Source organism: Ascaphus truei, chromosome 5 (assembly GCF_040206685.1).
Source record: "Ascaphus truei isolate aAscTru1 chromosome 5, aAscTru1.hap1, whole genome shotgun sequence".
Lineage (NCBI taxonomy): Eukaryota > Metazoa > Chordata > Amphibia > Anura > Ascaphidae > Ascaphus > Ascaphus truei.
In genome coordinates, this window is record NC_134487.1 from 301,683,044 (window position 1) to 301,755,132 (window position 72,089).

A 72,089-nucleotide genomic window follows, 5' to 3' on the forward strand; every position below is an offset into this window, starting at 1 on the left:
GGGGGTACTTTATTTCTTTCCTAAGGCCATCCATCTTTTACAAAAACATTTATATGTTGAAGACTCGCATCTTGGCCTGTTGCTTCGCTGACGGGAAAAGCCTTTCTTTTGTAACTGGTACATTATTTGTTACCATGTACAGTAAATAAAAATACCACGGGTGGTGCATTTGCACGTCTCAGACAGGTCTGCAACTCTGCCTTTCCCCATTATCGCTTAGCAAACAATGCTTCCTCTGCAGCCAGGGATTCTGGGTAAGGACATGCAAATGAGCACAGTGTGTCACTCTTTCCTTCTTCCTTTGTTACCATGCAAACTTGATCTTGAGTCAGATCTGATCCTGAGCTTGGTTTTCGGTCTCCTCAAGTCGTTCACCGGAGAGCGGATCCGCTATACGCTTTCATTTGCCTGTTTAAACTGAAGTTTCACTTGATATTTTACATTTTAAACAATAAAAGCTGTGTCTTCGGGGAACTTTTACCAATGGCTTAATCATGCAAATCTCCAGTGGTTTGTGGTTGGATTCCACTTCAACGTCTTCTCCGTTGATGTAGAGAAGCGATAATTCACAACCACACACCACTGCCAGGGTCTCCGTCCCAATCTGTGCATCGTTATTTTGGGACAGAGTGGTCGAGATGCCTATGCTCACTGGTGGCTATTGGTCTTGGGGGGGGGGGGGGCCCTAGGCAGAAGTGTCACAGGGGCTCTAGCCCCCAATGTTTTTATTTTTTGTAACTTACATTTGATTGAATTTCACATCAAAGCATAATACACAGTACATCCATTGTTTCAACTCAACAATAAAGTGAAATCATAACACAATAACAACGTAAAAAACATACATTTGAAAAAAAAAAAGTGGGGAGGGGGCTCCTTCCCTTATGTTGAAGATCCCTATTGCTCAATCGTGCTTCGAATTCTCTCCCCCTGTGCGGTCCGACCTATGCTCCCCCATCATGTTCTTCTAACTCTGTCCGTGCCGTATTATTTGATTTTGCCCGCTGTCAGCCGAGAACGCACTTCTAACTAGCAGAATTGTGGTACCGTTCTCTCCTGGGATGCCTGTCTGAGCCAGCCAGGGTAGCCAGACTTTTTGGAATTTGACGCCAGTGTCATTGACTAAACTTGTCAATTTCTCCATCTGGCAAACATATCATATTCTGTTTTGGGAATCGTTGGAACTTCTTTTTGTTTCCACAATGTTGCGATCTCGCACCTCGTTACCAAATGGGCAACCAATTTATTCTCTACCCTGGCTAGTCCCGGTGTTGGTCTATTTAGTAGGAACAGCCAGGGGTCCATTGGAATTGTGAGGTCCAAAATCCTCTGAAGCCAGTCCCTCATTTCCTCCCATAGGGGGGTGATCCGAGGGCAAGACCACAACATACGTACCAGATCAGCTGATTCTCCACATTGTTTTGGACACAACAGGGAGTATCCCGAGCAAATCTGGATAATTTTAGTGGAGTAAGATACCATCTCATTAAAGTCTTGTGTGCGTTCTCCCTTAACATGGTACATAGTGAGCTTTTGGCTGTCACTACAAGAATCTCATCCCAGTCCTTGTATTCAAGTACCTCACCTAAGTCCGACTCTCATTGGGACATAAAGCTAAGCTTTTGGGCAAAGTTGGTAGCCCCCAATGTTTTGCATTTAGCAATATTTTCCTATGCTTACTTTGTGGGAATGAGCGTTCAGCGGCTGGGAGAATGAGCGTTCAGCGGCTGGGAGAATGAGCGTTCAGCGGCTGGGAGAATGAGCGTTCAGCGGCTGGGAGAAGCTTCCCTTTATTTTTACTGCACAGCAGGTTCTTACCGCAGCTGCATTAGTTCTAGTAAAAGGCAGACTCCGGCCGCGGCCATAGTGCAGCAGACGGTACGAGAGACGTTGCTTGCGCCGAAACTCCCCCCCCCCCCAGTAGGATTACAAGGTGCATGTTTATAGTGCGCGCGAGCGAGCGTGTGCATGAGCGTGACGGAGCGACCGGTACTTCGCGCGACAAACTTGTTTGAATTTGCTGCTCGATGGCCGGGTCACGTGAGTGATTCCCCAATGAGGACGAACCAGCTCCGTGATGTCACGGCCACGCCCCCGCCACGACCCCCACATCGCGCAAACATGCAGGCCACAGATCTCGGTATGCAGAGGCACACGTGACGTCACGCTTTCGGTGGCGCGCTCGCGTGCCTGTACTATATCCGATGCCTCCGAGAAGCATTGAATCCTGTGCAGGGGGCTTTCAGCGGTGGGACCCTAGGCCTCTGCATATGCTACAGGTCTTTCCTGCCAACAAACTATCTACCTGCAGTCACTGGCTTTGTTACATCAAAGAGAAGCGGTGTATCAGTCACCAGTTTCCTCAAATTGATTTTGATGAACATCATCCCAATCCCATTGCACTTCTTGTCCATCTCATTTCATGATTTGATGGTCTAGCATTTTTTCTGACAGCCTCTACCATCTCCACTACTACAGGTGCGCCGACGACTATTCTAAAACTTGCCTTAGAAAATCTGGGGCAATCACCAACAAGACCCAGGTACATGCTGGGTACATGCTGGGTACATTTCAGTGACATTTCTGCAGAGACTAATGGCCCATCGGATTAACACAGCAGGGGTCCCTGGCAGCCCCATTCAGTTTGAATGGGACTGCCAGTGACCCCGGTGTTAATCCGATGGGCCATTAGTCTCTGCAGAAATGTCACTGAAATATTGCAGCATGTACCCAGTATGTACCTGGGTCTTGTTGGTGATTGCCCCAGATTTGTTTTAGAATACTCGTCGGCGATACAGTACTGTACATTACTGTTAGGAATATTTCGTTATGAGGCCCCAAACGGATGTAGGGCTCGTCCCTCATCACACATATTGTATATGTAGCATCCCTGAGAATATCTATGTGTATTGATTAAGCCAGCGGTGCGCAAACTGGGGGGCGCTAGATTTCCTGGGGAGGGGGGGGCGCAGCAGTTATAGAGGTCCCGAACTCACACCCCAGGCATTAAAATTAAATGTCGGGGGACCATGCGAGGCCTCTATAATACACTTCCCTTCCCGCGAAGAGTCGTCATGGTAACCCGTCAAATGACGTCACGTTACCATGGCAACGTGATGTCACACAACCCCGCATGTCATTTCACGCCAGGGCCCGTGGGCTACATATTTATCACTTATCATCTGAGATCTGACTCCAAAAGACTGTTCATGGTCCCAAGGCTCAGCAAGGAATCCGGCCGCTCCTCCTTCTCTTACCGTGCACCCCAAAACTGGAACAGTCTGCCGGAGACTCTCACAGCCGCCACCAGTCTAAGTTCTTTCAAAACTAAGGCTGTCTCACATTTTAATCTGGTCTGTAACTGTTACATACGCCTATAATAAATATTATCTTTAAGTATGCATGCAATGTCTTGTATATAATGTATACCCTGTTCACTAACTATGTATTGTACCCATGTATTATTTGTCATCTTAACTCTATGCCCACGACATACTTGAAAACGAGAGGTAACTCAATGTATTACTGCCTGGTAAAACATTTTATAAATAAATACATTTTGGGCGGTCCATGAATCAGCTACTTTTTCCTCTGACACCATTTCATGATTGAACACATGTCTGAGATAGGCATATTGTATTATACTGCCTTGCACATGCTTAGTACCCGGACTTCTTGTTAGGCATTAATGTATAACTATAACTTGTATTTGGCAAAGCCACAAACACAGCACTACAAGGTGTAGAGAAAAGATAGGAGTGGGAAGAAAGGAGAGAAGATTGAGATTTACAGGGCCGGCTGAAGGCTTTTTGGTAGTGTATTTCCAAAATTCCATTTGACGCCCCTTGGTCAAACACTTCCGCTCCTCAGCATAATGCGTGTTGGGCTGTACTATAGGGGAAAATCCCACTCCAAAATGCAAAGCGACTGTGGGCTCCTGGTCACTTGGCATTCTGAGGCGGTGACTGACCGTACAGCCGAGAAGTCCCACCACAGCTGGAACCTGCATTCCACTGCTGCATACCTCCCCACCGCTGCCATTCAAACAGGGGCGCAGCATCAACATTGTAGGTAGGGGCAGGGAGTCGAGCGGCAAAGGAGTCAAGGACTGAAATGGAGAGGGACAGAGGAATGAAGCACTGGCATAGAGAGGACAGGGGAGTAAGGGACAGACTGGTATGTAGGGGAGAAGGTTGTGAGGTACAGGATTAAGGGGGCAGGGGAGTGATGGACGGGATTGAGGGAGCCAGGGGATTGGATTGAGAGTACAAGGGAATTTTATGGTTTGATGAAGTTAATGACTACTTAATTCTTTTTTATTATGAAAACTATATAATGTTTCATGTAACGGCCTTCGCTTATAGGGTTTAATTCCCAGAGACTGATGGTTGTTCTAATACGTTATCACATGCTTAACTTTCTAAATTCCTACTTGCCCCTTGATCCTTTGCAATCAGCCTCATTCTACTGAAACAACATTAACCAAAGGGCATTATTTCCACGCTGTCCTGGACCCATCTATAGATTCTGCACACCTTATCCTATTGTAACCGTTTCTCTCCCTTTGCACTCTTCTGGTTGGAAGATCTCTCATGCACGAGTTACCTTCTCATACTCTATATACAGTATTTAAGTCTGCTGCACTTATCTACGTGTTCATTTATGAAACAATAGCAGATCAAACTATTTTTACATTTGTTTAGAGATCAGTTTATCAGTGCAACTCTCAGATGGAAAAGGGCCAACAAAAAAATGACTCCCGCAGTTATCCAGAGCTGTATCATACAGCAATGCGCAAATGTGACCTTTATTTCACAGCTGTCTTTATCAAAGGATTGAAAATAAACATTTAAACTCACTCTTGTTTAGAGCATTTGAAAGTTGCATTGTACTTGACCTTTACAAGGAATTTAGAACGATTCCACGCAACTAGCCAACACAACTAGCCAACACAACTAGCCAACACAACTAGCCAACGCAACTAGCCAACGCAACTAGCCAACGCAACTAGCCATCGTGTAATGTGTAATGAAGAAAATGAAAATACTTTCATTTTAATTAAAAATGAATCTATTTATTTACAAAAAAATAAAATGTACAATATGCAAATAAACTAAATCAATTTCTGCTACTTACTAAAATGCAGACTGTCCAAACAGTACATTTCTTTAAAAAAAATGTACAACAAATGAATCCTCAATAGCAGAACATCTAAGTGATTGATACACTTAAGGCTAAATGGTATTCTGACCTTCTCCATTTCCCATATGTCCAGTATTGTCAGTTCCAATTCCCAAGCCTGTCCTGAAGGACAGAGAATTTCCTTAAGGGAGTTATCCCTATTATTGATCAGGTCCTCTGTCACAAGAGGGTTTGTGTATTTAGTAACAGGCTTTACTTATACGAGAGAAGACAGGGAATTCATGCTTCTCAACCTGCACAGGACGACCTCTTTTCTTAATATCACAGAGGAAAATGTATTCATTTTAGCTCAATGTTTGTTACAGGAAAAGGCCAACTCAAACCCATTGTAATAGACATGGATGTGAGACGTCTTCAACGGGTCGGTCATTTTAAAAGGCGAGAGTCCAACTGTTGTTTACCTTTATTCAAGCTCGACCATATGTGTGAGAAATACTGTACCCACAAATGCTATTTTATGGAGAAACCTTTATATAAAAATCTTCTAAAGGGAACCCCCAAAATTACCACCCTTGTGAATTTCTAAAATGATGCTTCAGTAGCCTCCAAACCAGCAAATATTTATTGTATATCCTGTGATATTTTATACGAATATAGAAGCTGTGAAACACATTAAAAAAATATATAGATGGGTGTTACAGGGGCCAGCGCTTCCACTCAATACCAGTGTACATTGCCGAGCGGGACGGCACCATTCATTTTCCACTCGTCCCACTGCTGCAGCTTTACTAAAAGTAAAGTAGAGACTGACGTTTCAAAGCAGCGTTTGGTCTACATTAAAATGCATACATTTGTGGAAATAACCCTTACAAAATGGGAACAAAGGAGGTGCAATACTCATTTTGATGGCAAAGTTCAAAAAAAAAAAGCAGGAATATTGTAACTTGGAAAAAACTATTAACTTAGACAACTCTTCAACTTTTGCGTTTCGAAAATATGGCTGCAGGGTCAATTCAATGGCTGAAATTTACAATCGTGCATATTTGGTTGTTACGAAGACTGGCGTTGCCTTGTATTACATAGTGTAGTAGAACTAAAGGTTTTAACTATCAAATACACAGAAAATCACCAAGGGGGTTATGTATCAAATTCGCCCAGCAGAAAATCTGCAGTGAGAAACCCGCAGCATGTGCAGCAAAACAAAAAATTCACGTGTCCTATAAAATTATTTTTTTTAATCTGGTGCAAACTTTTGCTCCCGTTTTGCAGCCAATAGCCCTCAATATAAATATGGTGTTTGCTACTTGAAGAGTCAGTCCTGAAAAAACAGCCATGTACCAAATTTTTTTTTTAAATCAATCTTGTTCTAAAACTACAATAAAAAGATACTGGATTTCATTTTGTCCAAACATAGCAAAAACTATATTAGTAACTCACTATTCTTATATATTTACCAGAAATACAGTATATATATTAATTTGGTCAGCAATTAGTGTTGGGTATTAAACACTTACAAAAGTCACATGAACAAAAAATAAAAAGAATCTCACAGAGAACGACTTTTCCTTTGAACCATTTTGGATAAATGAGCTATAGATAAATGTTATTTTTTTAAATTACATTTGCTTGAGAATATCCTATCATTTTTGTTTCATTTTGGGGGTAAATTAGGTCAGTTAACTTTTTATTTAAGAAACAGAAGGTAATGTTTTATAGCTACAGTATTTACTGTATAACAGGGCCGCTCAACTCCCATCCTCAAGAAACTCTTAATGTTACCAAATGCCAACCCAGACGTTACAGAAAATTGGCACTAGGCAGTATTAGAACAATTGCAAATGTTTGATAAGTACGTTTTTGGATTACCTAAAATTCGCTAAAACATGGCCAGGTAAAAATAACAAAATAATTAAATAGTCCATTAAAAATTTAACAAACATCATTTTTTCCCCATGATCTAGATTTTCCTTCTTTTCCAAAATTAAAATAGGGGTTGTAGGAAACAAAAAACACATACCACAGGTTATCGATTTTTGTTGAACTACTGTTTTAGAACAAAAACACAAGATCCTCTTTTGATGTATACATTAGGTCACAAACCTGGTGGAACTCCAACGGACAAATATATATACGCGCGCACACACAGTAGTGGGTTTGGAGCTTGCTAAACCGTGTATACCGTTTCAGAACGCCAACCAATGTCACCGGTTCACAGCAGGGAAAAGATTAAGATCATGATTAACACGGCACCAAAAAAAAAAGGCAATTCTGACTGGAAATTGAGAATGAAATAACGAAGAAATTTTTTAGCTTAATATTTACAAAAAAAACCCATGGTTTATTCACACAGAAATAGCCTGGTTTTCTTAATTTTTTTTTTTTAACCCATTTTTGTTTCTCTATACTTAAAAAAAAAATACCACCCAGCATTGCTTTCATGCATCACATCGAGGTGCGTCTTGTTAACACGAGTGTCTGATTTGGTATCCTTCATTTCTTTACAGTAAAAGCCTGTTTTCTGTACAAGTGCAAAGGACGGTACCACAGTTGTGCCGGATTCTGTAGGCTCAGCAAGTTCTCAAAGATACAAAACAAAAACAAGTCTTGAAAGTAATGTTTGTCCATTCGCTTCTTCGGGGGCTGGTCAACTGTATTTTATAAAACAAAGGACAGGTAACGCTCCATATTCAAAGTAACAGACTGAGTGTTTAATGATCCTCCAGATGTGACTTCCTCTTGTATTCCTCTATAAATAATGTGGTAACAGTATACCAAATCCATAGTTTATTACAATTATACCATGTTGTTGCTTTCACCAGCTTTGTCTACCAGCTGCAAAGAAAAATAGAGAAGTTATAGAAATCAAACTAAAATCAAAATATTTTCTACAATTTACACACATTTCCAAAACCGTGTCAACCAAATGTCCAAAGGAATAAACTCCCCCAACCCCCAAATTTTGACATTTTCACTAATTGCAATGTCTATTCCCATACGTAGATTTCAGAAATACTTATGAGATGGAATTGAAAAATATGTATAAGAAAGCACAACTGCTTACTGAATCACAAGCAAGCGCGGGAAAGAAAGAAATACACTAGTAATTCATGCATAGACTCAAGAAGATAAATATTGGAACTGACCATCACTGGGGGATTTCTTCTGAGCCTATGTTGGCTTTGGACAAAACATTGAAAAAGTTTCTATTTAAACAAGGACTATACTCGTCAGGACATTAAACGTGCGAGAAAATGAATGTGTGCGCTGCGTTTTGGGTTATTGTGAGACACATTGCACGTTTACCGCCCTCCTCCCCACCGGCATAGAACGTCACAGTAAGAATTTTAAAACGTTAATGTAAAGGCAGAAAAAACATGAACTAAAATGTACAAATCACTAGAATTAGAGATCCCTTTACTAGACAGAGACATATTACTGACATACAAGTTTAAATCAGATAAATAAGTCTGCTATGGAGTTTTGTCTTCAGAACATCCCAGCCTTTATAATCCGATGATTGGCGCTTATTTTGTGACAGTAACATAGGTCTTTCGCGCCAGGCATAAATATAACAGTATATATAATTAACATAGATGCTTTATATATACAAATACTTTCTTAGAGGAAACAGCTACACACCATGCAGAATTACATCACAAAACACAATCAGGGCTTTAAAGGAGCAGCCCAAGCACCTTTTTGTACCCAGGATTGAAGCCGGGGGTCTCCGGAGATGAAATCCATTCATGTCAGCTCTGGGTGAGCTTTAAAGTTTAAAGCTCCCGCGTCACGTTGGCCAATAGGAAGCCGAACCCGATGACGTCACAGCTTCCTATTGGCCAGCAGGGCGCGGGAGCTTTGAAACTCCGCCATACTGCAAACCCTGGCAGATGAGCAGAGCGGCTATCGGCACCTACTATGGAGGCAAGTATCTCTGAAAGAAAGGGGGTGCCCCGAGCTGAAATTAATGGGGGGCAGCTCCGGAGACCCCCAGCTTCAATCCTGTGTAAAAAAATAAAAAATTTTTTAAAAAGGAGCTTGGTTTACGGCTTGAAACTCTTTCATTTGTAAAACTTGTGCACCGATTCTGCCCAGGATTTATTACAGAAAATAATCCTAATGAAAGCAATGGGATTATCTCCTGTGATGAATCTGCCCATTTGTTCCCGTTTAGCAGCTAATAGAAGTTGATCCATAGCCCGCAATACTTAAATGGTAAAAAATAATAAAAAATCATTCCTTACCGAGCTAATTCCAGGTAAATTCAAGAGTGATCCTAAGACTGGTACTCTCCGGATAAAACCAATAACCACAGGAAAAAATCCCCTGGAAACGTATAAAATAAATTAAATTAATTATTCTCCAATGGAAGAAATGAACGGCAAGACGTGACCCAACTAAAATGCGTGTTAATCCGCGTCCATTTTTGCAGGCAATCGGGCACTGATGGTGTTAAAGAAATGATGTGGGAATGAAGTAGGACACCTGCTCAACATCTGGTATCCGGGCTAGAAGAGGCTTTAATCAGTGTGCTGCCAAGTCGCATTTCCATTGCAGGGAAACGCTTTGATCCATTCACTTCAATTCAGTTACAGGATTCCTGGTGTATTGAACTAGGGCAGGGCGGCCACCTCCAGTCCAAGGGCCACCAACACGTCAGGTTTTAAGGCTATCCCTGCTTCAGCACAGGTTCTCAATCAGTGGCTCCGTCTTCGACTGATTGAGCCACCTGTGTTAAAGCAGGGATATCCCGAAACCCTGACCTGTTTGTAGCTCGAGGACTGGAGTTGGCCACTCCTGATTTAGGTGCTTAATGTCAACGTTTTTAAATGACAGTCCTATTTAGTTTTTTATTAACCAATTATATTCTAATGCTGCCTTTCGCTGTTAATAAAATATGATTCACGTAAAAATAAATACAAGGCGAGTAAAATGGCATAATTTTAAAGTAATACAATGGCAATATACACAAGTCATTGGGACTCCGATAAACAAAATGCGCTCTTTACCTGCCGTATTCACTAAGCTAACATTATGCGGTCTGCAGAGCAGAGACACTCATCACGGTGAGATGTATGTAATGTGCCGTCATTCTCTCATTTATCAAAAACACTCCAACATCCCGCAGGTAATACATGTGGTCGGATGAAATATTTGCATAACATTCCAACTGCACAGTAACAAATTGCAGTCATTTCCCCTATAATCAATCATTTAAACACAATGAAATAAGTGACACCAGAAATAGATTTACTGTAAACACGGATCAATTTGTGCGATTGGTGGTCAGTATAACACCCAATGCAGGAGCTATTACAGTACATACTATACTGAATAAGCCCTATGGCATTGCAGAATCATTGATTAGTAACAGTTAGTTGACACTAGAATTATTTCAAACATCAGGATCATGTGTTTTTAATTTTTATTTAAGGGGAAATAAACTGATAATATTTTAGGCAAGTCAAAAACACAAGCCTACGGTGGTAACATTACAGAGCTCTAAACCTAATGTAATAATGTTACTTAAAGATCGTTTTGTCAGTGCAAATACTACTTTACCTTAAAAATGGAATGTGGAAAAGCCATTGAAACGACACATTTATAGCTTCATGCCCTACTTGCCATCATGAAAAGAATACTTAAGTTTTGAAATATGACGTTGCTGAAGAAGCAAGTGGATACCAGATGCAGCGCAGCCACCATTCTGTACACTGTTATTTCTGTGTACATCATTTACAAGAATAGAAAAGATTAATTACGGGCAACAAACACAGTAAGCAGTTGTAAAAGTCCATTACAAACGCTGCATTCAGCAAATGCTAAAAAAGGAACATTTAAAAGGGGCAATCAGCTCCTAGGACCGCCGTACTAATGGCAGAGGCACGTTTAAGGGGTAACCATCTGGGTTACTGATGCCTTTTTTCAAGCCAAAGTCCAACACCTAAATGTATACAGTATATAAATATTTTTTTGAAGTTCGTTTGTAAATATGTTGGGGCTAAGACTTGGGATGGGTTGGACGTCCCCTTGCAGCTCCCTTTTGTCTGTCATGATGTGTTCGACAAGAGTTTGCACAGCAAGAGTGCCCCTATCATTATTGGTGTTCCAATATGGGGGGGGGAGAGATAAGGGGAAAAATGGATTGCCAGACTCTCCCTAATTCCAAGGCCACAATAAATGTAATTTATTTCTAGAGAAATTAAAGAAATCATACCTTAACTTTTAGCATGGTTGGATTAGTTTAAGGAAGCCAATTATATAATGTATTTATTTTTTTACAAGAGGTTGTGTTTTTTTGCTTGCTACATGGGACTGCACCGTTTAAAGTGTGCTATTTCCCATCATCCGACCTTCCCCATCGCAACCACTCCCAGACCTTTCTCTAGCCCCTAAATTATTGAAAAAGTAAAACATTTATTCCACAACTTTCTGGAAGAGTAACAAGAGGACTAAAAAGCATTTTTTACCAGGCGAACAACGGGCAAAGTGGTATTCAGGTGTAGACAAACTCTGGGATCTAGATTCCAGATTCATTACTTGAGTGCTGTTCCCTGGAGACTGGTTTTATGCTGCAGTACCCTGAGCATTAAACCTAAATCTACAATGAAGTGTTAGGATTCCAAACAAGTGGTCATAAAGATACATCCATACACGTTGGGGAGTTGTGTGCAAGCGTTACCTGAACAGGAGAAAGAAACCATAAATTTCAAGGACCATTCCTATTAGAGGCCAACCAATAAGTACTACCAAAACGCCACCCAGAAAGAATCCGGTGGCTTTTACTTTGTGTTTCTGGAAGAAAAAGCGGAATGTTCTCTCCAACCCAATGACAAAGGACAAGCCAGCCACAAATAAAACCTAAAATAACAAGACAAGAAAGGACTGTTAATCTCTTAATCAGAAGCTTTATAATAAAATGTAAGACACTCATGTGTTCTAAGGCGTACAGGTGTCCTTGGAAGTAAACCCAACACAAATGTCAAGAGCCACACAAAGGGGACAAAGCTCTATGAATGTGGGTAAAGGCGTGCTGAAGTTTAGCACCCTTCTGTGGCTGTCGGCTACAGTGATTCCAACAGTTAATGATCAAACATTTGCATCTTCTATGCAGTGTCTAAAAGGAAATGACAATGGTTCTACGGCAGGGGTAGGCAACTCCAGACCTCAAGGGCCTCCAACAGGTCTGGTTTTGAGGCTATCCCTGCCTCAGTCGACAGCCACCGGTGCTGAAGCAGGGATAGCCTCAAAACCAGACCTGTTGGAGGCCCCCGAGGACTGGCGTTGTCCACATCTGTTCTGCGGAGACAATAATGTTATGGATGCTCAGTACAGTTGTTTCAACACTATGTTTCCATCACTTAAAAAGGTCTGAGTATTTGCTGCCAACTACAACACTGTGCAAACGTTCTCCTAATTCTTTAACCCATTTTTTCTAAACCGTTTATTAATCTCCATTTCAAATGATACACATTCTGTATTCAAGCATACACACGTTGCGAGTTCGAGCTACACACAAACAGCAGTGCCACATATAAAAACAACACTTCATTCGATTCATAAACTCACGTTTCCAATAGCCAGCAGGGCCTTGTCAAAGAAGAGGAGCATTCCGAAGAAGAGGAAAAACACCCCAAAGCCTGTTAATCCCATACCAATCTCTGCAAAACAGAAAGGAGCGGAAGACACTTCACCTTAATAACATTTATAATACATGATATTTTTCATGCCTGAAACGTGGTCGCTAAATCCTTCACATGAAAGAGGAGATCTACGTGCGAGTTGTGTTCGAAGACATTATAAAGAAAACACTTATGAAGTAACAGCTGACAAGGGAAAGGATGACTCGACCCCTTTTGTATCTAAAACCTCTCCCTCTCTGCCCCACACCTCTGCAATGCCCCACACCTCTGCAATGCCCCACACCTCTGCAATGCCCCACACCTCTGCAATGCCCCACACCTCTGCAATGCCCCACACCTCTGCAATGCCCCACACCTCTGCAATGCCCCACACCTCTGCAATGCCCCACACCTCTGCAATGCCCCACACCTCTGCAATGCCCCACACCTCTGCAATGCCCCACACCTCTGCAATGCCCCACACCTCTGCAATGCCCCACACCTCTGCAATGCCCCACATCTCTGCAATGCCCCACACCTCTGCAATGCCCCACACCTCTGCAATGCCCCACACCTCAATAGCAGACTGGCGCCTTTCTTAAAAAACACCTCCTTAACGAAGCTTATGAGAAGCCCAGTGGCTAATACTATACGCCTCATACATCGACCTTGGCACCTGCAGAAGCACTTACCAGAACGCCCTCCTACTGTCTGTACGTTCTACCTACCTACTTCGATTGTAAGCTCTTTGGGGCAGGAACTCCTTTTCGTATTTTATGTTTGAGGGCGTTTATTCCCATTGTGTTAGAATATTATGTCACGTGTACTGTAAAGCGCTAGGTGCCTGGATGGCGCTATATAAATAAAGATTTACATACATTCTCAAACATCTGCATGCAACTGCCCAGAAACACATTAAACCAACAGTACATTTCTCTTTTCAGAATTGTTCCTTTCTAACGTTTGTGGTGATGGTAACACTCGGCATTTTCACATTCTAGATGTGTCAATTGTGCCTTAAAGGCTAATAGATGAGAGAAATATTTTGCCAGCATTCACGAACCAGGCACACTTTGCCTTTTTTTGTGGTGTAAAAATGTCACCAGGCATTAAAATTCAGCGCGCGAGGCCGCGCGGCCCTCGTCAGCGCGCGAGGCCGCGCGGCCCTCGTCAGCGCGCGAGGCCGCGCGGCCCTCGTCAGCGCGCGAGGCCGCGCGGCCCTCGTCAGCGCGCGCGGCCCTCGTCGGCCCTCGTCAGCGCGGCCCTCGTCGGCCCTCGTCAGCGCGCGAGGCCGCGCGGCCCTCGTCGGCCCTCGTCAGCGCGCGAGGCCGCGCGGCCCTCGTCGGCCTTCGTCAGCGCGCGAGGCCGCGCGGCCCTCGTCAGCGCGCGAGGCCGCGCGGCCCTCGTCAGCGCGCGAGGCCGCGCGGCCCTCGTCAGCGCGCGAGGCCGCGCGGCCCTCGTCAGCGCGCGAGGCCGCGCGGCCCTCGTCAGCGCGCGAGGCCGCGCGGCCCTCGTCAGCGCGCGAGGCCGCGCGGCCCTCGTCAGCGCGCGAGGCCGCGCGGCCCTTGGTACGCTGCCATTTCCACAAAACTGTCAAAACTTTTCATTTGCAATGTGAACTTTTTTCAAAAAATGCAAAAATGTATGACAATTCTCAAATGCTGCAAAGCATTTCTGAAGACAATTGCACAGCTCTAGTAAAACACTTTAGGAGTGTGGTTATTATAAATCAAACCCTTGCTGCAAGATTGTGGTGTAGCCGTGTGTTCGTGAGGTCCCAATAAAGTTATTTTCTACCACCCGGAAGTGCCCTGAAGTTTGTCACAGGTTGTGGCGCTGGATTCTTTTCCTTACCATGCTGTACACTCAGAAGGCTGCACGCCTGAAACCGGAGCGCAGAGGAGAGCAGGACCGAGGTCTGGGAGCTTACATAGGTAAGGTTTCCCCGCCCAGCTCTGACCTATCTCCTGGTCCGTTTATACTTTCCTGTTCCATTCCATATGACTCACATTGATACCACAGAGTGCTGGTTCTAACTGCCAGAGCGCAGGACACACTTTCTATTTGCTTGTAATAAAAAAAGGCTGATTAACAAAAGTCGACGTTTCGGCTCATTGGGTGGAGCCTTTAGGCAGCGAGAGCTGAAACATTGGTTTTTGCTAATAAACAGTTTGTATTGCCGGCTTCTTTATTTGTGCTACTTTTTGTTGCGGATTATGCCACAGTGTATTGTTAGTGGAGTGACACTATACCTCTAGAGAGATAGATATACAAGTCTAGTAGATCTGCCAGCCTTTGCACGCATGATTTAACCTCAAGCTTTACCGATCACCCATTAGGGAGAGATTTTTTTTAGGGCCCCCCTACTTGAATTTGTGAAATAAAATTGCTTGTGGGAAGGTCACAGCTTTATAAGGAATACTAAAGTGCAGGGAACCGGTCCTCCCTCCCCACCTAATCCTAACACAAAACAACTTCTAGAGATGATGAAACAGCATGTACAGATGCAGCCAACGTTCTTGTTCCCGCTGGTGTGTTATGTTGCGATTATGCATTATTACGGCCATTTAATCCTATAGAAACTCTAATATTCTGCGTTATCAGTAAGTAAAATAAAGCTAACTACATTTGTAACTCAACCCGACCATTCTCAGTTTGTGTTTTGTGATTAAAAATAAATACAAAATCTTGCAAGATTTTGTCTCGTCACAAAATCTTGTCTTCTAACAAGTCAAAAGGTAGCTGGTCCGTCTGATTTTGTATTATTGAATTGAAACGCCAGCAAAAACAAAAATAAATTAACTGCCCCCTGGTCAGGGGCAACAGTGCAAGGAGAGCCCAGGGGATCTATCAAACAATGAAGTACTCGTCTGGCGGGGCTTTCATAAACTGGACTTGACATTTATGAAAAGGTTTAAAAGAATATATTTTCCCAACAGACGATTGCTGGCGACAACCAACAAAGACACGCTGCTCACAGACCCACACGCAAACTTATCTCAGCACTGTCCTGTCCACTGATGTCATTCCAGTTGCGCCCCCAATACAAACAACACACGTTGTTTACAGAACCTTTTCATTCACCACCATCTGCCCACTGACACCTTTACACACAAGCTGCCACACCTCTTCCCATATACATACAAGCTGCCACACCTCTCCCCATACACACACAAGCTTTTCAGACATGCCTGTGAACACTGTTGCGCACGCACACGTCACTCAGTGTGAAGCCCCCACATACTGACCGCCATGTGAAATCGCCTGCCGAGATTTCAGATTAAAAAGAAGTCCTAGAATAAGAAGTCAGCTGGTGGGTAGGAGGCTCAGGAGAAAGAACATAAAAGTGTGACAGATTCAGGGATTAGTCTCCCAAAAGAAGTGGTGCAGGCTGAAACTGTCACCATAACTGCCCAGGACATACGTGAGAAAGAGGGGTCACTCAATGTATTACTTCCTGCTAAAACATTATATAAAGAATAAAAGATGGGGAACCCACAGATGCTTGGGACAGACACTATGCTATACTAAATATGAATGAAACCATAGGGATGAGGTTTCACAATAGAAAAATGCATGAATGGGCGAACCAAGCGGTTCTTCTAGGCTATCAATGTCTATCTTTCTATTTCGTAGACAAATGAGGGATCTATATTTCTAAGTTGCATCGGGTTCAATTGCATTTATTTTTCAGGGAGAGAATAAAACGATTATACTTTTGTCCATGTCCAGTTATAAATAGACTTCATTGTCTAACTTTAACATAGGTTGAACTTGATGGATACAGGTCTTCTCAACCCCAACAATGTAACGATTGTATTACACACACAGGCTTTTCTACACAAACACATAGTTCGACTGAAAGCTCTTTGGTACAGCGAGTCCTGCCTCACTATTCACATGTTTATTGCCCTCATATCCATAAATATAGTATATAACCATATACCACACATACCCTCACTCAGTGTTCCCACTCAGTATTCCTGCGCGCATACTCACACCACGTCACACAGTGTTCAGACACACACGCACACACGCACTCTCTCTCTCTCTCTTAGCGTTTGCACAGACCTCAGTGTTCCCCTGCGTGCTCACACGCTCACACCCAGCCACCCTCACCTCAGTGCGGGCGCGCGCACCCAGCTATCCACACCTCAGTGCGGGCGCGCGCACCCAGCCACCCTCACTGTGTACACACCCACCCTCAGTGTGTGTACATCCACACCACGCACACCCACCCACTCACTCACTCAGTGTACAAACCACGCGCGCGCCCAGTCACACACACAGACACAGAGAGAGACACACACACACACACACAGAGAGAGACACACACACACACAGAGAGACACACACAGAGAGAGAGACACACACACACAGAGAGAGAGAGACACACACACAGAGAGAGAGACACACACACACAGAGAGAGAGACACACACACACACAGAGAGAGAGACACACACACACAGAGAGAGAGACACACACACACACAGAGAGAGACACACACACACAGAGAGAGACACACACACACAGAGAGAGACACACACACAGAGAGAGACACACACACAGAGAGAGAGACACACACACACACACACACACACACAGAGAGACACACACACAGAGAGACACACACACACACAGAGACACACACACACACACACACACAGAGACACACACACACACACACACACAGAGACACAGAGACACACACACACACACACACACACACACACACACACAGACACACACACACACACACACACACACACACACACACACAGACACAGAGACACACACACACACACACACAGAGACACACACACACACACAGACACACACACAGACACACACACACACACACACACACACACACACACACACACACACACACACACACACACACACACACACACACACACACACACACACACACACACCTCCCCTCTTACTCTGGGTGTCGGTGAGGGAGATCATGGCGCCGCTGTGTGTGTGCTGTGCGGGATCCGGGGCAGGAAGCGGCTGGAACAGAATCTACCGCCACGTCTTCCGGAAACACGCAGTGCGCTGGGAGGCGGGGCCACAGAGCAGCCAATCAGAGAGCAGCCAATCAGGAGAGGCCTCTGAGGGAGGGGGCGCGCAGTCAGAGCGGGCAGCGCGCTCTCTGATTGGCTGCTGGAAGCGCAGGCGCAGCGGGAGCGCAAGGCGGAAAGGAAGTGAGCGCGGGAGCCCCCCACCTTCCCGGGAGCCCCCCACCTTCCCGGGAGCCCCCCACCTCCCCGGGAGCCCCCACCCCCCGGGAGCCCCCCACCTCCCCGAGAGCCCCCACCCCCCCGGGAGCCCCCACCTCCCCGGGAGCCCCCACCTCCCCGGGAGCCCCCACCCCCCCGGGAGTCCCCCACCTCCCCGAGAGCCCCCCACGCCCCCGGGAGTCCCCCACGCCCCTGGGAGCCCCCCACCTCCCCCCCGGGAGCCCCCCACCACCCCCCCGGGAGCCCCCCACCTCCCCGGGAGCCCCCCACGCCCCTGGGAGTCCCCCACCTCCCCGGGAGTCCCCCACCTCCCCGGGAGCCCCCCACCTCCCCCCCGGGAGCCCCCCACCTCCCCGGGAGCCCCCCGCCCCCCGGGAGTCCCCCACCTCCCCGGGAGTCCCCCACGCCCCCGGGAGTCCCCCACCTCCCCGGGAGCCCCCCACGCCCCCGGGAGCCCCCCACGCCCCCGGGAGTCTGTGTGTGGTGTTTGGGTATTTATATGATCTTCTGTAACATTATTAAAAACTAATATAATATAACGCTTCTTTTCTTATAGGCAAGACTTGAGTTGAAACATGGCTCTTGAAGATGTGCCAGGTATGTGTGACTAATTCCTTGTGCCAGGTATGTGTGACTCATTCCTTGTGCCAGGTATGTGTGACTCATTCCTTGTGCCAGGTATGTGTGACTAATTCCTTGTGCCAGGTATGTGTGACTAATTCCTTGTGCCAGGTATGTGTGACTCATTCCTTGTGCCAGGTATGTGTGACTCATTCCTTGTGCCAGGTATGTGTGACTCATTCCTTGTGCCAGGTATGTGTGACTCATTCCTTGTGCCAGGTATGTGTGACTCATTCCTTGTGCCAGGTATGTGTGACTAATTCCTTGTGCCAGGTATGTGTGACTAATTCCTTGTGCCAGGTCTGTGTGACTAATTCCTTGTGACAGGTCTGTGTGACTCATTCCTTGTGCCAGGTATGTGTGACTAATTCCTTGTGCCAAGTATGTGTGACTCATTCCTTGTGCCAGGTATGTGTGACTCATTCCTTGTGCCAGGTATGTGTGACTAATTCCTTGTGCCAGGTATGTGTGACTAATTCCTTGTGCCAGGTATGTGTGACTAATTCCTTGTGCCAGGTATGTGTGACTAATTCCTTGTGCCAGGTATGTGTGACTAATTCCTTGTGCCAGGTATGTGTGACTAATTCCTTGTGCCAGGTATGTGTGACTCATTCCTTGTGCCAGGTATGTGTGACTCATTCCTTGTGCCAGGTATGTGTGACTCATTCCTTGTGCCAGGTATGTGTGACTCATTCCTTGTGCCAGGTATGTGTGACTCATTCCTTGTGCCAGGTATGTGTGACTCATTCCTTGTGCCAGGTATGTGTGACTAATTCCTTGTGCCAGGTATGTGTGACTAATTCCTTGTGCCAGGTATGTGTGACTAATTCCTTGAGCCAGGTATGTGTGACTAATTCCTTGAGCCAGGTATGTGTGACTAATTCCTTGTGCCAGGTCTGTGTGACTAATTCCTTGTGACAGGTCTGTGTGACTCATTCCTTGTGCCAGGTATGTGTGACTAATTCCTTGTGCCAGGTATGTGTGACTCATTCCTTGTGCCAGGTATGTGTGACTCATTCCTTGTGCCAGGTCTGTGTGACTAATTCCTTGTGACAGGTATGTGTGACTCATTCCTTGTGCCAGGTATGTGTGACTCATTCCTTGTGCCAGGTATGTGTGACTAATTCCTTGTGCCAGGTATGTGTGACTAATTCCTTGTGCCAGGTCTGTGTGACTAATTCCTTGTGCCAGGTCTGTGTGGCTCATTCCTTGTGCCAGGTATGTGTGACTCATTCCTTGTGCCAGGTATGTGTGACTCATTCCTTGTGCCAGGTATGTGTGACTCATTCCTTGTGCCAGGTATGTGTGACTCATTCCTTGTGCCAGGTATGTGTGACTAATTCCTTGAGCCAGGTATGTGTGACTAATTCCTTGTGCCAGGTCTGTGTGACTAATTCCTTGTGACAGGTCTGTGTGACTAATTCCTTGTGACAGGTATGTGTGACTAATTCCTTGTGCCAGGTATGTGTGACTAATTCCTTGTGCCAGGTATGTGTGACTCATTCCTTGTGCCAGGTATGTGTGACTCATTCCTTGTGCCAGGTATGTGTGACTCATTCCTTGTGCCAGGTATGTGTGACTCATTCCTTGTGCCAGGTATGTGTGACTAATTCCTTGTGCCAGGTATGTGTGCCTAATTCCTTGAGCCAGGTATGTGTGACTAATTCCTTGTGCCAGGTCTGTGTGACTAATTCCTTGTGACAGGTCTGTGTGACTCATTCCTTGTGACAGGTCTGTGTGACTAATTCCTTGTGACAGGTCTGTGTGACTAATTCCTTGTGACAGGTCTGTGTGACTCATTCCTTGTGCCAGGTATGTGTGACTAATTCCTTGTGCCAGGTATGTGTGACTAATTCCTTGTGCCAGGTATGTGTGACTAATTCCTTGTGCCAGGTATGTGTGACTCATTCCTTGTGCCAGGTATGTGTGACTAATTCCTTGTGCCAGGTATGTGTGACTCATTCCTTGTGCCAGGTATGTGTGACTCATTCCTTAGTATCTAGGATGCAGTTAAATGTTTGGACACTTAATGTCAAAATAACCAACACAATAAAACACAAACCGTATAAGGTTATAATGGGTAAAAAGGACAACACTATTCTCCCTTGTACGAATCATGAAGATCACCCCTTGGCTAAGGCTGCGGTCAGGCAGGGAACAGGCGCGCTGGCGCTCTTGCACTGCGTCCTGCTCGGCCGGGCGATTCGTGGCCGGCTTGGCGCGCGCTCTCCTGGGGGCGCGGCCACGACGTCACAGAGCTGAGGGCGAACCGCTCACGTGACGCGCTTGCGAACGGCAAATTCAAATTTGCTTGCTGTTAGTGCCGAGCGGGCGCAGGTGCTTGCTCACGCTGGCCACACACATTGCCGCAATGTGTTAAATCGCAGCCAGCGTGAGCCCGCCAGCGTGAGCCCGCCCGCTGAGCGCCACCCTGTCCGAGGCCTTAGTTATTCAAGCTGTGTAATGCTTTAGGCTGATACTTTATAGAAAACACCTGTCAAAAAAGAAGCTTGAAAGCTAAACAGTTAGGGCCATTTTTACCAAGTGGTGCTAAACTGTGCGGTATCTCACATGTTGGGTTTTAAGGTTATGGCTTAACTCTGCTTAGTAAATACTAATGTGTTCATTAAGTGTCCACTCCGTGAATCTATAGCTCTGTAAAATAGTTTGAAGATCAATGGGCTGAGGAGCCAGTGTGTGAAGTGTCTGCTCTTTCTTTGCTTCTCTATATATAACGCTAACGGATTTTTTTTATTTTTTTTTACATGGTATAATGTAAAGTACATTTGGCAGAGTATATCGTTTTGTGCCCAGTCTGCTTGTGCTGTACAGTTGACACATTATGTTGAATTGTGTATTGCTTCATCGTGGCATTCAAAGTAAAACTTTATTTTTTCTGTACTTTGCACTTCGTGGAATGGGGTTACTTAGACTGAAGATTGTCAGCACTTGGTGATTTATATTGATTTTTAATCTGATTTTTCCCTGTTCTGCAAGTAATACTCAGCGCTACGTTGCTTTTTCAGTATTAGTAGATGAGCTGGAATGCATTACCAGCGAGCTACAAGCTGTCGAGATTCAAATTCAGGAGCTCCTGGAAAGACAGCAGGAGCTTATTCAGAAAAAAAGTTTGCTGAAGAAAAAAATCCGTCAGCAGTCCGAGGATTCGGATGCAGGGACCAGTACCGGATCTGCAGCTTCTGCAGACAATTGGAATAAAGAGGGTTTGTTACAAAATATATTCATTTACAATGTTGGTATACTAGCTCGTTTGTCATGAGCTTCTACATGTTTATTACATGCTAACATGGGGCATAATCCTTTTCCAATAACTTTACAAGCACTCAGAACTGTAAAAGTTTGTGTGCTTTTGTTTGCGACACAACTTTTAAAGATATAAAGTTTGCTAAAGCTCTCTACCGTATAATTATTCTCTTATGGTTTTCAATTAGACGTGTTTACATTTGAGGCGTATTGGATGATCCAAAACACACTGACTTTTTTGGCAGAAAGTGACAGAGAACCTTTCTGTGCCTAGTCCAAATTTATACACAGGACTGAACATTGTGCAAAAGGAGTCTACAGTGTAATAATGGAATGTTCCTGAGCCGCAGGGGGTTTGTGACTTGCTCAAGGTGACTTTGTAATTGTAAAGGTGGAGTCCCTCCTAGGACCTAAATGAACCAATGTCAGTGACACGTTTTCAGTGGTTAAAGCTAGGTTATTGACTACTCCCTTTTGTGTGATATCTGTGCGTTCAAGAAGAGCTTGCGCAGGCAAAGCTCTTTCTCTCCGTGTTGCCTTACCTTGTTGGCTCTCTGAAAAAGGCAGTTTGTGCTAAGGTTATAGACAGCATTTGATTGACAAGTACTTATTCATGGGTCCTGATGATAAAAATCACTAAATTTTCAAGGAAACTGAAACAGCCAAATGTTTGTTTTAACATGTCATTTGTTTAACCCTTTTGGGCGCCGGAGGGACCATAGCCCCAGAGTGCGACAGCTCCTCTGCCAAATCGCGATCACGTGATTGCGTTGTCACTTAATCTGGAGGATCCTGATTTTTCATTTGTCATTTAAAGCAGCTATTCTACCGGCTTGGTTTTAGATATTTTTTTTTTTTAAATGTATTTTTTTCCAGAATTTAAACTGTGGGGTCCTCCACAGCCGACTGGCACTATTTTAAGTCCCGCAGAGCACCTGGATACGCCCAAGATACTTAGTTTTAGTTGCCAGTGTTTCAGATCCTTGGGAGTTGAACATGACCACCAAGTCTCTGTGTCCCACAGGCCAATAGGAAGCCTTAATGCCATTTTGTGGGGAAAGCGGGGTGGGGTCCGGGCCGGTCGTCTTTGATTTTGGAAATCTGAGAATAGTGAAGTTCATGACCGGAGAATCCCCGGTTCAAATTCTTTATGGAAAATAAACTTTATTGCTAAATGAATAAGATGCTTCCTGTTTTATATTTTCTGAATACCTCACAAAGTGTACCGTGTTGTGCTACAATCACTGTATTTATTTCCGTCTCTTGGCAGATTTTTCCTGGTCGCAGAAGGTTAAAGACGCCCTGCAAAACGTCTTTAAACTCAACACCTTTCGGTCTTTACAAGTGGAAACTATTAACGCCACCATGGCAGGGAAGGATCTATTCCTCATCATGCCGACCGGAGGTGGGAAGAGTTTGTGCTATCAGTTACCAGCTGTGTGTTCTGAGGGTGAGTGCGTTCTACACAACAATCCCGTATATAACTGCTGGCTGACACGGGAGGGACCTGCACATCGATGATTCGAAGGCTTATTCTGCACGCTGAGTGGGAGGTTGATTTGTGTTTTCTTGCAGACATACTAACAACGTGTTCAAATCCTGACCGCGATCTGAATGTCAGTACAAATAAAGCCCTTTATATAGCGCCAAGCACGCAGGCAGACCGTCACACAGGGCATAGCCACACACAGCTGTTTTTCTAAATACTAACAAAGCCGTAAACACTGTTTATTTAATAGAATTCATTTTTCTTTAGAATAAGCAAGTGTCCCTTAATTTCAGGCTTCACCTTGGTGATCTGCCCTCTGGTTTCCCTGATGGAGGATCAGCTGATGGTTTTACACCGCCTGGGTGTCTCTGCCACCTCATTAAATGCTTCAAGTAGTAAGGTTGGTAATCTGTGTTCTCCCTGTAATGCCTTTGTACGTGTGGGGGCAGAACGCAGCAAAGACAATATGGTTACATATAGTCTAATCTAACCATGTTTCATTTTTTTTAATGCATTTTAATTGTTGATGCATCTTAATCACTTTTACTAACCGAGGGCCGAGCATTGTCAAATCGGTTCAAACAAATGCAGGTTACTACAGCTCATGTGAATATTTAGTAAGTGGTACATGGGAATAAGATTGGGAGCAGCCCTTATTAAATTGCCAATTTAACACACACGTGTATACACACGTGTGTGTGTGTACACATATTAAAGCGTATTGGATTATCCATCTTTTTAAGGTCGCTTTGTTCTCCTTTTTTCCATTTTTACAGGAACATGTCAAATGGGTGCACAATGCAATGATCGATAAGAACTCTCCATTAAAACTCATATACGTCACTCCAGAGAAAATAGCTAAAAGCAAGTTATTTATGTCTCGATTGGAAAAGGCTTACCAAGCGGGCAGTCTGTCTCGTATCGCTGTGGATGAGGTTCACTGCTGTAGTCAGTGGGGACATGACTTCCGACCTGGTAAGCCTAACTGAACCAAAAAAAAAAAAGTGTGTGCCGAGCACGCGCATTTTAAGTGAAACTTATTTTTCTTTTGTCACAGAAATTGTATTTGTGATGGTGATGTTTTTAATTAAAATCAAAACACAATCTCGGTGACAAAACGCAAAGAAGTTTGACTTAAAACGCGCATGCTCGGCACCCCTTCCCCCCCCCCCCTGTTTTAGCTATTTGCACTTCTATATTTATACTAACTGTGAATTCCTTGTGTGTGTGTGTGTGTGTGTGTCTCTCTCTCTCTGTGTGTGTGTGTGTGTCTCTTTCTCTCTCTCTGTGTCTCTCACTCTCACTCTGTGTGTGGGTTGTTCCTGTGCATGAGTGCCGAGCCGGCGGCTATTGCGCATGCGCGGGCCTACAACCTCCGTGCGGCCTGGAACTTTGAGGTATGCACATGCGCGCACCCATCTGTAGAGTGATGTCATTTACGTCACGCTTTTTCATTAGATGACCAGTGATTTTTCCTAGCAAAACTCTGTAGGTGCCAGCAAAGAAGTGTCACGTCAAATGATGCTATTGTGACATTATAAGGGTTGGCAGTCCTCTTCTAACCTCTTGTAGCCCGGGAAAGTTCATGTGGAATAATGTGAATTTGTAATATTCTGCAACAGTCGGATATTTTAAATCGATATAATCAACTTATGTGTGTGTGTAGATTTCTGAATACAGACTTGACACGTGAATAAAATCTGTTTTAAGCTACTATTTAGAATTATATTATACCCACACATATTTGTAAGAGGATATAACGGTAATATAGGAAGCGCCAACGCACATCCAAAATAACATTATTTAAGGCCAAAACCTGTTAAACTGAAACCATATCAAGGTTATACCCGTCCAGCAGGTACCTATACTACCTACTTTATATGGTGTCCTTTGCATTTCCTGCGCTGCATAGAGAAGAGTTAAAACAAAACCGTGATCTGGTCGATGTCCGTGGTGCCGAAGGAGTTAACATTTAGAGGCACTTTTTATTTCTTTTTCCTTGCACGTTTTCTAGCAGCGCCTGGGTGAGCTTTTAGTTTTAGCCTGAACGTTCACCACTGCCCAGTGTCTTTTTATAAGAAAAACGTAATAATGTTTTAAAAACTAAAGCCACTCTTGTGGATTTCCTTTAAGATTACAAGTTACTGGGCATCTTGAAGCGACAGTTTCCCGGCTCGCCGCTGATCGGGCTGACGGCCACAGCAACGAGTAGCGTTCTCAAGGATGCTCAGAAAATTCTGTGTGTCCAGAAGCCTGTTACTTTCACCGCCTCCTTCAACCGACCAAATCTGTTCTATGAGGTACGTACAAACGTTCAACATATATTCGGGACAATAGGAGCTTTCAAAAGAACTATTCATATCAAGGGCAGTCCAAACGACACCGGGTCATCCCTTCAGGTTGGTGGAAAGGAGGTTTCACCGGCAACATAGGAAAGGGTTCTTTACAGTAAGGGCAGTTACAATGTGGAATTCATTACCCATGGAGGCTGTGATGGCAGATACAATCTCACACTCTCGCAGACTTCCTTCACTACAAATTTATGCTATCCTGTTTCAACTCTGCCCTCTCCCAGGCTAAACAAGCCTACTTTTCTTCACTAATCAACACACATAAGTCTAACCTACGCCGACTGTTCTGTCTTTGGCTCTCTACTCAGACCACCCTCGGCTGCCTGTTCTTCTTCCTCCATCTCACCACAGGACTTTGCCGACTATTTCAAGGAAAAGGTGGAATCCATACGTCAGGACATCCCCTCTCTATCCCCCTCCCATCCTACACCTCTTCCTAAACTCCTGTCTTCCTCAACTCCTGTCTTCCTCGACTCTTTCCGTTGTCACAGAGGAGGATCTATTGTTGCTCATCTTCTCTTCTCCCTCTACCACCTGCCCTCTTGACCCCATTCCCCACCCAGCTCCTAAAACCTCTTGCTCCTACTATAACCCCTACACTAACACATATTTTCAACTCCTCTACTGTGGTCATTTTCCCTCCTTCAAACATTCAACAGTTATACTATTACTGAAAAACTGCAAGCTTAACCCAACATGTCTTTCTAACTATCGACCTGTCTTCCTCCTGCCTTTTGCCGCTAAACTCCTTGAACGTCTTGTATTCTCTCGCTTGCTCCATTTTCTCACCACCTATTCCCTCCTAGACCCTCTACAATCTGGCTTCCGCACTACTCACTCCACTGAAACAGACCTCACTAAAATAACTAATGACCTCCATGCTGCCAAAGACAGAGGTCATTACACTCTGCTCATATTACTTGACCTCTCTGCAGCATTTGACACCGTGGACCACCCCCTTCTCCTATTATCACATTCTCCATACTCTTGGTATTCGTAACAGAACTCTATCTTGAATCTTCTCTTACCTCTCTCATCGTACTTTCAGTGTCTCTTTTGCTAACACCTCCTCTATCGATCTCTCTGTGGGGGTACCCCAGGGCTCTGTCCTGGGACCCCTTCTCTTTTCTCTTTACACACACACACTCTCTCTAGGTGACCTAAGCACATCTCTTGGGTTCAAATGTCACCTCTATGCTGATGACACACAAATGTACTTTTCAACCTCTGACCTTACACCTCCTGTACAGAAATACAAATAAGACCCCAAAAGGGTCAGAAAAGGTTCTAATAGCACTCGCTGTGGAAAATCTAGAAAAAGACCATACGAGTCCAAGAGATATCAATATCTCTACCACTAATTAGTGGATATAGCCTGGATTAAATAACTGACTCTATGATACAGGTTAGATCAGTTAGTATAGACAGATGCCATATCATTAGTAGCATGCAGCAATGGTAATATAAGTGAACCATAGATGCTCTTATAGTATCGAAGCCTCAAAATCTCTGTGCATAATAGCAAAACACAGGCTAGGTTATATACACAAACAGTCTTTTGGAGTCTGATCTCAGATAAGTGCTGCATGTGGTAGGGGTGAGGAGCTTGTTCAGATAGCTGCGTAGCTTGCCCAGAAAGTATTTGAAGGCAAGACAGGAAAGATGAACTTTGCGCCTAGACTCGAGTGATGACCAATCTAGTTCTTTGAGCATTTCGCAGTGATGTGTGTTGTAGTTGCATTGGAGAACAAAACGGCATATTGAATTGTAGAGGGTGTCAAGTTTGCAAAGGTGGGTTTGGGGTACCGAGCCGTATACTATGTCTCCATAGTCAATAATTGGCATTAGCATCTGCTGTGCGATACGCTTTCTGACCAGCAGACTTAGGGAGGATTTGTTCCTGTAAAGTACCCCTAGTTTGGCATAGGTCTTGGTTGTCAGGGTATCAATGTGCATCCCGAATGTTAAGTGGGAGTCAAACCATATGCCTAGGTATTTAAAACTAGTAAAAGGAGTTAGGGTGGTGTTAGCGTTGGTTCTAATCAGGAGCTCAGTCACTGGAAGCTTTAAAAATGTAGTCTTGGTCCCAAATACCATTGTTACAGTCTTGTCAGTGTTTAAAAACAGTTTGTTTTGGGAAATCCAGTTTTCGAGTCTCAAAAAGTCAGATTGAAGTATGTGTTGAAGGTCGGAGAGGCTATGGCTGTGTGCATATAAGACTGTGTCATCTGCTGCCTTACAAGCTGTGGGAAGATCATTGATGATACAGGCAACATTATGTAAGTATGTATGTGTTTAGTTGTATGAGACATAGCACGTCATTGCTATCTTAGGTACTTTGGAAGGTATTTTCAGGAACCCCATATAGACACTTCCCTCATCGGATACCTGTAGATATCATGTGATTATAGACATCTATCAGAAAAAATAAATATATATAATCTCTAGATATATCTCTAGATATAGCATATTCTTCTAAACAGTGAGTTGGTTCCATATACTGTAAATACATCCCTATCATTGGACTACTTTATCCTTTATATAGATATACACCTACCTGTCTCATATGTTGTAACTAGCACATCTGATCCAACACACAGCTCTGTGCTGCCCCCCCATGGAGGATTTTTAATATCACTTCCATCGTCTGTCGTTCACTTGCATTGTTATTTTCTCTGATGTGAGTAAAATGTTATTGTTTTCATTTTATAGTCCTCTGTTGATCTTCTTAGGAGGATGTTTTGAGTCGGTTATTTATTCCAGGCTATATCCACTAATTAGTGGTAGAGAGATTGATATCTCGTGGACTCGTATGGTCTTTTTCCTGCCTTTCCACAGCGAGTGCTATTAGTAGGATCTTTTCTAACCCTTTTGGGGTCTTACTTGTATTTTTGGACTTCTTTTCCTACTCGCACCTTGGTTAGAGTACCCATACATGTACAGTTGTGTGAAAAAGAAAGTACACCCTCTTTGAATTCCATGGTTTTACATCTCGGGACATAACAATCATCTGTTCCGTAGCAGGTCTTAAAATTAGGTAAATACAACCTCAGATGAACAACACATGACATATTACACCGTGTCATGACATGACTCACGCTGGCCACACACATTGCAGCAATGTGTCTCATCGCGGCCAGCGTGAGTGCGCCTGCCCGCTCAGCGCCGCCGAGGCCTTAGGCATCGCCCATGGTAAGCGCTTGCTCGCTGAAGCGTGCTGACGCTCACTCATGCTTGGCACTGAGCCCCTACAGCCGCAATTAGAGCGGCTTTAGTAGGGGCTCGCCTACGCTTCCGCAAGCGCGTGGAAGCGTAGGTCTTAGCAGATTTTAAAATTCACGCGCTTGCCGGAGCGCAGGGCCGGTCACGTGAGCGGTTTGTCCAATGAGGGCGAACCAGCTCTGTGACGTCACTGGCCCGCCCCCTGACGGCGCGCAGGGCAAGCAACCGCAAGGCCAGGGAAAGCACCCGCTTTCCCTGAGCCTCAGCGCGCCTCAGCACGCCAGCGGGGAGCCTGGCCGAGGCCTTCTGGTTTCCAAAGCTCAGGCGATTCTCAGTCTGGCTCCGCACGTTATTTACTCGGTTAGGTTTCTCTGAGCAGAGAGAACACATTATTTTCTGTTGCTTTTCAGGTACGACTGAAACCTTCTAATGCAGAGGATTTCCTTGAAGATATTGTGAAATTAATCAATGGCAGATACAAGGGACAGTCTGGTAAAGTAGAGCCCATGCTACGTTGTACAAAGTTATCTTATTCCAGCCGGTTTTACAATGAATGTTGTATAAATACAGATATCCATCCTTCACATTATTATTATTATTATTACCTTATCTGATAACGCCAAGTGCATGCGTCATTACTCCAAGTGCATGGGTCATTTACTGCAGGTGCATGGGTAATTTACTGCAAGTGCATGGGTCATTTACTGCAAGTGCATGGGTCATTTACTGCAGGTGCATGGGTCATTTACTGCAAGTGCATGGGTCATTTCTCCAAGTGCATGGGTCATTTCTCCAAGTGCATGGGTCATTTACTCCAAGTGCATGGGTCATTTCTCCAAGTGCATGGGTCATTTCTCCAAGTGCATGGGTCATTTACTCCAAGTGCATGGGTCATTTACTCCAAGTGCATGGGTCATTTACTCCAAGTGCATGGGTCATTTACTCCAAGTGCATGGGTCATCTGTAGATTTGTCCTGTAAGACCGGGGAGCGAAACTTTTTTTTTTCTTCCCTGTGGCCCCTTCCCCCCCCCCCCTCACCTGGGCTCCGGCATCTGGGCGTCATGACGTCACGTTGCATGGGTCTCCAGAAGCCGCCTGAGCCGAGGTAAGTGCAGTTAGAGGCCTTCGCCGCTTCCCTGGCACTTCATTTCAGTGCCTTTGGGAAGCGCGGGGGGCCTCTATAAACCCCGTGCCCCCTGCAGACAATCTCGTGCCCCCCAGTTTGCGCACCACTGCTGTAAGAGGTGTAAAAGATATGCTTTTATATATCTATATATATACTTTTTCACTCTCTAATATAATATGGTTCACCTTTAATGTTTACGATTATTTCACTGTTATACCTATATATGATACACTGTGTTGAGAATTAATTACATCACTATCCCCATTTGTCTATATATAGATAAACATATATGTAATTTTGATATATTTTATTCATAAAACCTATATAGTGCATTTCTTTTGTATATAAAGAGCTAGATTTGATATTGGCATTAGCAAGTATCCATCCATCCATTCAGTAGGATATACTCGCAATGGAGCGTTTGTCGTGTGTGTGACATAAGTCAGTCAACTGAAGAATTAACCATATATTTAACACGTCCAATATCCCTTTCTGGTTGTGTTCCTAGGAATTATTTACTGCTTTTCCCAGAAAGATTCAGAACACATTACCATCAGTTTGCTGAAACTTGGTATTCACGCCGGGACGTACCATTCAAATATGGATCCCAAAGATAAAACAAAGGTTCATACACGATGGTCTGCTAATGAAATTCAGGTAAACGAAACAATTGTTACTTTCTATGTAATGATCCCTTTTCTTGTGTTGGTCTGCCTCGGCGGGGGACATGTTCTATGTAATGATCCCTTTCCTTGTGTTGGTCTGCCTCGGCGGGGGACATGTTCTATGTAATAATCCCTTTTCTTGTGTTGGTCTGCCTCGGCGGGGGACATGTTCTCTGTAATGATCCCTTTCCTTGTGTTGGTCTGCCTCGGCGGGGGACATGTTCTATGTAATGATCCCTTTCCTTGTGTTGGTCTGCCTCGGCGGGGGACATGTTCTATGTAATGATCCCTTTTCTTGTGTTGGTCTGCCTCGGCGGGGGACATGTTCTATGTAATGATCCCTTTCCTTGTGTTGGTCTGCCTCGGCGGGGGACATGTTCTATGTAATAATCCTTTTCCTTGTGTTGGTCTGCCTCGGCGGGGGACATGTTCTCTGTAATAATCCCTTTCCTTGTGTTGGTCTGCCTCGGCGGGGGACATGTTCTATGTAATAATCCCTTTCCTTGTGTTGGTCTGCCTCGGCGGGGGACATGTTCTCTGTAATAATCCCTTTTCTTGTGTTGGTCTGCCTCGGCGGGGGACATGTTCTATGTAATGATCCCTTTCCTTGTGTTGGTCTGCCTCGGCGGGGGACATGTTCTATGTAATGATCCCTTTCCTTGTGTTGTTCTGCCTCGGCGGGGGACATGTTCTATGTAATGCTGATGCAGCTACTTTTTTATTTGTGTATTTTAAGGTAGTTGTTGCCACTGTTGCTTTTGGCATGGGAATCGATAAACCAGACGTGAGATTTGTAATTCATCATTCAATGAGTAAATCAATGGAGAACTACTACCAAGAAAGCGGGCGTGCAGGTAACCCAGAAAAACGAAGATAAAGCTAAATTGCAGTCAGCTGTGATCGGCCTATTTGCCAACAGCCGATTACTGCTATCCCAATAGTTTATCAAGAAATGCAAACTGTTTAATCGCAAAGCACAAAAAATCCACTTAAGAGCAGCACAATGGTGCGAAGTGCATGCAATACATTGAAGATGTACTCAGGTTTTCATAGGCAATTAATCTAAATCAATGGCCATTAAAACATCCTCTAGTATGTGTTAATTGTGTATCAGAGAGAACTACATCTAGTTAATATAAATGAAATCTGGCCGTTCTTGGTATCTGGACAGTGAACATTGAGGTCCGTGGCGGTAAGCGTACGTGATGCGATTACTGGTATGGGAGGTTAGTGAATCTTAGTGTACGTGTGGAGCTTGAAGTCGCTACGCTGCAATGCTTTACACAGCGTTTACGGCGTACCCAGCATTAAAGAGGCGCGAGCATCTCCCAATCTCACGGACAATTCCAAGGCCTACAGTGGCTTTATCTCTCTACACGTTCATACTTCATAGAATATGTTCCAAAAATATTTATCTTGTTTGGGGCCCTGGTAATAAAAAAGAAGTCCCAGATAGATGGGATGAGTACTGCTAGCACACCTAGTAATTAGCGTACACGGAGAGGTAGATTACTCCCAGTGCACAGTTTTAGGTAACGGCAGCACTAACCCCCTCCCCCCCCCCCCCCCAAAGAAGTAAGGAAGGAAAACCGTCAAACATAATCCAAATGGGTGCAAAAAAGGAGGGTGGTTAGGTGCAAAAATGAATCCTATAAAGAGAGAAACATCCAACAGCGCTGTGAGTCACCGTACATACCAACGGGGCGGGTAAAGCATGGACACGTGGCGGGTTTGGCGTGGCCATTTTAATGTCCATTAAAAAACCCTAAACACTGTCTCGAGTAATGTCGGGAATCTCCCCCGCGCTCCCAGTAAAGTGCAGTATGACCCGCGCTGGCTCTGTTCCTGCCATAAGCCCGCAGGAACATGACATCATGTGGGGCGCGTAGTCTCTAACTATGGAGGCTCATCTGGATGATATTGTTGGCATGTTAGTTCTATTTGATGTTGCTCCAGGGAATAATCTAATTGCCATTATTTGGATGGATGTAGTGGGAAGCGGAGTCAGGAAGGAATTTATATTTCCCCCTTATGAGATATCATTGGATGATATAACACTGGGGTTTTGTGTTTGCCTTCCTCTGGATCAATATACTGTAAGTACGGATATAGGATAAAGTATATGTCGGCTAAATTAGCATAGGTGAAGCATGTCTTCTTTTTTTTTTTTAAAGCACATCTCCTATGTAACTATGTATTAAAGATTTGCATTTGAGAATTTGTGATTAACCCTTGATCCGTGCGCTGTTATTTTTACAGGCCGAGATGACCAGAGAGCAGACTGTATTTTGTATTCTGGCTTCGGGGATATTTTTAGAATAAGCTCCATGGTGGTAATGGAAAATGTAGGACAGAAAAAGCTGTATAATATGGTCGGGTACTGTCAGAATCTCACTAGGTAAGTGACGGACTGATCCTGCTGAGCACAAAAGACACAAATCATGATTTAGTGTGTGCTCTACCCCAGAAACTGTGCTATGCTATTTAAGTGTGTATTGTATTAATCGAAGAGAAATACACACACACACACACTTTAAGCACGATCTTATTGGAGATTCGAACTCGGCTCAATCAATGGCTCAGTCAAAGGCTGATACAGTCTTTGACTGAGCCACTGATTGAGCTGCCTGTGCTGAAGCAGGGATATCCTGAAAACCTGTTTGCTCTTGAGGACTAGATTGGGCAACCTCTAATGAACCGGGGTTCCGCGAGCACCCCTCAGGGGTTCCGCGAGCACCCCTCAGGGGTTCCGATGCCGCCAGGGGGGGAGAGCTGGGACAACTCTCCCAGCTGCCCCAGGTCCCGCGGCGGCACCCCCATGCAGGAGTGACCCGGCATGAGTAGCCGGCCGATCACTGCTCTTCCCTCCCCCTGCTTCTGCAGTCAACCTCTGGCTGACAGGGGAGGGAGAGGGATATATATCCATCCATCATTCACTTTTGTTTTGTGATTATATATTGGCAGGGAATAATAGCCCTAAAGCGGCAATCCCTGAAAGATTAAAGTCCCGGGGTCCCCACGAAGTAATGACCCTTTTCGGTACCTGCGCTCCTCCATGAAGAATCAAATATGGCTGTCGGTGTCGACCAATAAGCAGCCACAACTACTTTCTTAGGGACTTCCAATTGTCCCACAAGATTTTGGCGGCCATATTGTTTCCCCAGGAGGAGTATCCGGTGTTGAAAATAGTGAGGTTCAGGACCTGCTGGGTCCAGTTAGGTAAAAAATATTACATTTGTGCACAATAACTGTTCATATCACTGTTTCCACTTTGGCTTCAGATGTAGACGTGTACTAATAGCTCAGCATTTTGATGAAGTGTGGGACTCGGCCCAGTGCAACAAAATGTGTGATAACTGCTGCAGTGAGAAGAGTAAGTATTATTATACTTCAGCTATATATGAGTGGTTTGTATGTACTGTATGTGTGCCACCCCCCTTCTCCCCACGTTACTCCAACAAATGTTCCGATTTTACCCTTCCATCTTGCATACATGCATACATACATGCGCATGCATGCATACATATACATGCACGCACACATTGCAGCTAGGGATTCTGGGAAATGACAAATGAGCACATAGTGTAACTTTTTACTTCTTATCCATTCCCACGTGGACCCCCCCCCCCCTCCCTATAAGCTTATGCCTCCCGCATTACTCATCTTTGCAGCACAGCCTGGGTTACAGAAATGCAGAGCCAGTAAACCTACTCGCGGTACATCAATGACAAATATGCCTTCTTTTCTTGCAGCCTATGAAACGGCTGACATAGCTAGTTACGGCAGGGATATTGTGAAAATACTTGAACAGGCGAACCGGATAGATGAAAAACTAACGCCACTGAAGTTAATCGATGCCTGGATGGGGAAAGGTGCTTCAAAACTGCGCGTTTCTGATGTTTCGCCTCCTACATTTCCACGTGATGAAATAGAAAGAATTATTGCTCATCTCCTCTTGGAGAAATATATCATGTAAGAACATATTCAGATACAAGCAGCACATTCAGTACGTTGGGGGCTGTGCTTGGTGTATTTTATGCACCCGCCGTTCATGGGTTTTGAGTTTGTTTTGAATTAGCTGTAGAACACAACCCTGAGCCAATGAGAGCGGTGTAAAATGTCAAATATTTTCCAAATCCACTTCAATTTTTGTTCGCTCGGAAGGGGGAGCCGGCATCGGTTGGGGTTATCGAAATGGTGGCTTGAATGTCCTGCGGGTCACAAGGAAGCGGTGGCGTCATCCCTTGTGGCTTCCTATTGGCCCACGTGACGCAGGACATTTAAACTGCAAAGAGATGCCAGAACCGCCTTCCGATGTACCTCGGGGAGCAGTCGGTCCCCGGAGCTGAAATGAACGCGGTTCCGGAGACCCCCTGTTTCACACCTATATAAAAATTCACACGGTGTCACCAGTTGAGCTGCTTTAAATCTTTCATACTTCTAACCACTGACCCCATTGTTCTCTCTCGCTATCTCTCTCATGTTTCTGAATGTCTCTCTCTCTCGTTTCTGAATGTCTGTCTCTCTCGTTTCTAAATGTCTGTCTCTCTCTCACGTTTCTGAATGTCTTTCTCTCTGTCTCTCTCCCTCGTTTCTGAATGTCTCTCTCGTTTCTGAATGTCTCTCTCGTTTCTGAATGTCTCTCTCGTTTCTGAATGTCTCTCTCGTTTCTGAATGTCCCTCTGCTATATCATCCTGGGTGGCCCTCAGCCGACTTAAACTTAACATGGCTAAAACAGAGCTCCTCCTACTTCCTCCCAAACCTGGCCCTACTACCTCCTTCCACATTACTGTTGGAACTACGATCATTCACCCAGTAGCCCAAGCACGCTGCCTAGGGGTCACACTCGACTCCTCCCTCGCATTCAAAAGGTAGCCAAAACCTGTCGTTTTTTCTCTGCAGTATTACAAAGATACGCCCTTTCCTCTGTTTGTCGACTGCTAAAACTCTGACTCAGGCCCTCATTCTCTCCCGTCTTGATTACTGTAACCTCCTGCTGTCCGGCCTTCCTGCCTCTCACCTGTCTCCCCTACAATCTATCCTAAACGCTACTGCCAGAATCACGCTACTCTTTCCTAAATCTGTCTCGGCGTCTCCCATGCTCAAATACCTCTCCTGGCTTCCTATCAAATCCCGTATCTCACACTCAATTCTCCTCCTCACTTTTAAAGCTTTACACTCTTCTGCGCCTCCTTACATCTCAGCCCTAATTTTTAGCTATGCACCATCCCGACTCTTGCATTCTGCTCAAGGATCTTCTCTCTACCCCCTTAGTATTTAAAGCCCTCTCCCGCCTTAAACCTTTCTCACTGACTGCCACGCACCTCTGGAATGCCCTTCCCCTCAGTACCCGACTAGCACCCTCTCTATCCACCTTAAGACCCAACTCAAAACACACCTGCTTAAGGAAGCATATGAGCAGCTGTATGAGTTATAGCTTTACACCGCATACATAAACCTTGGCCCCTTGCAGATGCACTTACCAGAACACCCTCCTACTGTCTCTTTACGTCCTTCCTACCAACCAATTAAATTGTAAGCTCTTCGTAGCAGTGACTCCCTTTCCAAAATGTTATTGTCATGTCTGAAGCACTTCTCCCCTTTATGTGTTATTTATATGATTTGTTATTTATATGATTGTCACGTGTATTACTGCTGTGAAGCGCTATGTACATTAATGGCGCTATATAAATACATACAATACATATATCTCTATATCTCTACCTATATAAAATACTTTAAAAACCTGGGCAGCCTACAAGAAGCTCGATGAGCAGATCACTGAAGTGATTTGTCTTAATTAACAAATTAGCAATTGGTTAACAATCTTGTTGTACCTGCGTACAGCAGGTTTAAATTGCCATTACCATTTGTATGAGGACTTTCACATACTAAAAGTACTACAAAAGGAAAATGTTTCCATAACGGGGAATGTTTGAACTATCAATAGCGATAAACTTAAATTGTATTTTTAGTTTTTTAATGACATTAGAAATAGCAAACCATAAACTGTATAGTTACTTGAACATGAAAGAGAACCAACATTAAAATGAATAATGCAACCTCGGTCAGCGCTTCCAAAATGTTCTTGGGTCTTGAAAATAAGGGATAAATAATTGGTTATTACAATAGTTTAGTTTTAAAGTGTTTTTCTATCACTCATATGAGATTTCTTAGATTTAGCCGCTGTTTCTGTATGTGTTTTACAGAGAAGACTTCAGTTTTACCCCGTACACCACAATATCTTATTTAAAAAGAGGACCTGAAGCGGATCGGCTAAAAAATCCAAAGCGAGAAATTACCCTACAAATGAGAGCGCTTAAAAACGCCACTGCCAAGGTGAGTGGGAACCTGCAGATACACAGGAAGAGTCATACATCTTTACAGTATTGGAGAAGTGTACAGGCATATCCCGCATTAATGTACGCAATGGGACCGGAGCATGTATGTAAAGCGAAAATGTACTTAAAGTGAAGCACTACCCTTTTTCCACTTATTGATGCATGTACTGTATTGTACTGCAATCATCATATACGCGCATAACTGATGTAAATAAGGCATTTGTAACAGGCTCTATAGTCTCCCCGCTTGCGCACAGCTTCGGTACAGGTAGGGAGCCGGTATTGCTGTTCAGGACGTGCTGACAGGCGCATGCGCGAGCTGCCGTTTGCCTATTGGGAGATATGTCCTTACTCGCGAGTGTACTTAAAGTGAGTGTCCTTAAACCGGGGTATGCCTGTACTCATGTAATACCTTCTCCACAATTTAAAGAGTCATAAAGTAAACGGCCTGAAAAGTTTTTGACGTTTTAGTTAAAAGCCCAAGTTTGAAAAGCACAAAAATTGTCATTAGATCAGACCGTGGTTTGTACACAAGACCACGCAGGATGAAGCATGTGATCAAGGACAGGAAAAACAAAGTAAACTTCCATTCCCCTTCCTGGTTGTGATCCCATGTTTGCTACTACTATAGTTCAGCATTTGTAGTACATGTTTTACTGTGCTTTTAATGGGCTTTGTACATTTATTCATTCCTGCCCAGTTATGAAACCTGATTCTCCGTGCCTGAGGAGTTCTGAGTTGAAATGAATGGGCTAAATTAGCGCAGTTCACAGAAAACTATTCATTCAGTACTACACCTACACATTTTTCCCCTTCAGATGTCTCTGTCTCTTGTATTAAACATGAGCTTTTTTTAAGTTGGGAGTGTCTGTCCTGTTTCTTGATTTGTGTATTTTCCAACGCATGGATGGTATACACCCTAGAAGACATCTACATAGTGTGTGTCTCTAATACTTTCTGGGGGAAATACTGCGAGATCCAAGCAGGAAAACAAGGTGCGGCCCAGAACACGGACTCGGGCCTCAGATTAAATTCTGCTTGCGTCGCGAAGTTCTGGGAAAGGGGTCTAAAGCCTTGGACATAGAACAAGCGCGTGACGACACATGCTTGTACTGCCGAGATCTGTGTCCTGCAGGGTTACGCCGATGGCGTGGCGAAGGCGTGCCCATGACATCACGTGAGCGGTTTGCCCTCATTGGCTGAACCGCGCACTTGACCCCGCCATCGTGCGACAAATTCAAACGAGTTTGTCACGCAAAGTACCCGTCACCCTCTTGCACACGCGATCTATGCACAAACGCATTGGCATACATAGTTGCATAGTAGTTGAGGTTGAAAAAAAGACGTACGTCCAAGTTCAACCTTGGACAACAGATACTTTATCCTATATCTATACTTACAGTAATTTGCTCCAGAGGAAGGCAAACAAAAAAATCCAGTGATATCATTGGATGATATATCTCATAAGGGGAAAAATGAATTCCTTCCCGACACCAAATATTGGCAATCGGATTAATCCCCGGATCAACATCCTTCCCATGTTTACTTATTTGGTATATCCCTGTATACCTTTCCTTTCTAAAAAGACGCTTAACCTTTTGTTTAAAAAAAATAAAATAAAAAAATCTGTTGTATCTGCCATCACAGTCTCCATGGGTAATGAATTCCACATTTTAACTGCCCTTACTGTAAAGAACCCTTTCCTTTGTTGCTGGTGAAATCTCCTTTCCTCCATGCTTAAGGGATGACCCGGAGTCCTTTGTGTTGCCCGTGGGATAGTTATTTTGAAAGCTCCTTGTATTGTCCCCGAATATATTTGTATATAGTTATCATATCCCCTCTTAGACGCCTCTTTTCTAATGTAAATAAATCTAATTTAGCTAGCCTCTCATAAGTTAGATTAACCATCCCCTTTATTAATTTGGTGGCTCTTCTCAGCTCTCTCTAGTTCCATAATGTATTTTCTTAGAATTGGTGCCAAAAATTGTACTCCATATTCAAGGTGTGGTCTTACTAATGCTTTGTAAAGGGGCATAATTATGTTTACTTCCCTTCCATCCATTGCTCGTTTAATGCAAGTTAAGATCTTGTTTGCCTTTGCAGCTACTGCATGACTTTGGGCACTATTGCTAAGCCTGCTATCTACAAGCACTCCTAAATCCTTCTCCATCAAGGATTCCCCCAATTTATCCCCATTTAATTTGTAAGTCGCCTGTTTATTCTTGCATCCCAAATGCATAACCTTACATTTATCTGTATTAAACCTCATCTGCCATTTACCTGCCCACGTTTCCAGTCTCTCCAAGTCCTTCTGAAGAGAAATTACATCCTGCTCTGATTCTATTACCTTACACAATTTAGTATCATCAGCAAAGATGGAGATTTTGCTCTCTATGCCAACCTCAAGGTCATTAATAAACAAGTTAAAAATCAGGGGTCCCAGTACCGATCCATGAGGTACTCCACTCACGACTTTAGCCCAACCTGAAAAAGTTCCATTTATGACAACCCTCTGTACGTTTTGTTTGTATTCGGCGCTAGCGACGTCGGATCTGCTATGGACGCAGCCTAAGGTTGCGATTACACACCGCGAGATGGCGCTCATGCGACAACCATAAATTGCTGAATGCCTATGAAGCTTCCCTTGTGCGCCCGCAGGACGGAGCGCGTTGGCGCGAGCATGTTTTGAAGACAAATTTTGTCTCTTGAAGCGACGGCCACATCACGTGGGTGGTTCAGCCAATCACGGAGAACCAGCTTAGTGACGCATCCGCCACGCCTCCCCAATCGCTTCCATCACAATTCACACATCGCTCGGGCGAGGTGTGCGCGGTGCAATCGCTGCCTACGGCTTTGTGATTCGTTATCTAATGCGAAGTTGTACATCATTATTCAGAAATAGATAGTAACATTTAAATGTTTTCACAGGTAAAATCTCCTGAATCTTCCAGTGTTAAAGCAGCCGGTGTAAATGCACAAAAAACAAAAGGAAGCGGTGAGCGCAAACGGCCAAATTCCGAGCGCGTCTCTGGAGCCAAGAAGAGCAGAATCTCGGAGGACGAACTAATTCTAATTGAGTGAATTATGCTGCCTTATAGCACAACCTGGAATATCTGCTTCCTATATACTGTAATGCAAAGCAGTAATCACTCCTAACCGTTCTAAATGCAAATCCTCTTTACCACATACTGTCGCTCAATGATGTTCCCAGTAGTCATTTTGTGTTGTTGAAGAGGACCAATATTACACCAGTTATCTTTTTGTAACTAGGGCGTCGATTCACTGGTGGTCACTGAGGTTATAGATTGGAAACACCACATGATCCAGGTTATGTATGGCAATGCAGTTCAGTTGAACGGCTTAGTAAATGTTACAGAACAGAATTGGGGCCACTTGCATTTCAGCCCAAATTCAAAATGTCAAATGCCACAAATATATTTTCAAGGAGGCTTCTGGAAAGAAAAAAAAAGGCCTTGTATCGGGGACTCTGAGGCTTTGCTTCTTACCATTTTGTTTGTAGTTATTTTTTTGTAAATGGATGCAGCAGTTCTTTATCTTTTGAGGCAATGTAATGATCTAAACTGCTGCTCCCTGCTCCCGTGATTGATCAGTGAAGATCCTGTTTCCCCGGGTTCACAATATGGCCGCCTATTTCAAAAGAGGAAGTGCTGTGGTTTCCTAAATGGCTGCTATAGAAACCCAAGGAAGTTTAATACATTAAAGTGTGGGGAAAAAAATAAATAAATACAAAAATGCAGTATTATCTTATAATAGACAACCGATTTAGTTTAAAAAAACAAAAAACAGGATTTTGACGGTAATATTGCTATAAATGGCAATGCTTTGTACAAAACAGACCGCGGACGGATCTGTTTAACAGGTATTGAGAATTGATGTGGTTTTTATAAACACATTGTGATTTGCACTGAACATGCATTAGTGGCTTCTTGGGCCGAAACGGTTTTAAGGTGAAATAACTTATTTTGTTTACTTGACCTGTGATTGTAAAATGTATCTAATGACGGTGCAGCATAGTTTATTTGTATAAGCAGTTCTCACTTTCTTTCTGAGTTGAAAGATATGTTTAAGCCAAGATATTGCACTATGTTCATTACAAACCTGTATTATAATGTGTAATTTTGAGGAAGAATCCATTTATAGATCACGTGTATGAATACCCTGAATTGTAATGTTTCCAATCTTATCAGAATAAAAGGTTTTGTTTTTTTATACTGAAGACATTGTTAATAAACAATTGTGGAACAAATCTGTATTCCTAAAATTAACTTACGGTTTCTTATAGGATAAATGTGTGTCAATTCCAGACATCATGGAAATCCCTCCTTTCTGGTCAAAATCACATTAATAGTTAGCAATGCTCTGACGGTTTGGGCACCTTGCCAAATCAGAGCATGAATTTCCATACTTTCAGGTGAGGGCCAGAGGGAGGTCTGTCTGCAATCATGAGGAATGGGGGGTGCGTAGGAGGAGCGGCATGTGATTCAGGGGGCGATCTTCCAGTAACGCAGGGGGGCAACCCAGCAATCCGGTTGAGAGAGGGGATGGCCTGTTCATAATTTTTGTACGGTATTATGAATATATAAACATCTTGCCTGTAATAGTAACAATCCTGAGGACACGGCATTACCTGGCCATGAATACCCAGGTGGGTCAACTCTTCCACCCTGGGCATTAATGGCCAAGTAATCTCTTATCCGGGATTGTTCTAGTTTTAAAATATGTAAAGCTACCTAGCCACGTAATTGGCTTCCTTGTATACAATTAAAATGATGCTTAAATAAATAGTTTTAAAACACTGGTTTCTCCGGCACTAGATTTTTTTCAACATGGAGACTTCAAAGTAAAATGTACATCAGACTTGTATTTCCAGCATATTATACCTACTTCAGATCATGCTTAATACAATGGAGAAAGTGAGCCGCTTACTGTACATCAGGACTGGCCAACTCCAGTCTTCAAGGGCCACCAACGGGTCAGGTTTTCAGTATATACCTGCTTCAGCACAGGTTGCTCAGTCTTTGAGTGAGCCACTGATTGAGCCACCTGTGCTGAAGGAGGGATATACTGAAAACCTGACCTGTTGGTAGTGTTTGAGGACTGGAGTTAGCCAGTCCTGATGTACATGTTTCAGGTGCCTGTTCACAAACTAACCAATGACTAAGATGGTCGGCACCAATTTTATATTCATAAGAATGGACAGTGTTGGACATTAATTACAATGGACAAATGCATACAGGTCAGCAAGGGCGTGTCTAAATCACCGAAACCTGTTATGAATGTAAAAAAAACCTATGCAAATGGACTCATACTGGCGGCCACATTATAGTTACGTTCACTCCACAATATACAGGTAAAACAATCCTAGATTCAGTGAACACACATCATTGGTTTGCAGAAGTATTGACCGCCTACCAATGTCACATTCTGCTGAACTACAAATAAGGTATGCCGTTTTTCAAACTTTGTATTGTAAGCCAGGGGGGTGCAAACTTTCCTTAATGGCGCCCCGTCTCCTCTGGCTCGTGTGCTCCTTCCCCACCCCCCTCGCCCCCCCACCGTCAAATGATATTGCGTTACCCCGCAGCGTCATTTGATGACGGTTGCCATGGAGATGCATCGCTGGAACCAAGGTAAGAAAAGTTAGAGCCCTCACGTGATCACCAGCATTTATTTTAAAAGCCTTTGAGGAAGCATGGGGCCTATAACAGCTGCTCTCCCCCCAAACCCCACCTGGAAATCTTGTGCACCCCACTTTGCGCACCCCTGTTCTAAGCTACAAAGCTGTAGTGGTTAAGCTGTTATATGAGGAGGCTAAATGTCAGCAAAGGAAATGTACAAAACTAAATTTACTGGTTGCATAAGTATTCAGCCCCTTACATCTGTACTTGGTAGAAGCACATTTTGCAGCAATTACTGCACTGAGTCTTTTAGGGTCGCTCTCTACTAGCTTTGCGCAGTAGGATTGTGACATTTTTGCCCATTCCTCACGGGAAAAGTGATCCAGTTCTGCTGGATGTTGGGGATTGTTGATGGACGGCAATCTTCAAGTCTCACCATAAATGTTTCATGGGGTTCAAGTTCGGACTTTTCACTGGGCCACTCAAGAACATTAATTATCTTCTTGTTCAACCACTCCAGTGTAGCTTTGGTTTTGTGCATGAAGTCATCATCCTGCCGAGATGTGAATTTCCTCCGGGTTTCAGTCTTGGTTGAGAAACAGGTTTTCCTTAAGGAGTTGCCTGTAATTTACTCCATTCTTCCCCTCTATCCCGACAAGTTTCCTAGTCCCTGCTGAAGAGAAGCATCCCCATACCATGATGCTGCTACCTCCAGGCCTGACATTAGTGATGGTGTTAACTGGGTGATGGCAGTGTCGGGCTTGTGCCAGATGTAACACTTGGAATTTAGACCAAGTTCAATTTTTGTCTTGTCTAAACACAAAACATTTTTCCACGTCTGCAGTATCATCAATATACTTTTTCGCCAACTTCCTCCATCATTTAAGATGAGTCTTTTTGAGTAATGGTTTCTTTCTTGCCACCCGTCCATACAAGCGAGCTTTGTGTAGGGACCGGCTTATTGTTGAACAGACTCCCATCTCAGACACAGAACTTTGCAGATCTCTTAAGGTCATTGTTGGCTTCAGTGACATCCCAAACCAGTTTCCTGCTGGCTACTCCGTTTGGGAGGGCGATCTGATTTGGGTAGTACCTGGGTGGGATGATGCATCTTCCATTTAATGATGGACGTCACTGTACTGAGAGGGATAATCAGCATTTTGAAATGTTCTTGTACCCTTCTGCTCTGTTCCTTGGTCTCTTTGTTGGATCACTATGCGAGTTGCAGCTTGAAAGTCTATACACTTAAGATAAATGATCTACAAAGTAAACTTTATCACTCACACACACCGGGTCAACCCATGTCACTAATTTTGTGACCTTTCAAACAAGTAATTTGTACCTGAGCTGATTTAGGGCTGCAGTATCAAAGGGGTTGAATACTTATGCAACGGAGATTACATTTTTTTTCTCTGTAAATCTTTAGTTCCTATATGCATTTTCTAACGTTCTCACTGGAGTCGTTATTGTAGATTCTACATGTTAACGTCTAATTTGAAAGCATTGTGGAGTACGCTCAGGTGCGAACAACATCTTAACAATTTGCAGTGTGTGAACTGTAGAAACACATTGGCTGAAAACGTATTCAACTTACTTCGCCCTTTCCCCTACCTCTTGTAAACTATCAGACCCTTAGATCTTGTTTCGTGGTTACCTTAGCATCCCAATCATTTTGGCCTTCCCTTAGTGTATTAACCTGTACCATCTGAGAGGCTACAAATCTACCACCCTTTCTGCAACGTAATGCCCCCGACTTCCCCTGCCACCCTCAAGAACGTCTTGTTCTGGCATTTATTCATTTTTTTTTTTCAACTTCAAATTTTTATTGAATTTTTTCATATCAAATAAAACATTGCATATTTAGAACTTTCAAATGTGGAATAAAAAATATTCTTATAAAAATTGTAACAGGTTATCTGTTTGTAAACAAGCAAAAAAAAAAAAAAGACAACAAAAAAAACAAAAAAAAAGAGGGGAGGGGATCACAGGTGTGAGATCTCTGCTTCTGTTATTTTACTATTACTCCTATGGGAACTTTCTTCAATTCTTGTGTAGATGGCTAACGTTCTTATTATTTCTTATATTTCTGGTTAATCTTATTAAAAGGTGACCTATAGCTCATTCCTACTCATATTCTTACCCATACTTCCAACGAGAACGCATTTATCTCCATCATTGCCAGATTGTGGTTCTCTCTACTCCTGGGATGTCTATCTGGGCCAACCACAGCGTCCAGACTTTTATAAATTTGGCGCCAGTGTCATTAATCAAACTCGTTAATTTTTCCATCTGGCAAATATACCACATTCTATTCCCGAATCTGGGGGATATTTGGAATCTCTGCTTGTTTCCACAGTGCCGCGATCTCGCACCTCGTGGCTGTTGCTAAACGCATAATCAGTTTATTAACCGTTTTGGAAAGTCCCGGCCAAGGTCTGTTCAAAAGGAACAGCCATGGATCCGGAGGAATAGTGAGGTCAAAAATCCTCTGAAGCCAATGTCTAATTTGTGTCCATAATGGGACTATCCGAGGACAAGACCACAACATGTGTAACAGGTTCGCCGATGCTCCACACTGTCTTGGGCACAGAGGGGAGCATCCTGGTCCAAACCTTTCTAATTTCTGTGGAGTGAGATACCACCTCATAAGGACTTTATATGCGTTCCCCTTTAAAGTAGTGCATATCGAGCTCTTAGCTGCAGCTGTTACAATAGCCAACCAGTCTTCTTCGCTCACCTCTTCTCCCAGATCTGCTTCCCACTTAACCATATAAGATAATTTATCATTTTCTGTAGAGTTTGAACATTTATTCTGATACAGGTTTCCCTCCTGTACCTTGTTGTAAACTCTGATAGATTTGAAAGTATGTAAAATATCCCCCTTCCAAGCTGTCCACGGTGAGAGCCTATCCCTGACTGTGTACCATGCACCATTTTAGTAGATACTACAGTATGCCGTACTTTCAGGACAAAACAAGTACAGCCAATGGAGAAAAGCATATTTAATCATTTCATATTCGAAGACATCATGATTTGGTAATATTGTGAATATTATGTACAATGTTTTTCCAAATTCAATCTAAAAACAAATGTGCAAATCTCATGGTGAATTAAGCGTTTCATAAAATCCATACATGTGTCCATTCTGTATTCAATCCGCAACATGATCATCCACTTATACTGAGGGGAGGACTTACCAGTGAAGTAGAATTTATTTTTTTAAGTGAGTGGTCCAGAAGCTTGTGTGTTCTGGTCTATTTATTCTCGTCATCATTAACTTAATGTAAGATGTTGAATATATCATTATCCAAATTAGACTTCGGAAAATAGTTTAAAGAATGAAATCCAAATGCTGTATCTAAGTTTATCACGTTTTGTAGAAAATAAATACATTTTAGTCAAAGTAATCTTCTATGTCAATATTTGGATCTAACAGATCTTCTCCATAAGCGGAGAGATCCATTTGATTTAAGATCAGGTTTTCAAAGGTTTCTTCCAAATTAGTTTCTCCAATTAATACAGCTCCCATCATTCGTCCATTCTGCATCACTACTTTGATATATTCTAGTCCTTTGGTGCATCTTAGCATCAGCTCATGGTTACTCCCGAGGCCCTGTGCATTGTACTTGCCCAGTATTATCACCTGGAGGGGGTGGGGGGGAGAGAAACAGGTCATTCAAAACATACTTCTTTTAAAAGGTGTGAAGTAACGGTTCTATACGCACACTTCGTGCCATTGTGTAAAAGTAAACATCAAATATACTTTCTATACCTACAGAATGCAAGACACTGAACGACCCCATGTCCCTCAAATTACCTTAAACATTTTGTAAATTAAAGCTGCAGTTCAAGCTCACTTTTTTTTTTCTTTTAGTTTTTTTTTTAACTTCAATAGTTTCATGTGTGCAATCTCTACTTACCTAAAGAACTGTATAGCTGCCGGTCAATTCGTTCTCCGTGTATTGATCGACGAAGTTTGGCGACATCTTTAAATATGGGGAATGTATATCCTCTGTTTCTGTCACTTAGTGGAAGTTCATGAATATTCATGAGCACTCCCTCCACTGACATGTGCAAGAGGGAGGGCAGGGCTCACAAAGGGGTGTGCCAGGGCTTGTGACAGGACATGAAGGGGCAGTGCGCATCTTGTGCCCTTGGGAAAGTCACTTTACCTCCCTGTGCCTTTGGCACCAACATTAAATTGTAAATACTACAAGGCAGGACTCATTGTGCCTGCAACATTGTTTGTACATTTCTGGCGCTATACAAGAAAATATTATCTGCATGCATACTTGGGTAAAACAGGACCAGAAGTGGCTGTGCAAAGCTTGTACAACCTGCCCATGTGGAATAAAAGGTGCTATAAATTAATACAAACATTTCCTATTTTGTCTCAACATTTTCCCCCCAAATTCAATTCCTTGCAAACCATTTTGCCAAACCTTAAAGTCAACAATTTAGTAAGCTCTGAGCGAAACATGGCGTGTGCCCTATGTATAATCTCAGCATTAAATGAATTTAGCACATTTGACAATGGTTGGCAAGTCCCTTGCATACTCGGACAAGGTCGCAATTTTTTGGAGGCTGAAACTGCATATTTTTCCTGGTACATGTCCTTTGGTAACCGTTTTGCAGATGTCTACTTACTAGGAAATGCCGAAAAAACGTTTGTGATTATACTCTGTTATTCTATATAGCAGAGCATGGATGTGAACAGAGGGAGCATTCATTATTGCTTAAAAACCAGCTGATTTCCTTGTGTAGCATTGATCAGCCAAGTGATATCTTGCAATAGCAATTGTGCAGCTCGTCCCTAGTACAAGGTTACATCCAAGAGTAGTAATAGAAGTCACTTATTAACTACAGCACTGAAAATATTTGTATTCCCTCCTCAAGGTCAATACTTAAAGCAGGAGCAAAAAAAAAACAAAACCCACATGTGCAACCAGCACGAGACTATTGGAGTGGAAAAAATATACACCCCACCTAAGGATATAGCAGTATTCCCACAAAGCAGAGCACTTACAAAGCGTGCTTAAATAAGTATCGCATTTACTACAGGAACACAGCAATGTTTCATGCCCGATCCAGAACTTTCTTCAGGTTCCATTAGCAGATCCAAAACACACAAATATAAATAGCCAATGTTGGCGCTAAAACACCAGATTGTAAACCGGACGTGATTAGTATAACATACAAATGTGACAACTATGAAAATCTTATAAAAGTTTCTAATAAGTATAAAATTAAGAATACTATATCGGTGATACATTGAATCAGCCATAGGAGCAGCCTCAAAGTACTGCAAGTGTAAGAGAAAACTAGAAATGGGCTATTTGTGTGTTTGGATCTGCTAATGTTACCTGAAGATAGGTCCAGATTGGACCTGAAACAATCGATGTCTCTGCTGTGTTCCTGCAATAAAAAGTGGATACTTTTTTCAAGCAAGCTTCGGTTTGTGCTCTACTTTGTCTGGAGGAATAATTAAAGTAGCAATCCCACCAAAAATGCACACACACCTATACATTTTGTAATACTTTTTTTTAATCCTGATTGGAATCTCCTGGAGCTCAACCACAATATTTTCAGCTCTGTAGATGCGCCAGAACAGGGTAAATCTCTTTAGGGAATTCCCTGCACCCACATTTATAGGGTATCCCAGTTTCCCAGTTGTAAGTGTGTATGTTGATTTACTGTAAATAGTTGAGGATATTTCTTTCTACAATAAATTAATTTGATAAACTGTGTTTCTGTCTGGCGAATTGATCCCTGGTGTTATAGTCCTGGTCTCCCGTGACAACAATAAATACATTTAAATATGCTTACCTTGTAATTAAAGAATTTTGTAACATGAGTAAAAAGTTCAAAGCAGAAGTCCATTTCTATAGATTCCCCCAACGTATCCGCAGTCATACACTTCGCAGCATAACAGCCCATCTGACGAGCTTGAGTCCATAACCTCATCTGAAAATGACACAAGGCCCTTTTGAGAAGTGTGTCCGTACGTGTGCACGTGTGCGCATCTCTCCCCTTTACATGTGCAGGATTAGATTATAAGCAGGGACTCTCACCAATGTTTACATGTGATGCCTGTCTCTCTTGCATTGTGTGGCATAGTTTCCTGCATGGTATAATGTGTTTGTAGAACACTGCACACAAGGCCAGAAACATACAAATAAATACATTGAGGTCACTTTGTGGTTTTACGGATTTTGAAAACTGCAGAGAAGAATGTGAAGTTAAAAAAAGTACATAAACAAAAAGGAAATGCTCAAAACCCTTCAAAAAGCTAGCAAGGTCAGTATAACTATCCAAGCACTAGAACGGATGGTTATGTACACAGAGAGATTAGAGATAGAGATACCATCACATTTTAAGTTATGGTGGGTGAAAAAGGCAACAAGAAACCTCCACCGTATTGCATATAGCAAATAAAAAGATCACTTGTGAGCACATTCACATGTCTTAGGTCTGCAACCCTGCCTTTCACCACTATCACCCAGCATACAGTGCTTTCACTGCAGCAAGGGATTCTGGGAAATGACATGCAAATGAGCACACCGTGTCACATATATATAGGAAAAATAATAAAGAATATCATGGATTATTTCAGAAAAAATGTGTCCAAACCTTTATTAGACTTCCCCACATATAAAATATTTTGCCACCATATACAATTCATCACTTAACCCTTTGAGTGCCTGAAGTAGTAGCCACCACATCATGGGGTGTGGCACTCCGTGGCGTCATGATGTAGTGGCTTCGCAATGCCCGCATTGCTCGTTTCCAAGGCAGACGCAACCTGACACGCAGGGAAACTGACGAGGATGACTCTTCCATTTCCGGATTGAGTGACGCTGCAGTCACGTGATCATGATGTGTCGGAGGGGCTGTGCCAGCCTGGTGCTGAGGCCCCTCCGGCCCCCAAAGGGACACATCAAAGACAGTATACACAGAAAAATCCCACAAAAGAGGAAATGTACATTCCGATATTTCTGTTTCTTCAAGTCCTCTATGGCAGCCAAATACTAATGGGATACCTTCTCCTCCTCACAGCTGGTAGGACAAGCACTTCTTGTGACAACTATATGACGGGGCGTCAGCCATCTTAGGTCAGTTAACTTGTGCCAGAGCTCTTAAAAAGGAAGCACAAAACATAGTATACCAACTATAAGAAGACTCCAGGGAGGAGTCTCTAGGGCAGCTAAATACTAACGGAATGTACCAGAGCCATCCCATGTCTTCTGGAGAGAGAACTTTACACAGTTACAGCACTTTGAAGCCCCGTCTACCAAAAATGTTGCTTCTGTTGAGGTGGGAACATCCAGACGGTAATAATTATTATAGGCTAAAGCAGTAAAATTCAGGTCATTATTGAAATCCCTGCTCTTTGATTGGTTAAAATTCCGGGCATTATCTAATCAGTAATGGCCCGGAATTTTTGGCAGCAGGCCAAGTTTTTCAGCCAATCAGCTTGTAGGTTTCATTCACAAAGTGTGAAATTTGCACTTAGACAGGGGAGGTGATTGGACAGAACACACCAGCAAGGCACTGACTCCTCCCCCACCCTGTCAGCAGCAAGGCACTGACTCCTCCCCCACCCTGCCTGCAGCCAGGCACTGACTCCTCCCCCACCCTGCCAGCAGCAAGGCACTGACTCCTCCCCCACCCTGCCTGCAGCCAGGCACTGACTCCTCCCCCACCCTGCCTGCAGCCAGGCACTGACTCCTCCCCCACCCTGCCTGTAGCCAGGCACTGACTCCTCCCCCACCCTGCCTGTAGCCAGGCACCGACTCCTCCCCCACCCTGCCTGCAGAGAGCTCCGCACAGGAGAGTGAAGGGAAAGGTTTGTGTGTCTGCTGAGTGTGTTTTGTGGGTGTAAAGGGGGGTCAGCAGAGTGTTTTATTAGTGTGTGTGTCTTCTGTTGGTGTGTGTTTGTGGGTGTAGAGGGGGCTGCAGAGTCTTGTTGGTGTGTTTCTGCAGTGTGAGTTTTGTTCTTGTAGAGGGGAGCTGTAGTGTGTGTCTTCAGTGTGTTTTGTGATTGGAGGAGGGTGCAGAGTGTTTTGTTGGTGTGTGTCTGCAGTGTGTGGGTTTACAGGGGGCTGCAGTGGGTGTAGAGGGGGCTGCTGGTGTGTGTTTTGTGGATGTAGAGGTGGCAGAGCCTGTTTTGTTGATTTGTGTGAATCTCTGCAGTGTGTGTTTTGTGGGTGGAGGAGCGGTGCAGAGTGTTTTGTATGTGTGAGTCTGCAGTGTGTGGGTTTACATGGGGGCTGCAGTGTGTGTAGAGGGGGGCTGCTGGTGTGTTTTATGGCTGTAGAGGGGGCAGCCGTCTGTTTTGTTGGTGTGTGTCTGCAGTGTGTTTTGTGGGTGTAGAGGGGGTAGCAGTTTGTTTTATTTGTGTGTGTATCTGCAGTGTGTTTTGTGGGTATAGATGGGGGGCTGCTGTGTTTTGTGAGTGTAGAGGGTGGAGGAGGTCTGCAGTGTGTTTTGTGGGTGTAGAGGAGGGGGCTGCACAGTGTGTAGATGGTACTGCAGAGTGTGTGTGTATATAGGGGGGTTGCAGAGTGTGTGTGTGTGTGTGTGTGTGTGCGCGCGTATATAGAGGGGGCTGTGTATATGTACAATTTTTTTTTATAAACGTGCAGTAAAAGCATAAGAATGTAGACAATCATGCTGATAAAAATCAATATGACTACAAAAATGTATACTTTTTATGAAAAATTAAAAAAATAAAATAAAAAATAAGCCTACATTTAGCCTATAATAGTAATAATCCCCTCAGAATAGGGCATTACTGGCCAATAATGCCCTGGCTGGGTTAAAGTCCCTCGGCTTCGCCTCGGGCCTTCAACTCTTCCAGCCAGGGCATTATTGGCCAGTAATGTCTTGTTCTTCGGGGATTATTACTTAAGTAATGTGTGCAAAGACCAGGCCGCTGCTTAACACATTTCCTGGGCAGAGGCCTGAGCTTTTTCTGCCTGTGAAATTGCAACGTCCCAAGTGGAGTGGACTTTTAGTCTTAAAGGAGGATTTTCTCCTGCTATTCTATATGCCTCAAATGTAGCAGCCTTAACCCATCTAGATGTGGAAGCTACGGAGGCTGTCTTAGCCTTTCTGGGTCCAACATACAGGACATGCAACCTAGATGGTTTTCCTAATACCATCAGTCTTTTGCACATATGTTGTTAAGAGTCCCAACCACATCCAGATTGTGCCCCTGTTACTCTGTCAGAAATAGGGTTTGGACAAAATGAGGGGACTAGAATATCCTGTTTGATATGAAAGTCTGATACTACTTTCGTTTCAAACTGTGGGACAGTATTAATACCATTTTATCCTGGGGTTAACATCATGATAAAGGCTGGAGCTCTCCAACCCTACGCGCTGTAGTAATAACAGTTAGGAAAACTATAACTGTGAGTAATCCAATAGGGAGCTTGAGAATTGGTTCAAACAAGGAAGAAGCGAGTTGCTGTTTCACCAGGTTTAGATCCCATCAAGGATCAGGGATTCTAAAAGTAGGCCTAATCCTAGACAAAGCTTTAATACAACTAGAGACAGTAGGATCTAAGGCAATCTGTTTATGATGGAATGCACCTAATGCAGATACTTGGACCCCAGGAGACGCTGGTTTTAAACCCTTCTGGAATTCTTGCTGAAGGAAGTCCAGTATATTAGGGACATCCAACCGCAAGGCGTTTATATTTCATAATTTACATGGACGTATAAATGTCCTCCGTATGCGATAGATTCTTGACGTCACTAGCTTTCTGGAATCCAAAACTGTTGATATAACTTCATTGGATTAATCCGGTGCCCTTGATATCCTTTCAAATTTCACGCTCTCAATGAGAGCAACTGAAGATTGGGGAAGCAAAGAGGACCCCAAGGCAATAATGAGGGGACTGTCGGAAGAATTCACAGCTCTTGTACCGACAGGCTCTTTGAGTCTGCAAACCATGTCTCTCTGGGCCAAAACCGAGCTATTAGCTGAAGCTGAGCCCGGCCTCTTGGTTTTGTTCATTATTCGCTTAAGCAGAGGGAATGGGTATGGGTGTGTGGGGTGAGGAGAGAGAAATGTAAAAGATGGAAGTCCCAAGTCGTACCATCTTGACACATATCTACACTTTGTTGACAGCTGATGCCATGACATTGACCTGTGGTTCCCATTCTCCTGGGTGAAGGAAACATCAAAAGAAACACACTGTGTGGTGCTCATAAACACACACGCAAGTATAGCAATAATAAGCAGAGGACTTGTAAAGTCCTTGGATGGAATACACGTTGGGTATCAAGGTATGAACCTGATAATAAACCATAAAAGTCCCACATATAATAGAGTTTAGCTGGAAACATCCCACTTGGCACTGCAGTAAGGAGTTAACACAATAAAGTGTCCAGACAAATATACATCGATGAGGTATGATATCTTGAATGGTATATGAGATAAACACCAAGGACTCACACGTGGTGCAGCATCTTTGGGTAGTAATCCCACATCCTAGGGTACAGGAGTGCTTCAGTCTTTCGTCAGATGCAGGAACAAGAAAAAGACACAGCACTACTTCCACGCAGGAAAAGCAAAGATCAAAACGGGAGCGTTCCCATAGTGAAAAAATAACAAATTAATTGGATAAAAAAAAGGCACACACAGGCTGGAGGCCCACACCTACGCGTTTCAAGCCTAAGATCTTTATCCTGGGTGAAGGAAATGCCTGCTGAGAAAGTCGGCTTCGTTATTTCTGACTCCTGAAATGAACGCTGCGGAGATGGGATCTCTTTATCCGCCCAGTGTAGGATTCAGAAGGCTTCTGGAAAAAAAAAACTACTCAGACCTCGTTCCCCCCTTGTTGGTTTATATATGCTAATGCAGTGACATTGTTGAATAGGATCCGAAACGGGGAACCCTTCAACGAGGCCTGAAAACTTTGAATGATGTAAAATATTGCTCGAACTTCCAATACATTGATTGGTGTGACCAGAGTCCTTGGATCACCTGATCTTGACAATCTATAAAGGCTTTCGTCAGTGTTCAATGCGGTCAAGACCGGAGGTATCAAACACCACTCAAAAAGTAGCAGGTTTTTCCATGTTCCTGTGCAGGACAGGTCCACAGAGACCATTCTCCCTCCACTGCAGGGGTAACTGAGAATTCTCACAGGTAGTGTTAGGACCTGCATACTGGTCATACCGTGACGTGGCTGCATACTGGTCATACCGTGACGTGGCTGGAGGCTAATATCGCTTTGGCCAATGGGTTTAACTAAATGACCCATACTCATCAACATTGAAGTATTTAACTATGCATTTTGTCCCATTGGATGTAGAATTGGGCATCGTTGTCTTTTGTTGTATACATTTGGCTACGCTCAGTAGCACTCCTTTTGACACAAATATATATATATGAGGTGGTGGGTTCTTGGGTTAGAGCTTGCAGGGATTGTGTGTTCATTAAGTCCTATTATCTTCATGAATCGAATCTTCTGAACAATCAGACTTCCTTCATAATCTTGTGGATCATTGAGGTCGGGAGTGATACTAGATTTTTCCTTGTCGAATATGACGCCTAAAAATTGAGCTAGCGCAAGCCTGCTTTAGTTTAGGTTGATGGTCCACCTCTGGTCTACCCAGACTTTGTGCACTAGGTGCATATGATACTGGCAACTTTATCTGATGGGGCATTCCTTGAAGCTAGGGCATTTCCAGGAGCTCCAAAGAATACCACTGGGCTATAATCTTTTTAACCCAGGAGTCTGTTTTTGTTTGGATCCAGCAGTCCAGAAATCCCACCTGTCTTGCCTCAAACCAGCGTTGTATCATGGACTGGCTCTCAGTCTCCTTCAGGGATCTTGCTTCTAGATGTTTCCCTATTAATTTGGTTGATCAGAGTGGCCACAGTCTCAGGTTTGCGGTTGTCGTGAATTCCAATTAAGATTATAAAAGTTAACCTATTGATGTCCATTGAAGCGTCACACACAAATTCCAATAAAAATCGCTAAGATTTGAAAACTGGTTAAAGAGTCTCTGTCTTGATGTTCCTGCTTCAATCCCATCTTCTAGATTAGATATTCAAACTCTTGACTGTTCTTGAGATACAGGCCATTGCGACTGCTGGTTTCAGCGCCATTTCGATGAAATATTGTTTGCGTAAAACACCCTCCATTCTTAAATCCATCTTCTAGGGGGATCGTTGTATTTCATACCACCTTGGCAACAGGTGTATACACCTTTGCGGTATTACCCAGGTACTGACTGCAGTCCTATTTACTGGAGGGGTATATTTTCTAGTCACTGCTGGTCTTTTGTCCACTCAAACTTCCTGATGTCCTTCATAAAACAGTGAACAGGAAAAGTTCTAGACAATTGTTTAGAGCCAAAAAAGGCCTGTTCCAGGACCCCCAGCTCTTCTTGTGACCTCAATATTCATCGTCAATCTCATATTTAATGAGCTGGTCTAGTGTCCATCTTAAAGGAACCCGTGTCTGCTTGGGTCTCTTTCTCCTTGGACGAGGAACCCCCAAGTTCTGAGATACTCGCCTGTTCTGAATAATGAAACATGAAGTCTGATCTGGGCCTTTTTAAAGACCCCTTGAGACTGCGCTTTATCAGACTGCAGGAGCGAAGTTTTCATCCAGTTCATGGAAGCAGTTAACGGAGCCGAAGTTTCTCCCTCAGACACCTTCTTAATGCACCTTTTGAGGTAGGTAGCAGAAAGTCTGGCATCGCACTCTGCACAATATTTAGCTTTAGAAACGGTTTTTCTAGGCTTGACAACTTGAGCCTCTTGCTCTGGTGAGGAACGGACTTTTGGCACACAAAAAACGCGCTCCCTATCATGACGTGATCTTCCCGCCCCAAAGCTCTGCATCGTGACGTCTCCGCACCTTCACTCCACAGAGAAGTGGCTCCCGCAGCCTCAGGGGGGAGATGCCTCGCAGCGCTGAAACCGGCTGGCGATATTATAGCATCACCACAGCGGCACGAGAGCGGACGTTCTTGAGGAAACTGTTGAGAAATCCCCTCCTTTAGGGCGGCATCAACGTGCCTCTCACAGAAAGTATACATCAAATAAAATAAAACGGTCATGGAACCGGCGGTCAATGAACCGGCCTGACGTCTTTTCTTCAGCTAAGATAGGACAAGAATAACGGACCCAGGGTGGATAAAGCCCCCTCATATTAGGGTCACAAGAAGTGCTTGCGCTCCTACCAGCTGTGCGGAGGAGGCGATATCCAGGAGTATATGGCTGCCAGAGGACGGGGAAGAAATAATGAAAGCCTCACATACCCGTACTTGTTTTATTTACAGGAAACTAATCAGACAAATCCTCCCAATTTAACATACAACTAATTACATTAAATCAAGGATATGTGCCTTATTGTAAACCACTGTAACATTTTCTCACGCTTTAGCTAGAACTGGCATATTGTACCAGATGTATCATATATACAACGATTTCATTTTTCCGGAATACCTGCTGCCACAGTGCACTGTGTGTCCAAGAAGCCGAGCAGATGTCTCCAGCAGCGTATATGTCCTGCAATGAGGTGTGCATGTGCTCATCCACTTTCATGCCTCCATCTTCTGCCAAATCAAACTACAAACATTACCCATGTGAGTGCGCGGATTGTACAAACTACAAACATTACCCATGTGAGTGCGCGGATTGTACAAACTACAAACATTACCCATGTGAGTGCGCGGATTGTACAAACTACAAACATTACCCATGTGAGTGCGCGGATTGTACAAACTACAAACATTACCCATGTGAGTGCGCGGATTGTACAAACTACAAACATTACCCATGTGAGTGCGCGGATTGTACAAACTACAAACATTACCCATGTGAGTGCGCGGATTGTACAAACTACAAACATTACCCATGTGAGTGCGCGGATTGTACAAACTACAAACATTACCCATGTGAGTGCGCGGATTGTACAAACTACAAACATTACCCATGTGAGTGCGCGGATTGTACAAACTACAAACATTACCCATGTGAGTGCGCGGATTGTACAAAGCGCAAACATTACCCATGTGAGTGCGCGGATTGTACAAACTACAAACATTACCCATGTGAGTGCGCGGATTGTACAAACTACAAACATTACCCATGTGAGTGCGCGGATTGTACAAACTACAAACATTACCCATGTGAGTGCGCGGATTGTACAAAGCGCAAACTGACAAAGCAGTTGTAAAAATGGTTATGTTAAAAAGATTTTTGTTTTCTTAATGCACCCCCTTTACAGTATGGGTGGGTAACTCCAGTCCTCAAGGGCCACCAACAGGTCAAGCTTTAAGAATATCGCTGCTTCAGCACAGGTGGTGCAGTCTTCGACAGACACCTGTGCTGAAGCAGGGATATCCTGAAAACCTGACCTGTTGGTGGCCCTTGAGGACTGGAGTTGCCCATCCCGGCTTTACAGCAATGTCCAATCAAGCCTCTCTCCAGGAGACCTCAACACAATATTTTGGGAATAACAATGCACATGCAAGATAAGTACACACAGTGTGTGGCAATTCATTGGTTATTCCTAAAAGCTTATTGGGTCACCGCGAGGAGGAAAGACACGGTTGTAGGAAGTTTTCATAGAGGTCTCGCTTTTTCTTATAGAAAAACAAAAAAAAAAATCAAAGAGACTAGCACTCGCCCTAGGATTAAAAACGCGTTACAGACCTAAAATACTAGATGGGGGAAAACAAAAGACTCTTGAAAGAAGTGTCCATAGAAAGAGCAGGTTTCCAGCACTTTGCCTGCAGAACCCAAAGGGGAGATTTTAGGAATAACCAATGAATTACCAGGCGCACGAGTATATTTCTAAATGAGCGATTGGTTTGATCTTCCAAAAACATGGCCAGAAGAGGGTTTAGCAACATTGCTTTGGGGCACCTACTGCTTGCAAATACTTAACTGTACGGTCACTTAAGGGCACCCTTCCCATATGAATTCTTCACTGCACCCTGCGTGCCCGTCCCATATTCTCTCAGGTACTCTGTGTACCCCCCATTATCCTTAAGGACACTGATCGAATGCAGCAAACAATGATTTATGATGAGAAGCGATAAACTAGGTTAACTTCCCCAGAGAGAGATTAACACAGAAAAGCAACATATATAAAATAAAAACAAAAATATCTCACATTATTACCACCGATAAAAGGCTCGACATTTGGAACCACACCAGTGGCGCTGACAATAAAATCACAGCCGTAGGTATTTCCATTGGTCAATTCAACATATACCGGCCACACCGCTGAAACAAAAGCCAAAACGACCCAATGAGTGAGCTCTGAAATTATTATACTAGCTACTGTGAGTATAATCATATATCTACACAAAGTAAGGTAAAGGCGGATTGTCTCCGGACGTCATCAGCTCCCTCCTCTGTGATTCCCTATAGAATCCTGATTAACTATCAAGGTACAAAACTGCGTGTGTGTGAGTGAGTGTGTGTGTGTGTGAGTGTGAGTGTGTGTTCTCCAAACACTATAACCCTAATTTGTTCCTACTTTGCGTCACCATTTTAAAGCTGAGTGAAAACATAACCAGACATTATTTTATGCCCAAAACACATTTTCTAATACTTAAGCTGCCTTCACTCAAATGATACTTTCAAAGCAACATTTGTTTTCATTTTACGTGGGATTATATTATATATTTGCATGGTGTTCACCTATAATATTTAGTAGACCACTGCATGTGTCGTACAGAAAAATGACATTTTGTTTTTATAATGTCAGAGATATGTATTCCGTAATACAAATTAATTACCACATCTAAAGATTTCAGCGCAATGATCAGGATTTCAAAGACAAATCAGGAATCACAGAGGAGGTCTCCGATGGGAGGGCCGTGCTGATATCTGCTAGGCCAGCACTGATGCTTTACTAATCACCGACTTCACACACTGACCACTAGGGGTCCTCACAGTTATGCAAAAGTTCCAACTAGAAAGGCAGAGGTCTGCCCAGTATTTGTGTACGGCGGCTTTTTGAGGAGTAGCTTTTTCAGGGGACCGCATACTTGTCCCCAAACCCGGCAGTCTGTTTGCAGCATTTACCTGTAGCAGGTGTGGCAGTGTGCTCCGCGTGGTGTTCTGTAGGCAGAGATAAAGCTGCACCACTCCCCCTTAACTGCAGGAATTCCTCTCCAAGGAAAATGTGCTTTATCTCACATTCTGTCTCAATATGAACGCAGTGGGAAAACTAAACAAGAAAAGAAGTGATAAAAAGTGCTAATCTCAGGCCAGGCCAGGCCAGGCCAGGCGTGTGTTCAGTCAAGTCCTGAGGTGAGAAAAAAACATTTTTTTTTTTAAATCTTACAACTTTAATAGAAAAAAAAATCTCAAGTACCTTAGTGAACCCACCTCTTCTGTTGCTTTGAGATTTAACCCCTCGTGCCAATCGGGCCCCAAGGCACTGCCGAGTTTGGCAGCTTCTTCTCTACCTGAAAGCACACAGGTGTGAGATTATATCGGCAGAGGAAGGCATCTCACTGCATCCCAGTGCAATCCCAAAGCCAACCAGATTTATTGGGTAAATTAAATCATTACTAGAAACTGTTCACATTTTTATAAACGAAGTCTAAGCCTACACCAACAATACCAACACCATGACGTGTAAAGCAGCACGCCATGCTAAATACGGAGGTTTTAATTCAGTTCTGCAGCATTAGATAAAACCAACTTCCTTTTTTTTCCCCACTATTATTTTTAATGTATTAAGCTTCCTCGAGTTTCTATAGCAGCCATTTAGGAAGCCACACCACTTCCTATTTAAAATAGGCGGCCATATTGCGTGCAGCAAGATCTTCGCTTAGATAACCGAATTGCCATAAATGTAAGGAACCGCTCCATTTATTAAAACAACACACAGGCAAAGGAAATGCAGTTTAACATGATTATGATTCTTTACAAGCAATACAACTGTAGGTTTACATAATATTCAAAATATATATATGCTTAGCGTATTATCCTAGTCACTGGCCCTTTTCCGGTCTTGCACACAGTATCAGCCTTGTCAACGCGACTTCCTTAGTTACCAAGGAAGAAGACAGCGATCACTTACTTTCACTCATGCCGTTAAAGTGTGCCTGAGCGCTCTGTAGTAGAAGGACGGTAACGTACCTACAAGTGCTTCCGTTGTGTACTTTGTTCTTTTGCAAGCGCCGGGGGTCTCTGGCTTTGCAGCCTTCAGTTGTGTGATTAGAAACTGGGCGGCCCCAGCATCAAAGAATGTATTGCCAATTGATTTGTCTTTGATGGCCCAAATGACTTCACAACCTTCAATTTCATACCTAGGTAGGAGAAGACCATTTAGACTCAAGCTGGGCACAACTGGGAACCAAGGAGATATAGTCGGGGGGTTTTAGTCAAGCGATTCTCAAGTGCATGCCAAATGGTAGTCAAAGCAAACACAAACATGTTTAAGCATCTTTAGAATAGGTAGTGCAGCTGACAACGTACGCAGGCGATAAATAGAAGATTATGGTGTACATAAAAACTTCTAAACAGATCTTAAATTATGAAATACGTATTTGCAATGGTGAAGTTGTAACATGCGTAAGCGCTTTCACTTAATTGTAACTTCAAAATACAGTATGTTATATGAGATTGCACTACAAATGTATATTTAGGGGTCCTTTTTAAGCTCACCAATTTTATGTCAGAATGATTGAAGAGGGGGATTAAAAAAAAAAAAAATATACAGGTATACAGAAAACGTATGGGACCACTTCAAGGCAGAGAAACCCATATAAAATAGTAAGCCCCTTTACAATTACCGGAATCAATTATATTTAACTCTATAAACTAACTCTACTTATTTTCTAGCAAAAAAGCTCAAGAAAATACTATAGTACAGGTGGTCCTGTCGTATGCCTTATCAGACGCCGCATAATGAAGTCCGCTGGGCGCATTATACGACGCCGGACCCGCTTATCCGACAGTCACGCCACTGAATAACATGGACCCGCAATCCGACAGTCCGTTATCGGACGGCAGTTTGCAGGACACAATGTCGGATATGCGAGGCCAAACTGTTATACATACAATTACTGGTCAACATGATTTTGGGAGGAAAATGGGGAAGATCTTTAAATATTCTATTCACATGCAAGGTTATTGGAAAGTAAAAACACAGTGCGTGCGCATGTCAATACCTACACCAATTCAAGTGCTATGCCACCATTTCCGACAACAATTACTCGTTTGGCTTTAGTGAGATGCCTCTGAAAATCCTGAAAAGTCAAAACAACATGCAGATAATATGGTAAATAGGTTCTAAATAAAGCAAATAAACATAATACAGCTGAACCCCGTTATAACTCAGGGTCCACATAATGGGACTGCGTTATAACTGGGATCGTGAAATGGCCGCCACGGGAAAAAAAAACCCTTGGAGATGTTTATAAATTGGGAGCCACACTCAGACCGCGTTATAAACGGCTCCGCGTTGTAGCGGATCGCGCTATAACGGGGTTGAGCTGTACTATCATTTATGTAGAACTCGAGAAATCTAACTTTAGTAGTGCAAAACTTTTAAAAAGTGCCAAAGTGTGCGAGTTCGAATTATACACAGAGAATGTTTGTTTACGAGCAACTAAAATATTGTTGGAATCAACTAATGCATTTTTAAGAACTAATTAACTGGAAATAGTAGGATTATAATAATATACATTTACATCAGCTGCTCCGCTTCAGTGCAATTAGGGTCATCAAATCATATATTATGCACTGATACTTGGTTCTGTGAAAGGGGGCTCAACTCCAGTCCTCAAGCCTCCCCCAAACAGGTCAGGTTTTTAAGATATTCCTGCTTCAGCACAGGTTGCTCAATCAGATGCTCAGTTGAAGACTGCACCACCTGTGTTGAAGCAAACTGATTGAGCCAACTGTGCTGAATCAGGGATATCCTGAAAACCTGAACTGTTGGGGGAGCTTGATGACTGGAGTTGAACACCCCTGCGCTAACCTAAGTGTGATACATAAAAGGCAAAGCTTTTGGACCCTGGCATTTTTACGCAAGGCTTTAATATAAATACCTGTGATGTTCCAAGTAGGTTCCTTACTCAAAAAAAGGTAACAATTTGAAAGACTTTAAAAAAAAACAAAAAACACAATTTAGATAAAGGTAACAAAAAAAAGTGTATCAGATTGTGAAGGAGACATTACCTGGGCACTGTCTGTGTCACGGATACCTAGCACATATGGATTTCCTTCCACGATTAACTTTGGTTTTGCTCCCGCACATATACAGAGCTTGTCATATAAATACTGCGCACCGTCTTCTGTGACGAGTTTCTGAAACCACATTAGTAAAATGTTTACAACACAACTAACGAGGCAAAAAATGTCTCGGAGAGGTAACTATTTATATGTTGTACCAGGAACTTAGCTGTGCATAGCTGAAGGGCTAAATAAAAATAATTAGGTTTTTAAACAATAAAATAAGTTGCCAAGGTGTATTTTTCATACCATGGTAATAAGAAAATGTAATAACTTTAATTCCATATAGTGCTGTTCTCCCAATAGGACTCAAAGCACGTCACAATATAGTAAGCAGCATTGTATATAGGCTCTCTACCGGCACAGTCCCTGCGCAGATAATCCTACAATCTATGGGGTAGATCCTCAGAAGGGCACTAATTTTGTGCAAATAATAATGTTCCCAAAATAGGTAACGGACCTTATTTTCCTCCTTATTAACGGGAATCCTCAAGGCTAACGATATACAAAAGGTCCGTTAGCAACACGACCAACGAAACGTTACCTGGATGAGCGAGGATTAGTGCTGCCTACACCACGCATGCGCATTGGGAAAGAACGTTACTAGGGAACGTTAGAAAACTATACCAGTTAGATTATTACATATGGTCATTTTTCTCCACTTTATTTTTACACAGTAATAAAGATGAAAAAACGGAGCGCTGTCAAAAGCAAAACATCACGAGATGGGCACAACAAAAAAAGTTTTATTTGAGTCTCATGGATTAAAACGACAAACAAGTGCGCACCACCAAACCTTTCTTATTGGGGACGGTGTCCTCGTGATGTTTTTCTTTGGATAGTGCTCCGTTTTTTAATCATTATTTCTGGATCTTTTACTGCTACGGATTGCACACCTGGGACTGGCTGGGACTTATGGAGGACGGAAGGCTGAACTAAAGGAGGATAAAAAAGGTACTGACTGGGCATCAGAAATTATTTTGTCCTACACTGCCATGAAATTACCTTATTGCCATTATTGTGAGTTCGGTGTTATGTCTCACTAGGCTAAGAACTTTTCATTGCTGTGTCAATATAGGACTGCTTCTTCACACAAGACTAAAACCCTATTTAAAGCCGTCCAGTCTGCATTTATATACCCCGATTGCTAGCATTTTTATGCTTGTGAGTGTCTTGTAGCCGAGCACCATTCTTTGAACTATAAACCTTGATATTTTTACACAGTGCATGGACTGTGTGGAATTAAATATGATATTGGTTACTTCTGTCTCTTTGAAAATCCTTTTCTCATATGTAGATTCCTCCTAGTGAACTCTTACTATATATTATAACATATATACAATCATAAGCTCAAAACCCACCACACCATATATATTTATGTCACAAAGGCGTGCTGCTGGGTTTGTGACCATGTATAAATGAGAGCCTCAATGTCACATCCATTATTGGTAAACAATTGTTTGGAGGTCTGTGACCCCTCCTCCCTGATTCCAAGCTCGCCCGCCCACCTTTATAATAGCAAGTCCTGAGGAGCAGCAGTGAGGGACCAGTCTTAAGACTTCTTCCTCATATAACAGAGGTAAAGAGAACGTTTGCAGAGATAGTTTTAGGACTTGCAGAAAGAGGTCACACCTGGACATGGTCTGCAAGCTTACAATGCTTTGGCCAAAGAATTTAACTAAGTGACCATCACGTATGAGAGAAAAACAGATGTATTTATCCTTTTGATTTGTCCTGTTGGATGTAGCATTGGGACTCTGTCTTTTGTATATACATTAGTAGGCCAAATAAACATATCTTACATTCACTTTCATCATGAAACATATTATAGTTAATCCCTGAAACAGTATTAATGTGTTGCTGCGTTTCAGCCATTTAGACGTTCCACAATATATCTGTTAGTATAACACGTCATACAAAGGGTTCATTCTAGCACTCAGGCCATTCATATGGGTACCACTTACGTCCTTCCCTTTTCCCATGGAGCCCCTTTGGCTCCTCAGGGCTTAGAAGTAAGGGCGGATTTCAGCAAGCGCGAAATATGGTCACGTTATTAGCATAATTTAACTGTCCCGGAGGTCTGAGGGTCTCTGCTGGTAAGTAAAGAGCTCGTTACTATACAATTTGCATAAGAAGCCTAAGGTCCGTTAACATTTAAAGTTCCCTTACTTTTAAGGAAAATGGCTGAACAACATAGCGTTAAGCAGCTTTGGGGATATGCGATATGGATACATTAAAATTAGGCAACGTTAAAAAATTCGCGACCTGAGGATCTACCCCTAAATTTGTGGAGCCAGAGGTATAGGGAGATAAAGTGACTTGCCCAAGGTCACAAGCAACGGACACTGGGATTTGAACCAGGTTCCCCTCTTTTGCACCCCTTTCACCTCTACTGCTTTCTCTCGCCTTAAACCCCTTTTTCTATTGTCTGATCTTATATGTTGCAATTATTGTACTGTAATTCCCTGTACTGATTCTCTTGTAAAGCGCTGAGAACAGCTGTAGGCACTATATCAAGAACACACACACACACACACACACACACACACACACACACACACACACACACACACACACACACACACACACACACACACACACACACACACACACACTTACCCGCTCTCCATGTTTCAGTCCTTTTACAGCAGATTGCACAACTTTAATATTGGGATAAAGTTTTTCCAGCACGGTGCCGAGTTGCTCCTCAACGTCAAACTCTTCCAACCTTCTAGAAACCTGCAAACATTGTTTTATTATTTATGACAAATGCTGGAATTCTATCAAATGGATAAAGCTTTGTGTAAAGAAATAAATCATGTGCTTTGCTGATTTTGGTCTAAAATGACATAACTCCCAGAAGCAGAATACTGAGTAAATGAGCCCGCGATAAGGACTTGAACATTATGCACCATTTGCAGGAATGCGTTCTGTATTTATCACTTCTTTTTGCTGTAAAGAGACCCCAACCCGTTCTTCAGCTGTTGAGCAGTGGGTGGGTGAGAGACTGTTCCAAAAAGTGGGAGCAGCGTGGCTAAAAGCTCAGGCCCCAAAGGAAGGAACTGTTAGGAGTCCTTCATCTGCAGATTGAAGTGAGCGAATGGGAGAGTAGGCTGTACCCCCCCCCCCCCCTGATCTGTCATTAACGGCAATTGACTAGAATGACCATTCTCGTTGGATCGAGAAGCAATACCTCATATCGGTACTTAGAGAATGTCCCTATTCCTGTTTTTTCTATTGATCTATATAGTGTGAAGATTTGTAATGTAAACAAGGTCAGGACTCTGTGACAGAGAAAAAAACGTGCTTCATGTATAAAGTAAGGTAAGATACGTCTAACATAGGAATTATTTGATATATAATCTTAAGACACTAAAATCACCTCCGCACATTCTTTGCACTACAAAGAATTCTGGGGTATTATACATTTCCATGTACTTCTTTAACGACCAGAATTATATTTGAAACACAAGACTTACCTGTCTTAAATTCGTTACTGCTTTAATGAGCGGAGATGCTGTTATCAAAAACACGTTGTCTGAAGGAAACTGCAGAGCAAGCTTGAAAAGAAAAGATTATAATATGTCTATGTAATAATGCAAATATCCACAACTCTGCACTAGCTACACTGACAGTATATACTGTATTTCTATTTCTTGTCAGGTGTTTGTGCCTTTATATTTTGGATAATGTTGTGGGTGAAAACTGTGTTTAATTTGAACCCACAAAAGGAAGTGTGGTGTTATATATGGGTGGAAATTGAACATGGTACCCCAACAAGCTATGAGCTTTGGTCTCAAGACATGAACGCACCTTTTTATTATCTTGGAAAATTTCCTAAAATACTTTTCTATTTAAAATTTTTTTTTTTAAATGGATCTAAAGAAGACTCAACAATCTACAAATCCATAATGACTTTCTTGATTTTCAGCCACATTTATGGTCGTATAAACCAGTTTAGGAACAGCTGAGCCCACCTTTGTAGTACTAGGCAGGGAATACAAAAAGGCAAATCATTTCTATAGACAACATTTTTTCTTTTTAGAAACACTTGAAATTTTCTAAGAGACAGTAAGGTAAAGTATGCAAATATATGTATGTATATCTTTATTTATATAGCACTTCACAGCAGTAATACACGTAACATAATAGAATACAATGGGAATAAGCATTTGAGACATAAAAATAACATTAGGAAAAAGGAGTCCCTCCCCTGAAGAGCTTACAATCTAAATGGTAAGTAGGAGGAACCTACTGAGACAGTGGGAGGATGTTCTGGTAAGTGCGTCTGCAAGGGGCCAAGGTCAATGTATGAGGGGTATACTGTAGTGTCAGCCAGCGAAGCTATCCATATGCTTTTTTTCTCACTCCTTTGTAAATTTTCTTTTCTCACCAACTTCCCCACTTCCCTCCTTTCCACATTTCTTCATCGCTGCTCCCCACCACCTATGTATGTGCCCATACACTGCACCACTATTTACACACACCTTTCCCAACAACTTCTACACCCCTAAATAATAAGCACCCCCAACAATCCTCTATTCACCTCCCCTACTACTCCTCCTCCTTGCTGCTGGGGATCTCTCTCCTAATCCTGCACCCAGCCATATACACACCTGCTCTCAACCACGCCTCCCTGCCACCTCTTCCCACCCACGCCTGCCACCTCTTCCCACCCACGTCTCCCTGTCACCTCTTCCCACCCACATCTCCCTGTCACCTCTTCCCACCCACGCCTCCCTGCCACCTCTTCCCCTGCTAATGGTGTTAATCTATCTAATTTAATATCGAGCAACCTTAAAACTCACATCGCAAAAGAAGCATCCCAATAGCCTAAACTCATGGCTACTGTCCCAAACTCCGTCAGGCCTCCTACCAACCATTGTGGCCAAGCACGGCCATCTACTGCACATATTACCTCACCTGCTGTCGCTAAAGCTGCGCTTATAGTGCCTTGCGAAGGCACCGCGACATCACTCGAAAACAAATACATTGACTCCATCGCCAGCGCTTATTGTAAGCGCGACGGCGCCATCGCGGTAAAAAATTGGTAGCAGGGTCTATTTGATTTTTTAGAGACAGTCGCCACATGTGACTGTCTCTAAACCAATCAGAGACCGCGGCCCGCCCCCTTTGGTGACGCCATTGACGACCGTCGCTAAAAACCAAATTACAACTATCGCGGGTGGCGACAGGTGACGTCATTGGTTGCGTCGCCAGCACTATATGCGTGGCCTAAATCTCCCAACATACTACTTCGATTGTAAGCTCTCCAGGGCAGGGATTTATTTTCCTATTGTCTGACTTTGCTGCGCTCAATATATTATTATAATTCCCTGTACTGTATGGTCTCTGAAGCGCTGAGTACACCGTTGGCGCTATATAAAGATATACATACATACGCTTCGTTAAAGAGGCATGTTTTAAGATGGGTCTTGAAAGTTGATAGACAGGGTGCCAGTCAAATAGTGAGGGGAAGGGCATTCCAGAGGTGTGGGTCAGTCAATGAGAAAGGTTTAAGGCGGGAGAGGGCTTTAGATACAAAAGGGGTAGAGAGAAGACATCCTTGAGAAGAACGCAAGAGCCAGGATGGTGCATAGCAAGAAATTAGGGCTGACATGTAACGGCGACAGAAGAGTGTAAAACTTTAAAAGGAGGAGGAGAATTGTGTGTGTGATACAGGATATGATAGGAAGCCGGGAGAGGTATTTCAGTGGGAGAGACTCAGATTTAAGAGCGTAAAGTGATTCTAGCAGCAGCGTTTAGGATAAATTGTAGGGGAGACAGGTAAAAGGCTACTGTAGTTGACAGGAGAGAATGAGGGCCTGCATTAAAATATTTAGCCTTAGAGTGACAGAGGAATGGGCGTATCTTTGCAATGTTACGGAGGAAAAAACTACAGGTTTTCGCAACATGAATGAGAAGATTCGAATGTGACCCCTGGGCAGCGTGCGTGTGATACTGGGTGTGTGACCCCTGGGCAGCGTGCTTGTGATACTGGGTGTATGATAGTACTGACAACAGTTATGTAGAAGGGGGCAGTAGGGCCAGGCTTGGGAGGAAGTATGAGGAGCTCCGTCTTTGACATGTTAAGTTTGAGTCGGCGGAGGGCGATCCAGGGGCTTTGGTCTGTACAGCAAATGTAAGGCCAGGGGGTTAAAAGTTAAATATATACACCGTGTTTTTTTTGCACCGTCAGATGAATATTTTCTTACTGGTGGGGTTCCCAGTAACAAGACTCAGTGATCCTAACACAGGAGACTGATTCAAACAAAGAAATATTAAATACACGGAATCAAATGGCCAGTGAGTACTGCAGCTTCAATTGCTTCTTTATTATTACTTCTGCCCAAAACCGTGTACTGCACACACAACCAGAAGTGCCCTACTACAAGGAGAGGGGGGGGGGGCAGGGGCAAATAGGAGAGGGGGGAGGGCAGGGGCAAGTCACACACAAAACCAGAAGTGCCCTCCTACAGGGGGGGATAGGGGCAAAACACAACCAGAAGTGCCCTCCTACAGGGGGGGATAGGGGCAAAACACAACCAGAAGTGCCCTCCTACAAGTAGAGGGCGGACAGGGGTAAATCACACACCCTCCCCCATCTCACGTGCTCTGCGCAGGTAACGCCGGCGATCCCCCCTCCCACGACCACAAACTTCCCCCTGACAGGCGCCTCCTCGGCCATCTTATCACCGGCCAGTTACTTCCGGGGGGAGGAAAACCTGGTAACCCGAAGCAACGAGGTGACGTCACGCGTCCCTCTCTCGTTCGCTGGATGGTCATTGGCTGGCAGTGGACCGGCCAAACGTCACGCTCAGTGTCAGTGGCGGCCCCTCGCAGTCTTTATGGTTGGCAGAGTTATGCATTTGCCATCCAGACGGTGCGCGAAAGCAGCCAAATTCAACCACTGTCAAGCGCGCTAGAACAGCCCTGTCTGTGCTTGGGAATGTGGGACAAACTATTAGTATTATTATTATTACTATTATTATTATTAGTAGTATTACTATTATTATTACTATTATTAGTACTATTATTAATATTATTAATATTATTATTATTAGTAGTATTATTATTACTATTATTAGTACTATTAGTACTATTATTATTATTACTATGTAGGAGCCTTTCCGTTCAGCCTGGCACGTGATAACCATGCAGTATATTATGTGGGTGTCTAGTTTTCCTATAGTGTATTTATTTCCATGTTTTTCTGAGTTATTGTTATAAATTGTTATTTGTTCTTAGTTACTGTGCTGTCCTTGCACATTTCTTACCTATGTTTTATATTTAGTATTTTTTTAAAAATTGTTTTAGCCCCAGTAAAGTCTGTTATAGCAACATCTTTATATTTTATAACGGCTTGTGGCCTTAGTAATGGTGGGAACCGACATAACTATAGGAACACCTGGGATACGGGGCTACACCTGGAAAACGGGGCTACACCTGGGATACGGTGCTACACCTGGGATACGGGGTTACACCTGGGCTACGGGGTTACACCTGGGCTACGGGGTTACACCTGGGATACGGGGCTACACCTGGGATACGGTGCTACACCTGGGCTACGGGGTTACACCTGGGCTACGGGGTTACACCTGGGCTACGGGGTTACACCTGGGATACGGGGCTACACCTGGGATACGGTGCTACACCTGGGATACGGGGTTACACCTGGGCTACGGGGTTACACCTGGGATACGGGGCTACACCTGGGATACGGGGCTACACCTGGGATACGGGGCTACACCTGGGAGACGGTGCTACACCTGGGCTACGGGGTTACACCTGGGCTACGGGGCTACACCTGGGATACGGCGCTACACCTGGGATACGGCGCTACACCTGGGATACGGCGCTACACCTGGGATACGGGCTACACCTGGGATACGGCGCTACACCTGGGATACGGCGCTACACCTGGGATACGGGCTACACCTGGGATACGGGGTTACACCTGGGATACGGGGCTACACCTGGGATACGGGGCTACACCTGGGATACGGGGCTACACCTGGGATACGGGGTTACACCTGGGATACGGGGCTACACCTGGGATACGGGGCTACACCTGGGAGACGGGGCTACACCTGGGAGACGGTGCTACACCTGGGAGACGGGGCTACACCTGGGATACGGGGCTACACCTGGGATACGGGGCTACACCTGGGATACGGGGCTACACCTGGGATACGGGGCTACACCTGGTATACGGGGCTACACCTGGGATACGGGGATACACCTGGGATACGGAGCTACACCTGGGATACGGGGCTACACCTGGGATACGGGGCTACACCTGGGAGACGGTGCTACACCTGGGCTACGGGGCTACACCTGGGATACGGAGCTACACCTGGGATACGGGGCTACACCTGGGATACGGGGTTACACCTGGGATACGGGGCTACACCTGGGATACGGGGCTACACCTGGGATACGGGGCTACACCTGGGATACGGGGCTACACCTGGGATACGGAGCTACACCTGGGATACGGGGCTACACCTAGGATACGGGGTTACACCTGGGATACGGGGCTACACCTGGGATACGGGGCTACACATGGGATACGGGGTTACACCTGGGATACGAGGCTACACCTGGGATACGGCGCTACACCTGGGATACGGGCTACGCCTGGGATACGGGGTTACACCTGGGATACGGGCTACACCTGGGATACGGGGCTACACCTGGGATACGGGGCTACACCTGGGATACGGAGCTACACCTGGGATACGGGGCTACACCTGGGATACGGAGCTACACCTGGGATACGGAGCTACAACTGGGATACGGGGCTACACCTGGGATACAAGGCTACACCTGGGATACGGGGCTACACCTGGGATACGGGGTTACACCTTTGATACGGGGTTACACCTGGGATACGGGGTTACAACTGGGATACGGGGTTACACCTGGGATACGGGGCTACACCTGGGATACGGGGCTACACCTGGGATACGGGGCTACACCTGGGATACGGGGCTACACCTGGGATACGGGGCTACACCTGGGATACGGGGCTACACCTGGGATACGGGGATACACCTGGGATACGGAGCTACACCTGGGATACGGGGCTACACCTGGGATACGGGGCTACACCTGGGATACGGGGCTACATCTGGGATACGGGGCTACACCTGGAATACGGGGTTACACCTGGGATACGGGCTACACCTGGGATACGGGGCTACACCTGGGATATGGGGCTACACCTGGGATACGGGGCTACACCTGGGATACGGGGCTACCCCTGGGATACGGGGCTACACCTGGGATATGGTGCTACACCTGGGATATGGTGCTACACCTGGGATAGTTATAACTATGCACACAGAAAAGAGAAGAAATCCACATATAGGTAGCACTCAAGTACATTTGATTGTAGATTTTGTCATATTAATTATAGATAAAACTTAGTATTTGAATAGAACTAATTAAAATAGGATGGATAGAGATAAACACTAAGCAGCGCTAGTTAGTTCGTCTGAACATTAAAATGTTGCCAGTACCACATAGGTGTCTGTATATTGTAGAGCCCTTTTCATAGAAAGTTTAATACTTCCCTGTGTGTAATGGGGGACCATGTGATGCAGTCTTGTTGGGTAGAATGCATTTCTTGTTTCACAGGGATATAATTTTCTGGTAGTCTCTATGTGTTATGGAACAAGAGCCACATTTCTGACTCACCCCCCTCTCTCCTTTGCAGCTTCTGCCTGTCAGATTTTATTCTCAGCTGCATGGAGTCTGCAGACACATACTGTGCCTGCGTGGCTTGCAACAATGTTGCACTCCTTGCCTGCGAGCATGACATCAGTGAGCTGCTACAGCAGTCTCTGAGATCCTCACCAGAATGGGCTAGTCTGCCCCCCCTCCTGTTTGTTCAGACATGGTCTGCCCCTAGACTTTTCCTTTGCCCACACCGCACCTCACTTCCTTTTCAACCCTGGAGACAGTGAGTAAAGAACCTTTCTCTGTTTATAACCCTTGGTGAGGCCATCTCTTTTTACCGGTTCCTACAGTAACTAATAATCACCAATACACACCATCCACAAGCATCTGTACCCTGCTACCTTTTCCCAATAAAGTGGAGGAAATATTACAGGACT

The 72,089-nt window shown here is 43.9% G+C and overlaps 3 protein-coding genes across 5 annotated transcripts; 1 reads left to right on the plus strand and 2 right to left on the minus strand.

Moving 5' to 3' along the window:
• Positions 1-5,171: 5,171 nt before the first annotated feature.
• GOLT1B (golgi transport 1B) lies at positions 5,172-17,835 on the minus strand. Its single transcript, XM_075602933.1, has 5 exons — positions 17,715-17,835; positions 12,712-12,803; positions 11,825-12,003; positions 9,387-9,468; positions 5,172-7,974 (listed from the first exon to the last, which is right to left on the minus strand). Exons 1-5 carry the CDS (start codon positions 17,737-17,739, stop codon positions 7,936-7,938), a joined length of 417 nt encoding a protein of 138 aa, XP_075459048.1. The 5' UTR covers positions 17,740-17,835; the 3' UTR covers positions 5,172-7,935.
• Positions 17,836-17,880: 45 nt separating this feature from the next.
• On the plus strand, positions 17,881-41,362 carry RECQL (RecQ like helicase). Its single transcript, XM_075602935.1, has 15 exons — positions 17,881-17,978; positions 18,571-18,611; positions 21,662-21,859; positions 23,170-23,349; positions 23,682-23,788; positions 24,165-24,363; positions 25,522-25,688; positions 29,372-29,453; positions 30,597-30,745; positions 31,490-31,607; positions 33,013-33,151; positions 34,035-34,126; positions 34,506-34,725; positions 36,964-37,093; positions 40,024-41,362. Exons 2-15 carry the CDS (start codon positions 18,590-18,592, stop codon positions 40,174-40,176), a joined length of 1,956 nt encoding a protein of 651 aa, XP_075459050.1. The 5' UTR covers positions 17,881-17,978; positions 18,571-18,589; the 3' UTR covers positions 40,177-41,362.
• A 4,359-nt stretch (positions 41,363-45,721) lies between these two features.
• PYROXD1 (pyridine nucleotide-disulphide oxidoreductase domain 1) lies at positions 45,722-68,715 on the minus strand. Of its 3 annotated transcripts, none has more exons than XM_075602937.1 (12): positions 68,579-68,715; positions 65,448-65,528; positions 64,588-64,707; positions 61,915-62,043; positions 60,907-60,980; positions 59,869-60,038; positions 59,110-59,189; positions 58,804-58,948; positions 57,884-57,993; positions 56,209-56,331; positions 48,561-48,698; positions 45,722-46,377 (listed from the first exon to the last, which is right to left on the minus strand). In XM_075602937.1, exons 1-12 carry the CDS (start codon positions 68,654-68,656, stop codon positions 46,129-46,131), a joined length of 1,497 nt encoding a protein of 498 aa, XP_075459052.1. In that variant the 5' UTR covers positions 68,657-68,715; the 3' UTR covers positions 45,722-46,128. The 3 variants fall into 3 exon arrangements, with proteins under 3 accessions (XP_075459052.1, XP_075459051.1, XP_075459053.1); XM_075602936.1 differs by having other exon boundaries at positions 57,884-57,996; XM_075602938.1 differs by lacking the exons at positions 65,448-65,528; positions 68,579-68,715 and adding an exon at positions 63,933-64,061 and having other exon boundaries at positions 57,884-57,996; positions 64,588-64,690.
• Between the last annotated feature and the right edge of the window lie 3,374 nt (positions 68,716-72,089).

Excerpts from the sequence above, each read along its gene's own strand:
- GOLT1B (XM_075602933.1), bottom strand. The coding sequence starts at position 17,739 with ATGATCTCCCTCACCGACACCCAGA. Across the intron at positions 12,004-12,711 it reads CCCTGCTGGCTATTGGAAAC|GTTTTATTTGTGGCTGGCTT; the intron begins GTGAGTTTATGA and ends TTGTTATTTTAG. Across the intron at positions 9,469-11,824 it reads GGTTTCTTTCTCCTGTTCAG|GGGATTTTTTCCTGTGGTTA; the intron begins GTAACGCTTGCA and ends ATACGTTTCCAG.
- RECQL (XM_075602935.1), top strand. The coding sequence starts at position 18,590 with ATGGCTCTTGAAGATGTGCCAG. Across the intron at positions 34,726-36,963 it reads CTCTTGGAGAAATATATCAT|AGAAGACTTCAGTTTTACCC; the intron begins GTAAGAACATAT and ends TGTGTTTTACAG. Across the intron at positions 37,094-40,023 it reads TTAAAAACGCCACTGCCAAG|GTAAAATCTCCTGAATCTTC; the intron begins GTGAGTGGGAAC and ends ATGTTTTCACAG.
- PYROXD1 (XM_075602936.1), bottom strand. The coding sequence starts at position 68,656 with ATGGCCGAGGAGGCGCCTGTCAGGGGGAAGTTTGTGGTCGTGGGAGGG. Across the intron at positions 62,044-64,587 it reads GACTGAAACATGGAGAGCGG|AAACTCGTCACAGAAGACGG; the intron begins GTAAGTGTGTGT and ends ATGTGGTTTCAG. Across the intron at positions 48,699-56,208 it reads ACAGTGCACTGTGGCAGCAG|ATGAGGTTATGGACTCAAGC; the intron begins GTATTCCGGAAA and ends TGTCATTTTCAG.